This window comes from Ptychodera flava, chromosome 3 (assembly GCF_041260155.1).
Source record: "Ptychodera flava strain L36383 chromosome 3, AS_Pfla_20210202, whole genome shotgun sequence".
NCBI lineage: Eukaryota > Metazoa > Hemichordata > Enteropneusta > Ptychoderidae > Ptychodera > Ptychodera flava.
In genome coordinates, this window is record NC_091930.1 from 29,589,394 (window position 1) to 29,654,795 (window position 65,402).

Below are 65,402 nucleotides of genomic sequence, written 5' to 3' on the forward strand. Positions count from 1 at the left end.
GAGTGTCACGGGTAGAGAGACAGGAATAGCTAGGATCACTATATACGCAAGGACGACTAATAAATAAGATTTATGTCATTTAATAATGTATTTTCGCTCTTTACAAGAAATATTATGAAAGCTTAGAAAACTTTCTTCTCTACGCAATATGACAACCCAGGGCTATCTCTGGAATACGTCTATCTTATCACATCCTCTAAGAATGATTCTTTAAATCGTATTCAACAATGATTTTCTCAAGCACTGATAGATTTTGTATAGGTTTCGACGATTTAAGTGTATCTGATGCTGAGATTAGCTTTATTTATGAACGCGTGATGTTTGATTCTAAATTGTAAGCACAAAGTCCGTGAGATTATAACAACTCGCCAACGTAAATCTAACACCCGATTGGCATGGCATTCTTGTTCTATCAGCGATTATTTTATACACTGACATGGTTCCAAACACTAGCTAAGACTTATAAATACCTTGCGATAAATCTGAGCGATATATCATTAAGGCAATTCGGTGAATTTATGATCAAACGATGGGTTTACGGCAGCGAAGGAAAAATGGTAGTGCTGAGAGAGAGAGAGAGAGAGAGAGAGAGAGAGAGAGAGAGAGAGAGAGAGAGAGAGAGAGAGAGAGAGAGAGAGAGAGAGAGAGAGAGAGAGAGAGAGAGAGAGAGAGAGAGAGAGAGAGAGCGTGTATATGTTTATAACTCAAACGACCTGGCAGGTTTGCCTGTCATTAGGTCAAAGAGTGATCTTTAGGTGTGATTTTCTTGTTAATCTACACTGTATGATCTGTCAACGAATCTTTACCAATGCATGTCAACGGGATAGCGCATTTGTGTTACAATATTTCGTTAGTTTTGATGCGCATCTCCTTTGGAAGTAGCGGCTGCGTGGTACTAGATACATGTAACCATGACTCCGTGTTACTGTGAACCGGTATCTCGTTAAGGTAGAATGCGCCTCTCGTACAGATATTCGGATTCTCAAAGTTTTACAATTTGTTTACTATCTACCACTTGTTAGGGTTTATTTGGTATAAGAAAACCTTTCAAAGTTTTACGTTTATCATCAAAAAAAGGTGTTTAATAATTTTCTCGATGGAATTTAGACCGGGATGACTGCCATTTTTATTTTCAAATAGGATAAAGCCCGAGTACGAGGGCTCTTCTGGTATATAAAGTCCAACCCAATGATAAAATGTCGAGGCCGCAGGCCGAGACATTTTATCGTAGGGTTGGACTTTATATACCAGAAGAGCCCGAGTACGAGGGTTTTATCCGACTTAAAAACTATCGCCCCTAACTGATATATTTTCGTTTTCAATGTGTTTACGTCAACCGTCCCTTTTGTCAATGTAACATGTTTAGGATATGAATTAAAACTTTTATTTGTGAAATAGCCTTCCACATGTAATGGGACATCCTATAAATGCCAAGGGCACATTATATAAATGCCCTAGGGCACAGCAGATTTTGTGTTGCAGCTGTGTTACCAAATTTGAATATTAAAACGTACCAGATGTCTACAGAATATGACATGTTCACTTTTGATTGGACAGTACTTTACTATAGGGGCGCTGTCATTCGTTTCTGGAATTTGGTGAACAAGGCTTTATGAGTAGATAAAACACCCTGAATTGAGCACTCTGATTGGTCATCAACAGTAGATAGTTTTTATTTTCAAATATCGACGGGGCTGCACTACTAAAAGATGCAAACAAATTGTTCAAACCTACATGAGAAAATAAACGTATTCAATTAATGCAGGAATGTGTTTACTAATATTGGTTATGGGGCACTTAACCTACACATGAGCAAATACGCATGCTACAAAAAATTCCCCCGACACCCTCCACACCCTAGTAATAATCCCTTTAAAAATAATTATGCTTCGTTTTGTCAAACCCGACAAAGATGAGAGTTCTATCATATTATTTACGGCAAACTAAAAAAAGGACAACATATATAACGGGGATCGGATTCGAAACGTGCAACCGGTGGTTTCTGTCAACTTATCCTTACACAGGTTATATGTGTCGATAAGATTACTTGTATCTTGCATACCTTAGCTTCGATATGATCCAAGATTTATGTCCACCTGCTCAATAAGACAAAACCCACCAGCTATGGCACGTCACACCCTTAGCAGATATATAGAAATCCTGTGGAAATACTGTGAATGACATGATCAAATAAAACTAAAAAATGAAAAAGGGGAGTAAGCAACACAAAGATGGAACATTTCCAACAAGATTTCATTATCACAAGACTTGTGATAACCTAATGATATCTAAGTGAAATACTGCTCTAAATTTAGACACTCAATAAAAGTCTTAGTGTGTGATGATTGTGACGAATGCCTGCTATGTATTCAACGTACGTCAGCTGGGAACGCCACGACTAATCTTGTTTCATAGATAACACATTGACATACCGATATTCTTTAATTTTACCACCCATTACATTGTACAGGTATTGTGGCTAAGTTTTGATCAAGCGGGGTAGTAATTTGTGAGATATTACAGCATGACCGTATTGGGAAGCGCAAGACAAAAGCCGTAGGGGGACATGGAAACGTGCTTTAAGCGAAGGAGAGCGATACAGAGAAACAGCGGCACAGGTCTTAATGTACAAAATTTTGCAGATACACAAAAGTGTTGTAAGATCATATGCATAATGAATAGATGTGATATCCGTTAACAAAAACCAAGTAGCTAAAGTTCCCTTATACCCATATGATAATCTTTGGGTCAGTTTCTATAATGTGTTGTCAAACTTAAATATACTACAGAGGCAAATGTTATATGCGGTGAAATGAAAATAGCAAACAAAAAAGACTAGCGAGGTGGAAAACAGAGAACAGTTTCGAATCTTGCAACTGGTGGCTACTTCTAGTACATTGACGAAGGCTAATACGTTGATATGATCTCAGGTACCTAGCACATGTTGGCCTCGAAGCGATCTTGGATCATATGTGAACATACTCAATTTTGAAGATGACAAATCTCACAAAGGCATAAATGTGGAAAGGCAATAGCAGAAAGATACTCTCGTTTTAAAACACATGGAAATAATAAAAATGACATTATTTATAAAAACATGCATTTCAAATCAAAAACTGGGATATGGTGTTTGACCAGCAGTTGACTGTTTAGTTGCAATTTTGCCTAACACTTAAACGCTATAAGAGGTACCGTATAAAGATGGGAAATTTCCAAGCTTGATTCACTAACGTTCCTCAGCCAATATTCATTTTTACAGATTGAGTGTACCATATGAAGGGTGCTCTCTCAACGCAAATATACGTTAGTCACATGCCATGCACTGATAGCCAGGTGATATCTGACCACAATTAGCGTAGACATACAGGTTGGTGATTGCAAAGGGTATGTTCTTAATGAATGTTGCTGAGACATTTTTTGAAAGTAAAAATTAAAGTATGTTTTTCGCAGTGGAAAGGTATCTAATGTAGAACAGATATAAGGGTTATAACCCAGGCTATCTCCCGATATTTTTATCTTATCACACATTCTCAGAATGGTAATTTAAATTGCATTATGTAATTACCAATGTTCCAACACCGATAAAAGGTGATAAGTTTCGAGACGAACAACTGGCAGTTTTCCCTCATAGGGTTGATCTCTGATTGTAACTACATGTTCTGTGCACCTCGACATCAATATCAAATAAATACATATGCATGTAGGCATTTCATGTCATGTACATTAAGCCGAACTCTTGGCAATCTATTTCAGATATGTATCTATGCATTAATGAATCGTAATAACTATATGGTGAAATTAAAACAACGAGGTACATGTAAGTGAAGTGAAGTTGAGGGCGGTATTTAAGCACTGGAAGATCAGATACCGTGAACATAAATTTAATTTCCGTAAATGGTTATCAATTACCAAACTTCGATTCCCGCAAATAGTATTTGCCAATCTATTATCTATTAATTATTTGTTTAGTTTTGTTTTGTTTTAATTTTTAACTGAGTATGGCATGTGAATCAACAATTTATCATCGCAATTATGCACACGGTTCGCTTTGAAAAAGGGTGCGATTCGTAGAATGGCTCCATACAAGCGAGTACATATGGCCTTCGATCAGCAAATTTCGTGTTAAGCAATGTTAATACAATATAAAAGATGTCAGTCAATCAATCTTAGTATGTGTGTTTTATCTCATACTCGCAATTTTCAGTCAAACACGTTTAGTTGCATATTTTATTACTGCATTTGTGTAGTCAACAACTCACCCCGGCGAGTTTTAGTGTTAGTGAAAGCAAATATACCAGACAATTTTGTAACACTTCAGACTCTTATTCGGCTCAGAACGAATATGGGCGATTTTGTCCAAATAAACTCATAATTTTATTGTTATGCCGGCGAAGGAAATAAGTTTGTAACCACCTAACAAAGGTTGTCGTTATATTTTTAGATTCTGATGGGCTAATGCGAGTTAATTTATCGAAGGCCGCTGATGACTTAAAAATTGATTTCAACTTGAAAGGCTTAACCTCTTAATGCCAACTCTTCTATTTTACCATTCATGAAGTCTACAAAGAAGCACTACATAAACCAAAAAATAATAAAACAAAAGTAATAAAAAACATAAGAACTCAATTTATTCAGTATATTGCGATACTGAGAAAAAATACATGCAAAAAAATACTTAAAGATTAAAATTCATAGCAAATATCTGTACGATACTAAAACTGTCATGATAACATTGAAGTTTAGTCTCAGTTCAATAGGAAATAACTTGAAATAGATCTGATGCATTATTGCAAGTAATAAAATGTTAAGTCTAAATTGAAAAAAAGATAAATATAGCCAATTTGAAGAAAGAAACTTTATTTAGACCGCCAGACAGTAAGACAAACACACATACAGTATAGGCATGGGGGGATGAAATGGGGATATCAATTTATGAAAATTGTGGAAAACTCTGCAGACAGCACAATAAGCGGCATATTATAACGAAGTCCACTAAACTCTACATATCAATGCAAGCAATTATATAAGGAGAATGACTCAACTAGTATGCCCTTTCAGACAAGTAACATGAATGATTCTGGGATGGACAGAGTGTGTGTACATATATATACGAGCGAAATACACAAAATGTATAAAATGTGCCCTCCGGTTATTACCATAATGGCTTTATGGCAATCTCTGAACTTGGGCTCAGAGAGTACGGTATATATATATATATATATATATATATATATATATATATATATATATATATATATTATATATATATATATATATATATATATATATATATATATATATCACTCTCTGCTTTAATAGTAGTTAGAGCACTCTGAGATTGTTGGGCAGCCTCTTGCGTAATATAAGGGGCGTTCACTGTTGGCACTATGCTTCGCTCATGGTATGTATTGCCGTTAGAGCACTCTGGTGAGTCCATATTTTTCAATTCTCAACAATGTGTAACCGTACTCTCTGTGCCCAAGTTCAGAGGTTGCCATATATATAACCGGGAGGGCACATTTAGTATATATATATATATATATATATATATATATATATATATATATATATTATATATATATATATATATATATATTATATATATATATATATATATATATATATATATTATATATATATATATATATATATTATATATATATATATATATATATATATATATATATATATATATGCTCGATGCGAAAAGCATAGCGTTATAAATACTAACGCAAAATATTTTAGGTTAAGAATTTCATTTGCATGATAAGGACGAACAATTCTGTGTCTCCGTTTTGTTATAATTTTATCAATAAGAAAGTAATTTCAAGTTTAATGCATTTCAGACATGTCACATTCAATCACGCCGAAAAAAATACTTTTATGCAAAAAACAGTTTTAAAGTATATACTTGACCACTTATGTTTTCGGATGTGAATACTTTAAAATATTAATTAGAAAGTGAATAAAATTGCATTTTTACATTCAAAATAATATAATTTGTATAGGGTAATAACTTACCATTTTACATGATGTGTTAAATACTATACCTATAATAAAACTAATCATCACGGATTTTCTATCTAAGAGAGGAAATCACATTTCTGAAAGTTTTGATATATGTAAACCGCAGTGTTCTTTTCAGCCATGATTGCAGCGAAAGGCTTGAGTGAGACCTGTTCTGCAAATACGCAATCTTTGAAGGTAACATGAATACAACACTAACAAACAGAACGAAAGAAGTCAATGACATCATCGAACATCAAACTTTATAGCAAACGACCTCGGTACATATCATTCCCGTCATAACTCAGACGTCGAAACTCGTCGTAATTGATATTATTTTGTATTTATTTTCATTTTTTCTTAATATGTAGTAGCAGTGCATCATAAGAGAGTGAAAACGCTTCGTACTTGGACTTTTAGCACGAAGGCTTGCGGGGTATTTTGCTGTCTCTGCACACGCGTCAAGTTAAACTTTTAACACCACCGGGGCCTTAAACATTATAATAGGGTTTGAAATTGTGATTTAACTCATTATGCGAATTCGAACCTATATCGCCGAACACGTTTTGGATGATATTGAGTATGGACGTAAAGTGTATAAAAGGAGGGAGCCGGCAGATTGCATTTATAAATAGCGCCCTCGTTGAGCCAGTCACTGTTATGTGCAGAACAGTGCACGGTTTTGTTTTGTCAGTAAGGCTTAGGGAGCGACAGAGCCACAAACACTGCTCACTAAAGCTTCAGTTCAAATTTCCTGTGAATTGAAATTTGCGAGATAATGGCTCGTCAAGACATCAAAACACATCAGGGAACCGCTGTCATATCCATACTGTTTTGTCTTGCTCTTACAGGTAAGTACAACATATCAGGAAAGAAAACGACTGTTAACTTTTATTTCGTGGGGAACTCTAATGCACCTGATCATACTTTTGACATTACCGTCTTCAAACACTGAACATGTTACTGCCATTGTATCTTGCAGCTGATTGTGCGACGATCACTAGCGGGCCGATAGACACCATATCATTTGAAGGCTACCCATCCCAAATGAACTGTACTCTATCAATATCTGATAGTTCGGAAGTCAATACTCTGTCATGGGCTTATCTTGACGAAGACAATCGGCGGGTAGCAGTAACAATCGGATATGTAGTGCTGGCCGACGCATACGATGTCATTGTACATGTATCCAATGACGCGGAGCTGCTGTATAATCTCTACATTGCCAATGTGACAACTTCGATGAATACCGATCATATATGCAATGATCTTGTATCAACAGAAGAGGAAGAGGCTATGTTACACGTCCTAAGTACAAAATAATTCCTTCCCCCTCTCTCTCTGTTCGTCTCCCAGTGTGACGCAATTCTACATTTGACAATAATTCACAGTGCACTGCAGATATCGTTAGTTACATAAATAAATATATACAATAAAATATACAGACTGTTAGTTCTTTTACTGAGGTAGAGAGTTATTGCGGGTCAGATATTCGGACTCTGATTTTTTTAATGACTTTTTTTTTTATAAATTACAACATGTTGGACTGATATAAGAATACCTTTCACCGTTTGAGATGTTTTTTGAAAGTCAAATTTATTTTATTTTTCACATAGAGTTAAAAGCAGATATATAGCGGATGTTTTTAAAATTTCGAATATCGGTAAATTGTAGACAAGTTCATTACCTTGTACAAAGCTTTGCACGGGAGATAACGTTTGAAGATTTCATTTAAGAAAGATTGACAAGAAGTTTAAGTCTTTCACTTTTGAGGCACATACCACCTTAAAGCATTGATATCGCATTGCATTATACTCCCTAGTATAATTCAAATTATTTGACATTGTAACGGGAATCTCCCACTACCGATTATTGAGTCATTGAGTGGTAAAAGTTAAATAGGTGCTGTGCACATACGGACCCCAGTGCCTGAGCACGTACTTACATACACGAAAACACAAATATATAATAATATGCAAGATGCAAATAAATGTGACCATGATATACTTGCAATGTATAGCATATCCATCGTTTCATTCATCTTTACAGCTAGTGGTCCATTATGTGAACTAAGTCCGTCATCCTATGTGGTTGCTGACGAAGTAGCAATATTCAACTGCACCGTTGAAAATGGAGTTCCGCCCGGTGAACTTGTATGGTATGCAGACGGAATAGAGACAACCAGAGAAAAGTCTCTCTCGAGCAATGTTTGGTATCCTGTTTTCCAGAGAGAAGACAACGGAACGATTGTAAACTGTCGATTGGAGCATGAAACGATTCTGCCTTCAGCTGAAGAAGCTGCACACTGTGAAGAAGATATCATTATAGTCGTACAATGTGAGTTATCTTCATTTTAATTCAGAGGAGCTTTTTACTTTATCACAATGCATCATCAACTACTTTTCTCCAGGAGAAACGAACAAGGTCTATAAATCTTATATTTATGTGTGAAAGTGAGCGTACACGGGGTAACTCAGAGTAGTTGAGCCCTTGACAATCGCATTTCATATTCTTTAGAATATGTTTATTATAACATCATAAAAGACATTGATTCAAAAGGTCACTGGCCACTTTACAACAACGCAGAAACAGAGTGTTCACTTGTTGGGAGGAACAATGTTTCATTATCTTTGTTGCTGCCTGTAAATCATATCAATATTGATGCAATCAGTTCTCTATCCCAGAAATTGACCAAACTACGAGTTGGTAGAATTTTCTTCTCAATTGACGCATGCGTCTTTGTGGTTGAGCATATAAAATAATTCACGCTTGATACAGAGAACACAAAGAAAGTATAGTTTGTGGATGGATAATTATTGTGAAGAAAATTATAATATTGTAAGTCGACGATTGCGAGTTCATAGTATATCAGTGCAGCATATGTGATGTTGACCACAACAGCGCAGAAGTCTGACTCTTTATAGTCCTTGCGATAAGTGAATCCTGTATTTTGTATTTCATTGCCACTTTGTATATGCAAGCCTTCAACGGTACTTATTAGTGGACGTGTTTGATTTATTCCTGCCTTTAAACATAGATCCACCGACAGTCAACATTACCAACTCAACTAGGAATGTCGTCTTTGAAGGAGAGCGATTCCAGGCAGTATGTGAGGTGGAGGAAGTTGGCTACCCTGCGGAGATCATAGAATTGTATTGGCGTGGTCCAAATAATGAAAGATTTTATACGAGCACATTGATGCTAGAAAACATCACCAGAGAACTTGGCGGCAACTATACTTGCGTAGCAAGTAATGAATATGCAGATGGACGGATGGGTGAGGGACGGACTTCGCTAATATTAGACGTGCAATGTGAGTAAGCCAACTTCCCTGTTCACAACCAGCGAGTGTAAAGCCTTTTATCCTGGGAAAACACTGTAACCCCTGGCAATGCCCCCACATCACTGTTGATATTTCGGCACCCTGGCCAGCTGCAATCAATGACAAAAAAGGAACATTACACTCATGGCTTTGTGGATGAAGTGGGCCACCAAATGGATGACCATTTATTGAAACACTGTAACTGTGAAAAGCATCATGTAGGCCACAGACTACGGTGTTGGTGAAAAACTATAGCACAAGACGTGTGTTCCTACAATATCTATAACATGCTTACATCTACCATAAAGTTGTGATGACATACATCAAAAAGGCCACAAAATTGGTGATAAATTATCTGTCACACAGAAAATATTCCTTACAATATTCAACACGCTCATATCTGCCAAATACATAAAGTGGGCCACAAAACGGGTGACCAATTACTAGTCTAACAAAACATTCACCTACATAGGTAGCTCTTTTAATCTTGGTCCAATCTTCTGGGGGCCTAAACACACAAAAATAAACATGTGATCAACTGTGGTGGTAAAGTGAGAAGACAGGTGTTGTTAAAATGAGGCTCTCTTAAGTACTCTGATCAAAGGTTGCCAGGGACCCCTACGACCGATGTAAACATTGTATCTAGGGTACTTTGACGACTGATGAAAGTTAAAGCATACTTGTTAACAATGAATGTCTAACATTTAAATGTCACAGATATGTTTACGTAGTACATCTAGATATCATGCATGAAATACAATGTTTGTATACACACACGCAGTTTTGATGACAACCAACCTTTAAGCTCTGAATTAGTAGAGCGGCAGACATTGCAATCTTCTTTGGAGGACTGTCTCGGCAAAAAAAGGACAAGTCTGAGGGCTGACCTCTTGATCTCCACCACAGGTGACGCAGTATTAGCGTTTGCAGTTGAATAAAACTCAGTCGGGAAATGCCTGGGTCCCTATTGTTACGATGCGTCTTATGGTTTGATAAGATGTCTGTGGTTTTTTATTGTAGGGCTTCATTTTGGTTTGGATACAATCCACACCACACCAAAATAAACAACACATTCCATGTGATACATGTCGTAAAAGTTGATTATCAGGCACAATTTAGACTTTGATTACGCATTGGAATGCAGGCGAGCTAACGTAAAATCAATTTTGTTTTACGGAAATCAAAGTAACAAAACCAAATAATCGATCTCTCAATAACCTAATGGATTGTTCAGTTTTTGAAATGGTTGACGCAGACTTTACATATTAGAGCAAATATCGTTGGTTCTTTGTAACAAATGTCGGAAAAAAGACGAAAATGGGTATGAAATACGGGTGCCAAACCATAACGCGCATACAACCCGGCACTTCATACGCTTAAACAACGTTTCCCAACTGGAGTGTGGAGGGACTGTGGATAAAATTATTTGCTTTGGAATCCTTTTATTCGATCATCTGCTACAGAGTTAAATATAATTCGGGTTTGACGCTAAGATTCGTGTATTATCTGAAAAAATCTTTAAACTTAAACTTTGATAGCAATAAAGTGATCCCTTAGGAATTTGACATGAAATCACACCATGTATATTTTTTATCTTGTTTACAGACGCTCCGTCCCTCGATGTGAAAATCTATGGGAATGCGAGTGAAGGCGGCATAGTAGTTGAGGGAGACTCATTCATAGTCGAGTGCATAGTCACAGACGCTAATCCACAGCCACACGTCATATCTTGGACTGACTCGGAGGGAACAACGGTCAGTTCAAACGAATTGATGGAATTCAATGCAGTACAGCGAGAACAAAGCGGTAACTATACTTGTGAAGCGATGAACACATTCTGGGATGGAACGATTGGAAACGCCTTGATTGGATTTTCAATATTTGTGCAATGTAAGCATCGAATTAAATATTACATAGCAAAAATATCATTATCATTAAGTACAAACCAGGAGATGTCACGTCGAAGAGCAAAATTGTACTGTGATATCAACCTTTGATTTTGACTTTTAGACTCAACAATCTTACGTTAGTGCCCTAGACCACTTAGGGCGTACATTTTTCTTAGTTCTGTAAATATACTTTTTATAGAGGAAGTAAAGTTATCACTGTTTATCACATTTGAGAGTTAATATCGCAACAAACGCAAACAACTCCGTGATTAAATTCCCTTACTGCGCGATTAAATACCCATCTATGACCAGATTGCACAAATTGTTCGTAATTGTAGATTTCATAGACATATATTTATCATGGAATTACGTTTCATGTACGTGTTTACACGCGTGAAGTCATATTTGAGAAGAACTGATTAGATTTTTGTTAGTGTGGCTTACATATCAATGAAGTTATGAAATATCTTTTTTTCATATAATGCTTTCTTGTGGAGACTGTATATATCAAGAAATACTGTACAGAATTTCACGAAACTTTTCGCAGATGACAACCTTAGAACATTTTGATCATACTGATAGTGTGTCATATCAATTATCTGCTCATTTTCATAGTAAATGAACTTTTGTAATTAGTGACATAACTCTTAAATTCCTGCACCAAACTTGATGGTACTTGCAACAAATTTTCATCCGATATATATCTAATTGTACTGAGAAGCTTAGACAGTGTAAAGTTATATTTGCATATTTAAATGAAGTTTTGTAATTAGTCATATAAGTAACAATTCCTACACCAAATTTTAGTGAAACCTTCTACAGATATTGATCTGATATATGTCTAATTTTCGTGTGAAATACTGAGCATTTTAAAGGTAATAAATAGCTAATTTGCATATTTAAGGAAGTCAATATAACTCTGAAATAACTTTACTAAATTTTATTGCAATCTGTTTCAGATATTGATCCGTCAAATATCTGACTGTGTTGAGAAGTATTTAGTAGTGTGATGTTAATTAAGAGTTCATATTTTTGAACTTTGTTATTAATGATATTACTGCAAAATTAAAGCATTAAATTTGATAAATAGTGCTACAGATGTTAATCTGATACATATCTAATTTTTCAGTGAAGCATTGACCAGTGTCAAGTTAATAAACATCTCATTTATATATCAAATGAATTTTTTTAATTAGTGATTAAACTCAGAGAGTAATGTGCGAAAGTTTATGAAACCTGCTACATACAATGATCTGACAGATATCAGTTTGTTCTGCGAAGCGCACTACTATGTAATGAACCTATTGTAAACCACTAGTTCACATGTGGTCTTTGTGTGTTGGCCTTTGCGAGTTATTTTTTTTCGGTAGATATTCCGGAGGTAAAAGTGACAATTACAGGCGATGCTAGTTCAACAGGAAGGGTCATTGAAGGTCATTCGTTTGAAGCCGAGTGTGAGGTCCTAGATTCTAATCCATCTCACAACAACGTAACATGGTTCGATGGTGGTCATACTGTTGTATCCCCGGATGGGTTGGTGGAGTTCGAAGACGTCAGGAGGAAACAGTCAGGCGATTATACATGTGTTGCAACAAACACTTTCTGGGACGGACGCACTGGAACTGGTACTGCTATCATGAATGTTAACGTAGAGTGTAAGAAGAAGAATTTTTATACAATGTCTTTTTCCGAGAGATTTATTTGTTAGTATACACGCTATAGCTTGTGTACAATTTATAGGCATGGCATATCTATAAGGAACATATATAACAAGTCAATCAGAAGTCAAAACTGATTCAATTGCAATTAATAACATCAAATAGAGACTCACTCAGTAAAATCGATAAGTTTTGTTGTACACCTAGATTCCAGAATAAGTCTTACTTTCAATATAAAACATGGGGATTAAAATATCCTACCTTTACATTAATAAATGTTCAATTTTACACGTTATATATCATCTTAAAATTCAGTCTAACAATAATGCTTAAAGTTGTACTACTACTACTACTTTGTGCCCCAAATTAACTAAAAGAGACATTTTAAGTAATTTAAAATACTAGCGCATTGACTTGATTCATATCTGACAAACACAAGTACGGTAAGCGAGGGGGGCTCATGAAATCACTTTTAATACTTTTATTTCAACTTTGATTTGGATTTTGGATTTCCTTTGCATTTTAATTTTCATTTATTTCGAGTTTGGATTAGATTTTGATTTGTTCTGCGAATGAAAATTGACTTTCCGTTACCTTTACATTTTGATTTTCGTTTTAAAGTTTTCATTTCGAATTTGATTTTGCTTTTGATTTTATCTCTCGAATGTAAATTGACTTTAGATTGCCTATACGTTTTGATTTTCCATTTTCATTCTGAAATACGAAATTAATTTTCATTTCGAGTTTGATTTTGCTTTTGATTTTATCTCTCGAATGAAAATTGACTTTAAATTTCATTTTCGTTTTTAAAGAAAGAAATAAAAGTATGAAAAGTGATTTTATGACCCTCTTCGGTTGCCGAACACAAGTGATTTAAATGAAAACAACAACAGATTCAGCACGTTTCACGGAAATAAGTAAGGCAATGTAAATTACAATTTGCAAAATACAATATAATAAAGTACAAACTTAGCTTGTCTTCGCGTATACTAAGTTGATATTACCAAGGCATGTGTTTGCGATTAAACTAACGAGTCAATGGTTGTGGCTGCATCAGCAAAAATTCCGATTCGTCCTATATGTCCGAGACTTTGAAGCATGGCATACCGTATTGGTTTTTTAATATAACATAAACAGTCAGTGCTAAACTTGGGGAGGTTCTAAATTCATTTAAAAAGAGATGCCCTGCAGGTACTTTTCATCTTGAACTTTAAATTTGTAGCAAACCGACGTCAATCAAAACAACATAGTTATAGCGGTGACCCATGTTACTGGTTTGTTCACTTTTCCCTGCATACATTCATTCATTATCGCAAGATAGATACATATTCCAATAATGATGTTATATGATTGAGTAGGATTTACAGTAAACGTTTTCTGTTGTAGCAAATATTCTTCATTAGAATATTTCTAATATGGAATTACCAATTTTATAACTTTGATGAATTGGTAGGTCGAATGACGGATTGACATATATTTTGGTTGATCCTCTTCCTACCAGACGCGCCAGTTGCTACAATCAATGACGAAAGTGGTGGCAGAGTTGTCGAAGGAAGAGAATACAGAGGCGATTGTTCTTCTGTCGGTAATCCGGCAGCCAGCTTCGCTTGGAGAAATCAAAGTGGAGTTGAAATCCACACAGGCCCTACACTTTATCTTTCTGATGTCAAAAGAGAAGAAAGCGGGATATATACTTGTATTGCAACAAACACATTTTGGGATGCGTCAAAGGGATACGGAAACGTCTCGATCTTACTCGACGTGCAGTGTAAGCATTTCTACACAAATACTTCCCCGTAACACCTTCACTAATTATGTATTTGCACCTAACAATTTCCAGACATTCTTGTTAGGGTTGTAAACCAAAATAATCAAGGGATCCACTCTAATGTATCTTCATTATACCAGTGCAATTGATAGTTTTACGGTTATTTTGCATGATAGATTTACGTACGGAAACATACATTATGATACTCAGCATGGTGTTACAAAGGGAGTGATATCATCTCTATTAGGCCTACATGAGAAAAAACACATAATTCGACCCCCCATATCAAGTAAATTATCATGAATTAATTTTTGCAGATGACCCAGATGTTGAACTCCGCCACTTTGGTCTCTACGATTCAAGCCAGGTCATCGAGGGGGACGATTTCAGTGTCCTTTGCCTGGTGGACTCTAATCCAGAGGTGGACTGGATTGCATGGGACGATTCAAACGCCGATGGTGCATGGTTAAACTTTACATCCGTTGAACGAAACAAACACGGTGATTACATTTGTACAGCAAGAAACACGTTTTGGGACAACTCGACTGGAACCGGAGACGAACGTATTTCTATCGACGTCCAATGTAAGTCAATGCTAGTGATTCGTTCCGCCTTGTAATGGTTTTATTCATAGACTTCCATAACTTCTATGCAACAATCATTGTATTCTCTTATTAACGATTAATTAATTCGCAAAGTATCTTGGTGCCTGTCTTAATTACTAAGACAATGTTGACGAAGATTTAAACCATGACAACCGAGCGATGCTACTTTTCCTCGAGATTGGTCTGGGACCAAGATGAGATGATACTTGTAGGATTTATTTAAAAACACCCCTTTACAGAATAATTTGCAATTGAAATAAATGCATGGTATCCCATGGAAAGCACAATTAAGAATTAACTTAACAAATGAAAAAGTATACAACGTATTTGAGCTATGATCATAATAGTGTTGTCAAGACCACTGTCAGTCTCAGGAAAGATGGAAGTTGCCAATATATTTCACTTTTTAAGTAAACTTTAGAAGATCATACCTGGCGGTCAAAACACTGTTATGTGTTATTTTCTAACGACGTTTCTTTACTTGTACAGTTGACTGTTGAATGTGATCATAGCATGAGTAAAGCAGATTGCAGTATACCTGTGTCTGCACAATTGATATATTGGTTTATTGAGGGCAAGTCGTACAAATAGAATTTTTCCTCCCTAACAACTCATTTCCCCAATTATTGTCTTGCAGATCCGCCTTATGTAAACGAACAGACCGTGTTCTGTGTCGAGCACGACTTAGATGTCAGATTGTCTTGTGAAGTAAATTCAAATCCATCGCCTTCATTTTACGCGTGGATAAGTAATGGCGATTTGCTCGTACGTGAACACACCTATGTCATCAACAAAGCGAGTCGATCCGATTCGGGCAATTACACCTGTAGAGCAACAAATGTGTTCTATGATGAAACAAATGCCACTGACAGCGGTGTTACAGAGGTCAGAGTTCAATGTAAGTCAGTACATTTGTAAGGTATGCAACTTACTATGTGCCATCTTGAAGGCGGCGACCCTTGACACCAGACGGTGTGTTTTGTCCTAAACGAAAATATATCAATGCTAACTAATTGATGTCAGACTAATGGGAGACCATATTTAAATCTCTTGCATAAGCAAAAACAGCCGATCAATCGACTATAACATTATAAAACGTAACCTGATCGGCTGCTTCAAATAGCGATATTCGAACGTAGCCATCTCTTCACATGATTTTAATCAGATTGGTTGGAACAAAATGCAAAAGGACAAGAAAATAGTGACATTGTCAGGGACATGATACGATAAAGTGATGTTGTGTCCTTTCCTGCAGGCAGCTGTCCAGGGAGGAAAGAAGACAAGAGTTAATTTTGTCGAATACACTCTTCAATTGTTTACTGGCTGTAAAATGTTGTTGCATATTTTTTTTGTAGAAAGTGCTCTGTGGAAAACCATAGAAATTTAAACATACAACGTAATACAATCTCAATACGTCAGCCGACCGTGCCTTGACTCAAGCTTGATGTTACCATGATTCTTCTATTCAGATTTGTCAGACGTCACATTGGCAACCATCCCATTGCACAACATCACAGAAGGAAGTGACGTCACCATCTACTGTCAAGCTGTCGATGGGAACCCGAACCCTCACAAAATCAATCTCACATTTGAAGATGAAATCATTGCAGAGTCAAATGGATCGGTATTGTATCACAACCTCGTCAGTATTTCCAGAGAACAAGATGGCAACTACCAGTGCAACGCAATGACACAATTTTACGACCAGAGAGAAGACTTTTCTACTGACGCAATGCAAATCACAGTCTTTTGTAAGTACTCAGGTATTACGAGACTCCATAATTGAATCTTATACTGAACGGCGATTTCAGGCCCCTCCGCGCTCCAATTTGAGCAAGTTGTGAAAAATAATTGACATTTGTCATATGTCATTGTTTAATGTTGGTCGCTCGATAAGAGGATAGGAAACGTCTTCCTTATATCGTCGACTTTTGTTTGTTTGCATTTTATTGTTCTTTAATGACTAAGATATACTAATACTGGTATTTGTTAGACTATTTAAATGCAACAAGATAAATGAAAAATCACCAAGCGTTATTTATGCGTTACGTTCTGGAAAGCATTGATCAAATGCGGCTTCCCTCTTCTTACCTTGAGGTTGCGAGTTCAGTATCGTCAACTAATATATAAGCACATAGAAAGCTCATATGACCACTTTTTAGTATGTAAAAACAAAAAATTACATTGTCAAACTGTTCGTTTGTCACAGAAAAGACACTGAAATCGTATATTATTTTCAGACTCGGCTCGCATCTCTTCTGAAGAATCCCGTGTGTACGAAGCGAGTGTGGGAGATGACGTAAGCATGGAATGCACAGCCGAAGGAAATCCAAGCCCAACGATTCGATGGTTCAACAACAGAAACGAAACTCTCTCTAATGATGACGACAACATCAGTATACATAATATCGTGGCTGGTGAAGTCACAAGTACGCTGACGCTTACGATTGGTAGTAACTCCTTCGGTATCTACACGTGTGAAGCTTACAATTTGGTAAGACCTAGCGACTACCAACTTGTGACTATTAACGAATTTACTAAAGGTAAGATCTATCTTTATAATAGTCATATGTTTTCTGTTAGGAACAAAATTGAAACTATTTAGTGATATTACGGTGCACATACAAAATTGAACCAAATGACTGACTATTGGACGAGTAGATATGTTTGTAAAGATCTACTTTTTAGTGTCAAAAATACAAACATAGCATCCTTCATTACATTAAAGAAAAAAAATTAATTGACAAGAAGGCCTTCTTTTTCAGACTGAAATTTTGCAAACTGTTGCCAAATTGTCGCAAATTTGCAGGAAATGGAAGAGTTTCCGATTATAATGATTACTGAATGTTATATTTGCTTACACCTAAACTGCTACTATATTGCAAGTGTCTAATCAGATATCGACTAGAAGCTAAAAATTTTATATTCAAAAAAACTTTTCATTCGATTAAAATTAAAGATGAATTTAATTTGTCCTCCTTGTATTGTATTTAATGTATTTAATGTACATGTGTAACGAGTTTTTAACCAGACATCACCCCATCATCCATAAAGGAAACACACATAAAAGTTGTTATCAGTATGTTCGGAACAACAGATATTACTTTCGCTATTTTTGTCATATAAACTTGATTTTTCAAAAGCAAAATCTCGTTATTTTGATTTTGACGAATTATACTAATTGAATTTCTACATTTCTAAAACCGGTATAATAATCGTCTTTTTAATATACATATTAAAATTCCATGGCTTGCTCTGGTCAGTCATTGAAGTTTTCACTTTTCTTTCTTTTTTAAGTTTGGTCCACAATAAAGGCTTTAAGAACATAATTTTTGTCCCATCAGTACAGCACAAGTTCCACAAATGGGAATACTGTTAGCCATGATGGTTGTACGTGGTTAGATTTCCTGCTTAGAAAATGTTAAAAGAACCTTCTACAACCTAATATCTTTGAGTAAGACACATTTACTCTTGAAGCCCAACTTGTTGTTTATTTATTCAAATAGGCAAGCTCACTCCGATAGGAATACTCTTTCCTGAGCAAGCTAAACAAGTGAGAAAAGTTCACCCTAATGATTGAACACTAGTCAACTGTAAATAGGGAACAATTGGTAGAAAACACAATAAAGCTCCTCACGAAAGGAGACCTGCATTGGTAACTTTGTATTTATAAAATATTGAACAAAGTAGCCCAGATAGTGTTGCAACGCTTTAGTTGCTTCTTAAAGGAATCACATAGTTACCCGGCACAACCAACCAAGTAATACTTATCCGACGGCCAACGTGCTTCAGTGTTGTTTGCTGATTCCTAATTATAATGACATATTGTTTTTACGAAAAAAAATTCATTTGAAAACACTCATGTACTGATTATAAGTATCTCGATCTCACTGTCTCATTTTAGTTGGTCTCTTTCAAGCAACATGTTTGTGGATTTAGTAGCAGTTTGGTAAATGACGCGAAACAAGCTATTTCCATGCCCAGTCGTTAACCTTTAAAATTGTCGACCTGATTGCCCTGCTGTTAAAGTAAAATATATGGGTCAGTGATTCTAAAAGAAGCTGACCCCATATTCCTTCTATAAATAGTACAGTGCTCAGATATTTAAAACAAAACTTACAATGCAGCCATTAAGGCGGTTTTCAGGGCGAAAACAATCTCTTTTTAAAATCTTAATGTCGATGGATGGCAAAATCAGTTTGGCGTAGTGATTTAAATTTTTCGCTAATGTGTTTTTCTTGTGAGAGTGGTGGCGCCATCCAAGATGGGTATGTAGCCTATGCATCAAGATAATGCTGAGTTGGAAGGGATATGTTTGTTGACATTGTACTCATTATACTTAAAGTCATTTTCCAATGCCGAGGTCTTTAACGAGCAATTTTATTTAATATTCCTATATCATGAATCAAGTCATTGACCTTACACGGTATTTGTTGAGTGTGGTGACATTTCCCAGAATGCTCTCTGTGTTTCAACATTGCCTTACAAAGTTTTCAATCACTATAATGATGTTATTAGAAATATTTTACAACCTGATAGCCATACAAACTTAAAGATCCTACAAACCAAATGTTTCAGGACATGTTTGAGAGAATTAACTTTCTTTACCAGGCCAACCGATATCCCCAATGTCCTCTATCTGCGTCCCCTCTATAGTTCAGTAAGGAAGCACCCAGATATCAATTTAGAATTGTTCGATACCATGTGTTTTATCTTCTAATATCTCCCTATGAATATTTTGTCGTTTCACAGCCTCAAATTTAGACATCATCGCCATCAGCGTTACATGTACCGTCATCGTTGTGGTTCTAATCGTTGGAATTGTTTTGGGAATTTTGTACTACAACAAACGTGCGTCCAAAATTCAAAGCGACAACACAGGTAGGTAAAAAAAGGACATTACAATGTGATGCCTAAAAGACATTTAGACATCACTCTGTATCAGTAACAGAGCACCCACAGCTTGTAACACGTATGGTGGTTTCTAGATTACCGAAAAGATATGTAAAAATGTGACTCTATAGATCAAAAATTTATCAATGCATTCGAATGACGATGACTGACTGAAACTTGTAAGTTAAAAAAAAGACACTGAAGTATTTTCACCGTATGTGGAAATATTACTAATTGCATATGCTCATGTTTACAAATGCTGTATAATGGAAGAGGAAATGTGACATTTAGAGATGTATACCGTAAAATATTGTGATATTAATCTCTGACTCTGTACAGAAAACAGGGAACTTTTTAAAATACTCTATAAACATATCCCTGCGTCCAAGGAAACTAATCGTTATCGTTTGTTCGGCTTCCCTAAATGTCAAAAGCTTTAGCCTCTAGAATGTTTATACACAATTACATTTATCTTATCGAAAGATATGAGCGTACTATTATATCTGAAAGAGGAACTGGCACCAGCAACCAATTTCAGAACATTTGCTTGTCGATATACGTTGGAAAGCGAACCTACAACATTTTTTTGTGTTTTATTTCCGTTGCAGACTATGCCAATGCGGGGTAAGTCACGTAATTTATTTTGAAATACAACCTGCTATTAATATCTACTATTGTATTTTATGATACAAAGTTTAATAATTCAGATCAGCATTTCTTCAAAGACAGGATAAAAGTGCCTATTCTGAAATAACCGCTAGTACTGTGAATGACAAACAATAAGCTTTATCAGAAGAGATCGATCTCACTCAATTTGTAGGTACGTAATTGTCGTCTTTATCTCTCAAGAGGCACGTTTTAATTTAGTGGCATTAGTATTCCTTTGTAAATGTTCAGATACAGTGAGGCAATGCAAAACTTTAAATTGCGGAAATTGGGGTTCAACGCCAAATAAATCGTCAGAAACGTTTGTAACATAAAAGTGGTGGAATTATCACAGTATACTCTTCTTCTTGAACGCTGTTAACGTTATAACAAATAAGATAAAAAAGCGAGACGCTCGTCAAATTCTTGACGCAGAAAAAAATAACCGTAGGAAAACTCTTAATAGAGATCATTACCTCAATGGTTTTGCATCTGACAGTCAAAAGACATTCGGACTTTCCCACATACATGCCGAAATCTTGCCATGTGTTCATCCTGGTTAAACTATATTTCTGACGAATCGACGGATCATTCTTCGTTACCCAAGTCTTATCACTTCTCTGATTTATGAGTCAACCATTCACTTTGTCTGGTGATCCTCCAACCTTCGCCAACACAAACACCACGAAAGACATGTTGATGCACTACGGCCCAAAGGCGCCCATTTGTACGGTAATAGCGTCCCGAATTTTCGCCACACATACGTGGAGCGCGCGTTCAGAGAGTCAATTTCACCTCCCGCGTCATGTTGAAAATTTCGCCGTATTTCCTTGCTGCACATCTAAATATTAATGAAAGAGCAACAGGTCCTATTTCCCGTATACGCTGCCCTTACAATTACAATATTGTTGGAAGAATTTCACAAGCGAATTCCGAAAATACGTAAGCGATAACAGACATATGCAAAATCAAGTAAAAACACAGTCAACAGCAAAACGATCTTCAACTCGTCATTTCATAAAAATAAGAGGGAAACTAAAAAAAAATAAAACCATAGAGTTTTAGTTACCCTTCATGATATGTGTCATACCAAATATTTTAAAAAATAACAGCGAAATGAAAAAGTAAAACCAACGGTTTTCTTCAGATGTATTTTTCATTTTACGATGTGTCTAATCTGCTCGATTTCCCATAGAAAACAATGGCGTTTTATGTACTGAACAGACCGTACAACTCTCGCTCGTTCAGATTTCTCAATTCTGAACCAATTATAGTAAAAAGTGGCACGGTGTTTCCTTGATATATATACAAAATTGCTGTCGTTTTAGTTTTTTGAATTTCTCGACGAAACTTGTTTTAGTTGCATTTTATTTTTCCGATCGCTGAATTTTTGCTCTTGCCCTCAATAAAATGGCGATCTTACGGCGTTTGCATATGCAGAATCAGGGTCTAATATTGACCCATTTTAATCGGTTAGTGTCTCTTAAATTTTACAGACCAAATACCAGTCAGGTTGTTGTAATTTATACCAAATTTTGGCGAATATCAACCATGAAAGTTCCAGTAAACTGCAAAAATAACACAGAACAGAGGCGAACGGGCGTAGAGTCTCCACTGTAATCGTGCAGTGAACGTTATCGATCGATATCCTTTTGTCCGAAATTGTTACATTGTTGTCTCGCTCACTCGCGTGTAGTCCCCCGTTCACAATGGCGCCAAACTACGCCGAGGTGCGCCAAAATGTGCTGAAACGTACGTAAAAGTATCACCAAAACTGAAAACAGTGTCGTCAATTTACTGTCAGTACAGGAAACAAACTGATACCTTGATGTTAAAGTGTATAAGTCAATATATGGGTTATTGTGGAAATGTTTATGACATGACCTCAACACACGAGCGCCCGGCACAAGCGGCGCCCAAACAGATTTTCGATCGATAATCTATTGAAAATAAATTGATACAATGTTCGCCGTTGTCAATAGCGACCGGCTAGAGCGCTGTTCGATAGAAATTATGCTTCGCGGAATACCGTACACTGAGGCATACTTTTGGGCCGTAGTGATGCATGACAATTTCGCAAACATTCATATTTATTAGCAAGTTATCTTTATTAGTTCGTGTGGCAGAAGCCTTTTGGCGATAAAACAACGGCACGGATGGCATTTGTTCAACACAGTTCAGTTACCATTTGAGACAGGATGCCCTTTGTTTTAGCATCCCAACGCTGTCGCTGGCACAATGGCATATAGTGACAACTTCTGAGTTGGGACAACAACTAATGACACGCCAATGTTTTCTGCTCGGGACGCCGCTGCTGATATGTGACACATGTAATGCACAAACAAGAATAAGAAGTAATTTCATTCTAGTGACCCCGTAAATAATACACTGGCAGCCGATCATTGTATCAATCGCTAGAGTTTTCATAATGTTTACTAATTTCTTTGACATCTTCTATGATTGCTGTTAACATTTTCAGTTACAATAGCAATGAAATATGGTATTTCATGCATGTTGAGTAATGGACAATTCTCATATAAGTTGTATTAAGACAAAACGTTAACACATATCTTTGGTATCGTAGAAAAGCAGCAAACGACAAAATTCAACAATAAATATCAAACACGAAGTATTCAAATTATCGTACATCCTCAAAACCACGTTTTTGAGTAACTGTGCAAATGCGACGAATGATCTGAAAATATAGTTAGCTAAAAATAAACCCACAAAACAAGCAGGGCAAGAAAACTAAATAAGGAACAAAAATTAAATAAATATAGCAAAAAAAAACCTGTCGTGAAAAAAACACGGCAATACCCAAAATAAGGAACAAAAATTAATAAAAAAAAGAAGAAGAAATAAATGCAAGGCCAAACATTCAAACATTGAAAAAATGGAACCCAAAATGTCTAAATCAATTTAAAGTCAGTACAAATTAAGAGTATAAATCAACCAGTGCCTGCATAACACTACGTAATACAATATAATATTGCAGCCGCTTTTGCAACTTGCTTTCGTGGAGTACAGGTTATAGTGCTTCACATAATGAAGGTGCTTGGTTCGAGACCCATGTCAGCAGTGGTATTGGCTGCTGTATAATACATTAGTATAACTAATAATAACATTTCTCTACTAATGTAAATAATGAATTGTTCCTTCGACGTGAGTATCAGGATGGGTGAAGAAGCTGTTGATAGAGTTAGGATGAAGAGGGAGTTGTGTGAAAATCGTAAAATTGGGACCACTCTTTATCATTTCCCCCTGGTTGCACGCCCCAATTCCTAACTCTTACTCATAATTTAACAACGTAACCTATGACCTGATTACCATAAGTACACACATGCTTTGATGTCATCATTTTGTGTCTATACAGCTATTGCATCCTTGCCAAAGACTGTATTTATACAAATGTAATAGCAATTTCTAAGCTCACATATTTTGTATTACGCTAGCCGATTGGTACGTGATTATTCAGCAAAATGAGGAAAGAATGGAATAGTTCACAATCTACGTTGAGGTAGGCAAAACTCAGAGCAGGTCTGGCTATTGGTATAATAGCAAACGTCAGGGATGATGGAAGTAAACATATACTTAAGGGGAATGGACGGGGGTCACTATTTCCTCTCATTTGTAAGCATTAAAATTAGGCTAAATCTCTCTTGTCTTTTTACTTTCGTTATCAAATGTACAAAATTACGTCATATGATACTGTTTATCCACAGACGTCTTAACATGTTATTCTTGGCGTCATCTGAAATATTACAATCAATTAAATTCCTTATTATGTTACCTGCGATTCTCTTTGATCAAACCCGGCCTGTTATTTCCATGCTCCCTATAACTGCTAGGACATACTCTATTGTATCCTCAAGGTCATTGTGTAACTACACTGCTTTTCAGTAAAAGACTCGGTGATCCACTACGGCCCAAAAGTATGCCTCAGTGTACGGTATTCGCGAAGCATAATTTCTATCGAACAGTGCTCTCAGCCGGTCGCTATTGACAACGGCGAACATTGTATCAAGTTATTTTCAATAGATTATCGATCGAAAATCTGTTTGGGCGCCGCTTGTGCAGGGCGCTCGTTAGCTGTGATATCGCAGCGGTACTTGTGGCGTGTGTCGAACGCGCTCGGTTTGGGGTCATCGCCACAGTCCCTGTGGCGATGACGGGACTGTGGCGATGACCCCAAACCGAGCGCGTTCGACACACGCCACAAGTACCGCTGCGATATCACAGCTATATAGGCGCTCGTGTGTTGAGGGTCACGTCATAAACATTTCCACAATAACCCGTATATTGACTTATACACTTTAACATCAAGGTATCCGTTGGTTTTCTGTACTGAAATTAAATCGACGACACTTTTTTTAGTTTTGGTGATACTTTTACGTACGTTTCAGCACATTTTGGCGCACCTCGGCGTAGTTTGGCGCCATTGTGACAACAATGCGAGACAACAATGTATCAATTTCGGACAAAAGGATATCGATCGATAACGTTCACTGCACGATTACAGTGGAGACTCTACGCCCGTTCGCCTCTGTTCTGTGTTATTTTTGCAGTTTACTGGAATTTTCATAGTTTATATTCGCCAAAATTTGGTATAAATTACAACAACCTGACTGGTATTTGGTCTATACAATTTAAGAGACGCTAACCGATTAAAATGGGTCAATATTAGACCCTGATTCTGCATATGCAAACGCCGTAAGATCGCCATTTATAGCGCTGTTCACGGTTACAGGTTTGTTACTAAATATAACTGTACGCGCGCGACATCGGACACGCAGCTTGAAATGCGGACAAATTTTATCAATGTTGCATGCCGTGGCTGTTTTTGCAGCTAGTACTCTGAGTTGTGAATATGTTTTTTAGTATTCACTGTTACACTACCAGTCGCCCCCTGAGATGTATTTTCGTAGTTCTTGCATGCGTAATTTTCAAAAGCGTATCTAAAAATGCGGACAAATATTTATTTTTGCATATTAATGAGAGAACAGTGACGTAAACTGTGAACGGCCCTATTGAGGGCAAGAGCAAAAGTTCAGCGATCGGAAAAATAAAATGCAACTAAAACAAGTTTCGTCGAGAAATTCCAAAAACTAAAACGACAGCAATTTTGTATATATATCAAGGAAACACCGTGCCACTTTTCACTATAATTGGTTCAGAATTGAGAAATTTGAACGAGCGATAGTTGTACGGTCTGTTCAGTACATTAAACGCCATTGTTTTCTATGGGAAATCGGGCAGATTAGACACATCGTAAAATGAAAAATACATCTGAAAAAAACCGTTGGTTTAACTTTTTCATTTCGCTGTTATTTTTTATAATATTTGGTATGACACATATCATGAAGGGTAACTAAAACTCTATGGTTTTATTTTTTTTAGTTTCCGTCTTATTTTTATGAAATGACGAGTTGAAGATCGTTTTGCTGTTGACTGTGTTTTTACTTGATTTTGCATATGTCTCTTATCGCTTACGTATTTTTGGAATTCCCTTGTGAAATTCTTCCCAAAATATTATAATTGTAAGGGCAGCATATACAGGAAATAGGACCTGTTGCTCTTTCATTAATATTTAGATGTGCAGCAAGGAAATACGGCGAAATTTTCAACATGACGCGGGAGGTGAAATTGACTCTCTGAACGCGCACTCCTCGTATGTGTGGCGAAATTCGGACGCTATATACCGTACAAAATGGGGCGCCTTTGGACCGTAGTGATCCATATGTCCATTCTCGGTTGATTAGCCTTAGACGGAGCATAACTTGATCGATGGTAAATAAATTTGTGTATATTCGATAGTTAGAAGATGATAATAATAATATGAGATATATATTTTTTTTTCAAAAAACTACCCTGTGACGTCACTTTTGTGGATTCCGTAGGGACTAGACGTATCTATTTTTTCATCACCTGACGAATTTTGGAGAATCGCGACACGGAATGAGCATGTTGTATGTTATAATTTGAGTTGTCGGATGTTCCAATATTAATGCCACATTTAACATCATTTGCATCAGCAGAAACCCCTGTTGAGATTCTTTATCACAATGCACCTCAGCAGGTTGCAGTTGATGGAAGGAATATAACGTCAAGTCGAAGGACGAAAGTGAGTTTTCTCATTTACTAAACGTCTTCATTTTTTTAATTATGCAATCGGCTTGAACGTGATTATAATTTGTGAAGGTCATGCATTGTCTGGTGTAAAAGTGAATACTTCCTTAAATTGATGCAATGCTTCTTTGGGGTTGTTGTATCTTCAAAGCAAATTCAATAAGTGTGTGTGTGTGTGTGTGTGTTAGTGTGTGTTTGCCTGTGTCTGTGTCTTTGTGTGTGCTGTAGTGTGTGTCTTTGTGTACACAATGAAATTCAATATAGCCACCATAGTAATTGCCACATCACTTTAAGCTTCAATCATGCCCTATAAGTTATGGTCATACATCACCGTAAATATTTGAGGGTCCGAACAATTGTTCCACGGGTACATTCTATCTTAAATTCTATCTTAATGCACTTGTTTATATAGGCTGTAATGGTTCGTATTGTGCCAACGGCTAGGAAGAATCTTTTTAATAAGTCATTTATACCGTCAGCAGTTTGCTGTTTTAAATCATGTCTGATTCCGTCCGGGAAAACAGACCAATTACCATTTTAAGTAGGAACTTTTAATATAGTGTTGTGTTTGTCTGCATCTATTGTATTGTTTTGTATTGTGTTGTCTGTATTTGGTGTTTTTATAGCGGTCCTGATGTTTAAAGACAATTTTCCATGTTTTTATGGACAATAAAGTATATCTGAATGTGGTGTCACAAGCTGGGACACCACCCTGAGTTTCAAATCAACACTGCACGCATGACATATGATTTCTCGAAATAATACCTGTAATATATTTTTGTTTGTTCATATCAGGCAGCTCCTCAAACAGACGTCAGCTATGACAGAGTGGATCTCACCTCGATTGGTGGTCCTGGGCAGCAGGGCCAGCCACAGCCTTCTGATACAGAGCAAATGCAATACGCATCATTACAGCCTATATCAACAAGTGAATATCAAAGTTTAAGATAGAACGCGCCCTGAGAACAAATGTTCGGACTCTCAAACATTTACGGTGATATATGACCATTACTTATAGGGCATGATTTGAAGCTAAAAGAGTAAATAAATTTTTATCGACTTTGTGAAAATCGAAAATTGTATTTTACTAATTCATAGAGATAATACAGGGTTGTGGTCATTTTGAATTCCGAATGTAGATAAATATTAGGTAATGTATTTCCCTAGTGAAAAATTGTGATTTTCGACAGGAAATACGTTAACCCTTGGGCTACAGGGGGTCAATAGCTGTCACGGTAATGTTTTGAAGGGTAGAGTAAAATGAGGATTTTGCGACCCACGTGTATTTTCGTCAAAGCCGTCTTCTAATAAGTCATCTGCTGAGCTTATTTCTAAACATAACCTGGTTTGTTGGTTACCATTAGAAAAGTATTTTAGTTTTCTTTAAGGAAATATTTTGTAATATCCAATACCTTCTGCAGTTTTCATGAGATAGGACCGTAATTTATCAATTTCCCACATTTCATATCGTAAATTACAGCTAATCTCAAATTCTAACATTTGTTAAACATCATACAAAAAGACAATCCTTTGTATATAATCTATTCCATTTACTATAGGACATATCACAAATATGAAATAGACTTTTAGCATAAAAAGAAAAATATTTTGATGCAAAATCTGTTACAGACATGTTTCGAAGGATACCGTAAACTCACAATTAATATTGCTGACTCGCATGCGTTTTTGATGAACACGTCTTCTTTTAAGTTATATGTTGAACTTAATTTTACACAACACTCGACATATAGGGTATCATTGGAAGGGATTTTTATTTGTCTTTACAGTGATTTATTGGAATGACAAACAAATTCTACAATTTTCAATAGAATAAAAAAACCTTGCAAAATTAAATCTAGTATCAAATACATATTCTTTGGGGCTTGGTCATATCAAATGATAAAGCTTGTATTAAACTTTTTTGTTTGCAGAAGAGACATGTCAACGTGGTCGTAGATAGTCAGTAATAAAGTCGGCAGAGGCTGTTTTATTCAAAGATAAACCAACTTCATTATTTTGCGAGCTAAATCAGCGAGGCCGATCCGTATTGTAGAGGACTGTCATAAAACCCTATGGGCTGGCTCGCATCAGGGTAATCTTACTTAGATTACAAAGCGTAAGGGCAATGTCAAATAAGACCAGAAATGAAAAGTAGACAAATCAAACTTCCTGTTCTGCACGACATTTCGAGATTCGATTCATTCCAGCGATGGTTCTTGAATCTTCTCTCTTGTTTCATGCGAACAATGCGTATGCTGCTTGATTTCGAGCTATTACACATTTAACTCTTTTATCAAACATAAGTTGGCTGCGTAATGCACGGCGTTTCATGTAATATCCGTGGTTGGATATACCAACCCCAAAATGAAAATCACGGAATGAAATTGAACGACATTTCATTATTTCTTCTTTGATGTTGACATGGAAACATGGTTAGACTGAAAATGCCACGGATTATACTGCCTACATTCTTAAAATCTCTGCTAAATGGAGAGTGGTCGACAACTCATCTCTAATGATGAATGCAGCAAAAATCATGAAAAATAATAACACCTAGAGCTCGAAAATTAATTTAACATCACATTTTAATTGCCAAAAACCAAAGAATATAAATAATTCAGCCCGATCTATTTATTCACCTTATAACATGTGACGAAGCTTACACGCCTTACCTAGTCGAATTTCGTATTTCTTGTGTTTTGTGGTCACAGTATAGACCGCCAAAGTTAAAAGAGACTATGCTTCTACACATCTAATTGCGAAATACAGTTAATTAAAGCCCCTGTATGTCTAACTTTAGGCTATATTTCCCATCATTTCATTTCTTGAAGCAACTGCAGTTTGTTGTTTTAATAACTAAAGTGACATGAATGACATGAAATTGGCTTCCCAACACAGCTGTCTTGTGTACAATCAGCAATATTATTTTCGGGCGTAAAGTCTAGTCCTCACTTGAATTAATTTTTTCAGCATAACAATGGACATTAGTCATAAACAGGCTATGTTGAGATTCGTAATATTGTCCCTGTCTTAATTCTGTAGAGGGCAGAATGGAAATGTTGAGTTGATACACAAAACAAAATTACAGAAAAAGTCGGAGACACTGGGTCTTTAATTCAATAGTATTACCTAAAAGTCTAAGTATGTATATTTAGTATGTAAGGCCTAGTTTCCAAGTATTGAATTTTGAATTTTGCACTGCAAATTTCAAAACGCAAAATGCAGAATTCAAAATGCAAAAGGCAAAATTCTATACTTCTCCGTAAGATATACCCTATTAATTTAGCATATACTTAAAACAAACTGTTCTCCGAAATCAGCATTAAGTATTTTCAATGACAACCAGCTAACGTGCAGTGGCTTGCTGACAGAAAAGCACTGGTCGATTGCTATTCTGCTGGAATATTAATGGCATGGGCGAGGAGCACACAGCTCTATATTTGAAAGGGGAGACCAACTATTATGCATTCGCCAATAATCTATTTACGCATGCATTTTGAGCATATGTGCATATCCATTCGATCTTCGTTCAGTACAAAGAAAATAACAGGTTATGCAACCAGTTTTTCAAGCTTTCTCTAGTTTCACAGGCTGTAGGCGAACATTGTTTTTTTCCTCACACTCTAAGTCTTTGCTCCTAGATAGTTTGTTGCAGAGCTATTTGTGTACTACGACTGCACTTATATTATCTCCCAAATTTCATCCAATCTAAAACAATGAACAAAGCAAACAAAAGGGAAAAAAAAAGATAAATGAAACGAGTTCTCAGTGTTTTATGAACAACAGATATTACCTTCGCTATTTTTAATTTCAATTTTATTTCCTGTAACGGGCACTTTGTGATTTTGACGAATAATAGAAAGTGAATTTCTATATTCTTAGTAGCGATTGAATACTCATCGTTTGATACATATGAAGTCTTTTGATGGTCTGGTACATATTATTTTGTTTCAATCATTGGATTGACATTTCCGTTGTCGCAGTTGTCACTCTTGATTTCGTATACAATTGACGGCTTTTAGAACATTATTCGTGTCACATAAAGTTCCATAAATGGGTACTCAGATGAACACGCTCATTCCTAAGCAGGATAAACATGTGAGAAAAAAACTCAATTGACAATTGAACACTAAGTCAACTGAGAATAAGGAACAATCTTGAGAAAACACGCTCCTCACAAAACGACAGCTGCGTTGGTAACTCTGAAATTATGGTATCCTAGCTCTGTGCGACAAAACGGGACAAAAATAGGTTAGGATAGTGATTAAACAATTGTGTTGCTCCTAAAAAAATCCATTGTATAATAGAATGCTTCGCGGGAGGGACACCTCTTGAACAAACAAAAAGCGTTGTCACCCAGTGAGAGCTATTCAAGGAATATTTATCCGACTGGCGACCAGCTTTTGTGTTTTGCTGACTGCCAACATGCTTAGAATTGTTATTACGAAAACTTTGAATTTGAAAAAAATCCGTGTTCGGATTACTCGTGTATCGATCTTGCTGTCTCATTTTTTTTTGGTCTCTTTGATGTACATATCTTTATGGATTTGGTACTTTGTAATCAATCGGTCAATGGCCCGAATAAGGCTGTTTTCATATCAAGTAACCAGCCGTTAATATTGTTGACCTGACCGCCCTGCTGTTAAAGTAAAATAAATGGGTCAGTGGTTTTAAAAGACGCTGACCCGACATTTCTGCAATGAGCAGTACTTTGCACAGATATTTACAACAGAACCAACAATGCATCCATTCAGGAGATAGCTGAGCGATAACTCTCTTAAAAACCCCGAGAATCGTTGAACGCCAACCTACGTTTGGTGATGTGGAAGAGGTGAGTTTTTGTGTACTGTATTCTTTGTATACATGTCATTCTCCAGTGACTAGGTCATCGAGAAACAATCCAATAAATTCCAATATCATGTATGTAGTCGCTGGCTTTACACAGTGTTTTCTTATGATTTTTGCACTATTCGTGATGCGATTTTATATTTCCATATTGTCGAAAATTTCCTTTGATGCAGCTTTCAATTATTTCGAGGAACATTAGGAGAATTTTAACGGTTACAGTTTCTAGAGTCCAAATGTTTCAGGATAATTGTATAATCACACATACTCAAAAAATGCTGTTCGACAGGATGCAGTACACAGAATTCTCGACGTCTTGGTTGTTTTAAACACACTGAATATGATTCAGTTCTGATGATTATTCATATCGATGGTACATCGTCGATTCAGAGAGAGAGAGAGAGAGAGAGAGAGAGAGAGAGAGAGAGAGAGAGAGAGAGAGAGAGAGAGAGAGAGAGAGAGAGAGAGAGAGAGAGAGAGAGAGAGAGAAGAGAGCTATTGATGGCGACTAAGATAGGCTGTCAATGATCTTACATATTCAATTCAATTCAATTCAATAGAACTTTATTTATCCAAACACAGGCAATTAAAAAGCGTGGCTCAAATACAACATCAAATATATATATATATACAAATTTACAAAATGGTAGGAGGCGCAGGACTATACAAAAAAAAGTTTAGGAATCATTTAAAAGCCGCACAGCGGTTGGAATGAATGACAACTTGCGCCGGTTTGACCTGCAAGCCGGGTATCTAAAACGCCGAACAGAGGGAAGTGTGTCGAACTCTGCTGATAAAATGTGATCACTAGACAAAAGAATTGAGCGGGCTTCCTGAGTACTTGCTGATTATGAAACGTAGAAAGACTTCTCTGGGGTATACCAATTAGTTTTGAGCTAAGTGAAACAATTTATCAAGTGAAGTTTTGTTTTTTAACAGACAGATTTTGATACCAACAAATGAATGAAAATGAGATAACGCTTTCAATGTAAGATTTATAAAAAGAGATAAAATTTGTCTATCAACCATGAATGAACGCAGTTTCCTTTAAAAGTACATCTCTAGGATGTCAACTGTAATTTGAAAAACAAGGTCGATACATATCACAATTATGTGGCAATCCATGCATAACATTACCTTTCCTTATACATTTTATTAAAGTATATTAAATTACATTGCCTTACATTGCATTACATTACACTACAGGTAATGTAAAATGAGGAATACCCCATTTGCAACGCAAGGGTCTAAAACAAACAACTAATAGGACACTCAACTTCAAGCAAACGCTTTTGTCCCGTTCTACTCGCAGTCAGAGACAAAATCATTCGCAGCCAATCTCCACAACGCAAACCTCACAAGAATAGTGTCGAGGCCATATTATCGATGTTTAGTGTTTTGTTTCTCTCCCTATTTCATTAAACTTTCTTTGTTTTGAAGTGTTACCTCTAGCTTTCAGCATCCTGGTTTTAATTTTTGGCGTGTAGGTAATCCAAACCTTCACCCTTTATCGTTCGATTTTCAATTCTAACAGTAGTAAACTTCGTGTTAGCTTGTATACTTAAATCTGCGTTCCTTTACATCCTTCTCCGAGAATGGCTATTAAAAATAGCGCCCTCATAACAATTTTGACATTATGAATACACAATCTCATTTCATTTGAATAATGTACTGTCGTCATAATGTGCCTGTTCATGTCCCATGAAGACTAATTCCAAATAAATGAGGTCATGTCGACGCGGAGGCCTTTTTGCTTAGTCATACTTAGAAAAGTAAATACCATTAAGAAATCAATTTTATAGTGCACCTGCCAGAGTACACCTGCCAAATTATACACTGAGCGTTTCACAGTGTTCACACTAGTCCTATTTAACCATTCTTAGGGCGAAAAAGAACCATTCCATCAATTTTAATACTCATTTTAGGTGAGGCATTGGCCATATTTCGGCCAAACTCAGCCAATCCGCAGCGTCTTTTAATAATATATGATATGCCTTGTGCAAACATTTGAGATTGGACACAATAGGAAACACGTGCGTTTACGTTATTCTTTACTGGAACCTTTCCGGATTTCGTCGTTTCTGTCTAACGAAGTTCCGCGTTTTCCGAGTTTTACAATTACTTCGAAAATAAAGTGTATTCGCTGCCCCGTCTCGGTATGTGACCTCCTCATAACAGTATCAGTTACCATTGTGGGGAACCACTTTGCCATGAAAGGTGAGTCGGCTTATTTTTTTCAAGGACATTTCCGCGTTACAGTGTGCCCATGAGTAGCCTAGAGGTGGTACGCACTGAGTTGACTGGAGTTCAGCGCTGTGCTCAGTGGAAGTGTTGAAGAGAAACGATGTAAATGGCCGAGCATGGTCTTGTGTTCAATATTTTCAGATATTCAAAAGCCTGAAAGCTATGTGGTTCCTTTTTAATTCAGGTATACATCTTGGTAAGCCATTCTGACTTGACATTTTTTTATTTGTAAATAAGGCATTCATATTGGATGAAAATGTGTGGCTTTAATGTCCTACAATTACTATAGCTGCGCCTTAATATCTGTAACAACTTTGAGCTTTGCTGGTGTATTGAAGTAGATCCAAGCGTAAAGAGAAGGGAGTTGAAAACTGCATTACTGGGGTAGGGTTGAAAGTATAAAGAGTAAAATATTATCTCTAGCTTGGTATGAAACCTATAACTTATCATAGGAAATGAAGTACAAGCGAAGACAATAGAAAACATAGCTTTCTAGGAAAAAGTTTGCCGTGTTTTTGGCCACAATAATTTGAAAATTACTTACAGTAGACGCTACGGTCAGTATATATATAAAATATCTACTTTTATTCCCACCCCTTTATTCATCAGGACCAACCAAAAGAAACTTGTTTGATTTTTTGTCAACTGCTTTCCAGAATACATGTTTTCGTCATCACATCCATAGGATAGAAAATTTAAATTATTTTGTACTTTAATTAAAGATACTACGGAAGTTTCAATTTTTATTGGAATTTAAAACGAGATGAGGTGATTCAGCGTTTGAGTGATAGCTTCTGTAATTTATAATATCAGTATGATAATTCTATACAATACAGATCAAATATGAACTTAAATCGCACAAGCCTTAAACTTTTGTTAGTATAAATATATTGAACCTGAATCATCAATAGAGATTTGGCTCTCTTCATCTCAGCGATGCTTATTCAAGGACAACAGAAAGTGTTTTATCAGTGTTTAGTGACAACTTGTCATCTGTCAGATCTATTTATAATCTTCTCATGATTTCAGTATGTGATAGCCACTTCTGTTTATCGCCTAAGGTAACACTGAGAGTTTCTGGCTAATACCAATAAAGCCATGTAAATTGGCTTTTAGTGAACGTAATTAGCGCCTCGCATTTGAAATGACATGGTAAATATTTGAGAGTAGAGTATCTGTTCGAAGGGCGCATTCTACCTTAAACTTTGATATTCACTTGGTTGTGTGAGCTGTAAGGATGCATACTGCGTTTGCTCTGTATCGGTAGCCTGGGACTGGCTCTGCTGCCCAGGGCCAACAATCGAGGTTAGATCCAATTCCTCATAGGTGATGCCTGTTTGAGGAGCTGCCTGCATAAACGAAATTATAACTGGTATTATTTCGTGAAATCATATGTCATGAAAACACAGCGTTGATTCGAAACCCAGGGTACCGGCAGTGTCTGGGACAATGTTGCAATAATTGTCATATATAATAGTATAACCTGAAAAAAAGATGCATTAAATTTCGGGTCTTCAAAAGAACGTCGCATATTTTCGTGATGACATTTCGTGGATGCCATAGTATTCTGAAAGATACACAAATAGTAATAGCAACCAACTTGGCGGGCCATCCTTGCGATTTGTGTCCATAGTGGATATCTATTGTTGGAATATTTTACGGATTTGATGACCAAAGATACGGCCTTAACCCTAACTATATATCACATAAAAGCTAAAAGATGGATTTTCAGTAAAAACACCCTTCCAGGTTTGTTGTTGAACCATTCTGTTGGCCATCTTGGTTTTTAGTATTAATTCTATATCTAAATGAATGTATTACAGCATATACAGAAAAACACAATTGCGTCTCAAAGATATTCTTTAACTTAAGATTTGCGTAGATAATTGTTGTGACAACTATATTGGTGAGAACATTATTTTTATTGCGTCCATTTTTGTTTTTGCTGTAAGTACCGATAATATTACTTAAATTGTGAATTCGTCGAACACAAAACCTGAGCACTTTAGATACCAAAATCGGTCGCGACGATACACTGTATGTTAAGAATAACTCGATATTTGATATTGAACAATTTGATTGCCATCTTCGATTTTCGGCATTCATGATATGTCTTTCATGAATGGTTATTCCATTTGTGTAATACAAATATTAATCTTTTGACGTTTAAAGCTGGTCACATACACAGACATCGGTCTCATACATTGAGATATGACTGTGTGTTGAATTTTGTTCTACAAGTCAGGGATCGCACAGGTCAGTCTTTGAAAGAAATTAATTCATCGAACCTACACGACAAAGAACACCAAACCAAATCTTAAGGCACCCCATGCTGTAAGATTTTGTCTTTGTCTCTGTAAGATTTTGTCTTGTCATATCATGGCGGCCATCTTGGCGGCAATCTTGAATATTTGAATATTGAATCTAGATTCGAATTTAATGCGCTTTTAAGATACGGCACGGTCAGGAACCATTGCAGTTTCAAATTTGGGCAGTTTTGCACTTGGGCACTTGAGTATGCACAGCTCAAAATCACATTCAAATTTTCTCTTACATTGCATAACTATAAGAAACGAAGACGTTTTGTGAATGAGATAACTTACTGTCATCATTCGATTTGACGTATTATTCCGTCCATCAAGTGCAACATGCTGAGGTGAATTGTGATAAAGTTTCTCAACAGTGGTTTCTGGTGATGGAAATGAGTTTAAATAGTATTTTGTTATTTGTAGGCAGGCAGAAGTTAAGCACAGCCTACGATAATCATAATCATTCCTTCATGTGCGAAAATGGCGCTCTGAACAAACGTAGCTGAACTGTTACATGCAAAGTCTCCCATATGCTTACATATACCATCTCACAATACTTTCCAAAACGTACAGCAGTATTATGATCACACATACTCTTGAAAAATAGAAAGTCAGCCTGGTTTCGTAGATGAATTTACTGTTGTTCATCTATTTGCAAACTGTCTAAGTATCGACTAATCTTAGACTGTAACTGAAGTGGCAATTCTTTAAAGAATATACAGCTGAGCAGACAACGTTAAAAGCCTTCCTGAAATATATCCTGTATCATTACCATTGACTATTCTATGGTTTCCCTTTTCTTATTTGTCATGTGAACAGCATTCAAGAAGACTATAGTAAGTTTCCTTAGATGATCCTACCCTTATTGATGATAAAAGTCTCCAAAAAAACGATACTGTCGGCACGGAACCCTGTTTAGAAATGTACATTTCACAAAGGTACTGGCTAACCATTTACAACTAAACATTAACTTCACTAAATTAAAATCTGTCTCTTGAAAGGTAAAAGGACAATTACCTACCTTCAAACCGACTGAGATCGATCCCTTCGGATAAACCTTCCGGTTCCTGTCGGTCATTCAAAGTATTTGCAGTTATTTCAGCATATGCACTGGTCTCTGGACTTTAAAAAAATGTTGATCTGAATTAGTAAAGTATTTTATCCGTTAGTATAATACATAATACATTATCATACATGCTATGCCTGTATCGCCATTCTCCAATTGTTTAGACTGTACTGATATGAACCCGTATTTTAACTAGTGAAAATAAGAACTAGATTTACACTGTAACCGAACTACTTACAGCTACGCGTACGCGTGGCCTTCGCTGGTATGTTGATATAAATGTAAAAACAGCTGAGCGAATAAGACTTGTGACACTCCGAAACGTCATTGTGATTATGGTCAAAATTTGTTGTTTGCAGTCACCAAAAACATACAAACGAACACATTGGAAATTGTATGTTTTGCCGACCCCTGTCATGATCGTTCACGGCTGGTCCCATAGGTCATACGGTGGAGTGTTTTCATGTCGTCTACGCTACTTAACTTCGGAAGATTAAGGTCCCGGCTGACAGTGCATCATAATGGAACAGCTATACGACAATTTTCCTGTTGACGAGTTTTAGTATCTAGGTGGTGAATTACATCGTTTACAGCCATAAATGAGCCACAAATCCAACTGCACTGAAAATACTCGCAACAGACAAGGTGCACATTATATTTCCGATTTGTACCTGTCAGTGAGATTCACAGGGCATGATCGGGGCCGGTGCGGGTGTCGGATACAATGTAAAGATACTAGGGAAAGCCAAACTTTAGTTTAGGTTGTCAGAGAAGTTTAGTTCTTTTTAGGCAAGCAACGAGCAGACGATGTAAATACCTTTGAAATGTTTCTTTTTCGTATAGCAACAAAATCACGAACGAGTTACGACGCTACAGCTTACAGTGTACTGACTTCACGTTTCCTAGTCCGCTCAAATTCCTTTCTAAGCTGATAAATTTGACATATTTGACGTCGAAGGACATGTATAATTCCTGATGATAAACTGACTGGTACGGCTATTTAATCCACTGTACATTCATAAATGACGCAAAGCTGTATGCTCTAACTCTATGCTCGAGTTTGAAATCGAACGCTGGCGCGGAGCGAGTACTTAGACCCGATATCGATTTTGGTTGGCCTCATAACTTTCGCGAATGGATGAGATTATGATTCAAAACACGTAAACACACTCCTTTTATACACTCCAGCCTATGTTTTACTTCCAGCGCCATTTTAAGCTCAAAATGAATCTTCTTCAAATGGTGAAAACATGTTTCGACATCTTAATGTTTAAACTGTTCGCTTTTAAAGTGTGCATTAAACCCTCCATTGAAGTGGAATGGCCCAACAGCGGAATGATATCAAAAAGTGATACGGTTATCATCACTCCTTAGCAACCAACTTTTTATGAGTACATTGAGGAGCAAGCAAGGTCGAATTCAGTTGATTTCGTCTCTAATTCCGGAACGTTCGTAGGAAAACAGTCATAACCAAAGCATGCATGTATGATAAAGGGGTTATTACACGACGTTTGGGCGATACCGCGTCGTATTCTCGTGATGTGTCTGCATTTTCACTCGTTGCTGGGCAACTCGTCAAAATACGGACACACCACTCGAATACGACGCGGTATCGCCCAAACTTCGTGTAATAACCCCTAAATAGCAGTATTAATATCAATTATGATTTCAGAGTAAATAACGTAACTTACCTTGTATTGACATAGTCTGTAAGGAAAACAAAACACAAAGGTGGTTTTAGGTGTGTTTTTCTGCAATGGATATAGACAGGCAAATGTTCTTCACTTTTTGGTGCCAATTCCTCTTTTTAACGTTATATTGCCCTAGTAAGCTACATGGAATGGACAAACATTGTACGGGTTGAATCTATTGATTCTCCGAGAAACCGAACAAACAACTTTGATTCATGATTTTGACCGAGTGACAGATTTATATTATTTTTGCAAGAGTTCATTTTTTCTGAAAAGAGATTGATATCACACATATCATAAAGTTTTACGGTTTAGATCTCCAAATGTCACAGTTTCCCCCCCCTTTATCAGCATTGGTAAATACGAGCGTATGCAGTCAGTAATCTGTTCTGACACGATAGAGATAGTTCAGTCTTTTTCATCTTACATTTGCCAAGGTCAAGTCTGTAATTTTCACTCGAATTCATAAATTGCCTGATCTATGAGGACACATATTTCCATATCTTTTCATTCGTACAGAAAGCACCCAATGTGTTTTAAATTGTGGACGCCTTGTTACAGATACATTGTCATGTCCTAAGGCCTTTTCAGGCTTCACGTGCTAATGCCCCCTATTTACCTACCTGTGTTGCTATTTTGAATCTTGGTCCCACGTTTGTTGTAGAATAGAACCCCAAGAACAATGCCAACGATTAGAACCAAAACGATGACGCTACATGAAACACCCAGGCTGATAGCAATAATTTCTGAATTCGAACCTGTGAAACAACAAAGTACTCATGAGGAGTTATCAGATGAGAAAAAGTCTTGTTATACACAAATTCCGTACGACAAATGCTGATAATTATAATATGCTCAGCTTGAATCTTGCCATCGGATCCGCATTGACAGGAGCCAGGGTTACACTCTCAACAAGAAGAGATTTGTAATATATGGAAGCTCGCGCAAAATTCAAACTCCACCTGGACGGCTTAACACGCTATCATGTCGGACAACCCTACCGCTTGAGGTTGATTTTGTTTGTTAAATATTAGTCTTTAGTAGTTTTTACAGAACAACGCTTCTGAAGGGACTGTGATTGCGTGTATTCTATTCCTTTTTCACAGCTATTTCTGTGAATGAAGGGCAAACACGCTGCTCATCGTAGCAATACAGTTGTCAGCAAAATTAATATATTATTTGACAGTTTACACAATTACAAAACGTACGTGTAAAATGTTCCCCGGGTCACCTATATAACTTATATATCGTGTAATCTATGGACAGTGTTGGTTACCAAAAAATGTAAATTCGATTTGAAATTACAGAATTTTGCATGTTTCCTAAAGGTGTTGTAGAGTAACGATCAGAATAGTATGAGTAAACCGCTAAGTAAATATACATATGCACTCCTTGTTTTCATAAGTGTGAGTGTTACCTTTTCAGAGTTGAAAAGCGTGGTATTGACCAGAGCTCGAAAACTGTCAATATTGGATTATTGTAAATTATGCAGTTACAATTTTTTCAAAAATATATAATAATCACACAACGAGTAGATAACGACTGAACCACTACAAAATCGTACTTAAAAAGGGTTTGTACTAATTTACCCGGCTTGACTATTTCCATCGTTTGTTCATCATCAGGAGGTATGTTATTCGATGCCTTACAAGTGTACGTCCCGTAATACGACTCAACGGCAACGGTGATAGTTAGATTGCTCGTGACCAATTCTTTGCTTGTACTGCCTTCCATTGTAATCCCTATATTTGCTTCATCACCAGTGATGGGATTATCATTGTGGTCGAACCAAGTTATTGTAGGTGTTGGCAATCCATGTGCCATACAAGACATAGGCACAGAGTCACCTTGAGCTACCTCGACTATAATTTCCTTGGAGACGATTTCAGGTGGATCTGGAAGGCAAGACATTTCTATTATTCTGCTGCAGGATCAGGTTCAATTTAAGCTTCAAGCAGTGTTGGTGGGGGGGGGGGCGCTAATCATTTACCAGTACTGCTATTATCAGCTATACAGATTTGGTGGCATCTAGGTCATAGCTGTAAGCCTTATTAATGCTAAACTATATAAATGTAGGTCATACGTCAGCCAAGGTCATCCTCGTCAGGCATCGTATTTCAGTGGTCAATGTCGTTATCACTATCAGAGGATAGTGAATTCAAGATCCGGTAAATCAACACTAACAGACTCACTAGTGTCGGAGGATGGTGAGTTACAGACTCTATCACGGTGTTGTGCCCTTGAGTAAGGGTCTTAGCTCCTCACTGCTCCATTTGGCACTGAATAATGGGTACCTCATCCTGTAATAGGGCAATTCATGTTGAATGATTGATCGAAAGAAATGATAATAGTAAAATAATTTTTTTGAAAAAAAATTGTTGCATACGGATCAATATACAGAAAACATCAAACCCCTAGCTCCTCTTGATTGCTGACATACACGGGCCAGTGCTAGAGAAGTGGACGAAATATCACAGGATGATAAGTTCGAGTCCTGGCATTGCTATAGTGTTGTGTCCTTGAGCATTGCTTCCCCCCATTCAGGAGTGATGAGTACATGGTAGGACAGTGGTTTCAATGTGGGCATTTACCTCTGCTGTGCTGACCGTCTGCACATGCGGGCTGTTGTTTGTTCCAGGGAGTTGAGTGGTATCAAATTAGGTCCAGTGACCAGGGCTAATAATAATTGTGAAGCGCATTGATATGTACGCTATATGAGAACCCATTCTTCTCATTATTATCAGAAGTAGGTTAAAGTTCATTTAAGGTCATCCCAAATTTTTGAAGAAACAATCAAATTATGTGTGCCCTACTGGTTAATATCCAAGATAAACCAAACCTCCAGTAATTTTGGTGTTTAGAGACGTTTAAGTAGGTCAAATTGGACTCTTAGCCATTTGAAAATGTTGGCCAAGAAATTGGTACCGTACTTGTTCAGTTGAGCTGAATTAGTTTGTTGGTTCTGATGCAGTCGTTTATCGTCAATTTTGCGTAAATGCCAATATAGCAAGCGACCCATGAGATCGATCTAAATGCATTGCACAAACGAGAAAATACACGCACTAATGATAATGTGGTAAAACTATCAGTTTAAATTCTGTCTCCATTTAGAAAAGAAGAGTTTTGAAAATTATTTGATGGTTCTCATTCATTTTTCGTAAATGACGAGATCGATCAAAATGCCTTATGCAACTTGTGTGAAGTCACATTAATGATGTCATGAATACGATTCAATCCATACGGTCTGTTAATTCTGTGAAACACATTATAGATTTAATCGGATTTTCCGAAAATCTAAAAAGGCAGCCGAGGTCACATTCCCGCTGGTGATTTTGTTTGAAAACTTTTTTAGTTGAAATAAAATCAAGATCAGCATAAAAAATTAAGTGTATTTGCATTGTAGAAAAGTCACTTGATTTTGCAAGTATCCAGTCTGACCGATGACTTATGTGACCAATCAAGATTTTAAGGTTCAGGTGCACTGATACTTATACGTACCTAATAACCCTGCAAGTTTTGGAAGTTTACATTTGACGGTTTTAAGTTGTAGCTCGAAAAAGTGTTACGAAAGAAGAAAAGGAACAATTTACAATAGGGGCCTAAGCCAGGTTAACTTTGGTTCCTAATAATGAAGTAAGCAGTGTTGTATCTTCGTTTGGGATAAAACGTCACACAGTGATATAACATCAGCCGTGCACGCGCTGCATACTGACAGCCGCCTTGTGTCAAGGGTAGCTGCCATGGCCAAAAAAAAATGCTGCAGCAGCGCGCTGAATGGTCGCCCTCAGTAAACTGTTCATATGTAGCAAGCAAGACTGCAACGGTATCAACACCTTTGGTGAAGAGGGGTAACTTCAAAATATCCTTAACAAAACCCATCTTCTATGAACGGTAAACTTTCACCTTGTTGACATTGCAAATAAAGCTGCGCGAGCCTATGGGCAAGCAAGACTGCAAACGGTATCAACACCTTTGGTGAAGAGGGGTAACTTCAAAATATCCTTAACAAAACCCATCTTCTATGAACGGTAAACTTTCACCTTGTTGACATTGCAAATAAAGCTGCGCGAGCCTATGGGCTCAGTCCTAGTGTGATATGAGCAATACTTAAGTTGTTTTAATGCGCTGTAGTGACATTTTACAAACCTACTGACTTACATTGGACTGTGAGTTTTGTAACACCGCTGTCAGTTGCGTTATTATCATCATAGAACACATTTGTAGCAGTACAGGTGTAATTGCCCGAATCGGATTGATTCGCTCTGTTGATGACATAAGTACGTTCAAGTGAAAGTAAATAACCATTTCTTGTCCACTGATAAAACGACGGCGATGGATTCGAATCTACTTCACAAGAGATTTTGACATCTAAGTCATGTTCGACACAAAACACCGTCTGTTCTTTTACAGTAGGCGAATCTGCAAGATAATAATTGGAGAAACAATTTATTCGTGAGAAACAATCTATTTTCACGACCTCCCATAATATGTCAATTGTGCAGATACAGGTATACATAAACAACCGTAAATATCGATGACTTCCAGTTTGGTTAGGACTGACCGCCGCCATGAAAATACTTTTGTCAACAGAGCTCAAAGACTTTGCATGTTATGTGCACATTTTACGGTACTACTTGATGGTGTGTTCTGTATGATTCCATAAAGTGACATTTATTATAATTCCATTTTTAAAGGATCGTTTTAAAATGAAGATTGCCAGTAATGGCTTACCTTGCTCCCTGCCACTTGTTCAATATTGAAGAAATGCCACAAGTCTCGGCCGTTATGGCGCCAAGCTTTGCCAATGTCTTACGTAATTAAAACATACATCAACATACCTTGCAAATTAATTAATCTTTAAGAGAATACAAATAAGGGTTGCATAGAAATCATAGAAGTTAACAATTGCAACAAACACAATGCGGAACTAATCACAAGCATTTGACTCACACTGGACGTCAATAAAAATATGTTTTTTCCCGGTTCCAGTCGAGTTGTCCCAAAACGTATTATTCACAATACAGATGTAATCACTATCTTCGTTTCGTTCAACAGATGTAAAATTTAACCATACACCATCGGCGGTTGAATAGTGCCAGGCAATCGAGTCCACCTCTGGCTTAGAGTCCACTATGCAAAGGACACTGAAATCGTCCCCCTCGATGACCTTCCTTGATTCGTGTAGACCATAAAGGCGGAGTTCAATAACCGGGTTATCTGATAAACGGAATTACGATAGTTTAATTTATGGAGATGTCGCCTTATTAGCTTCCTCCTCTAATACAAACGATATTGACTCTGAGGGCGGGGATATCGCGGAAAATGCTTTAGAGGCTCCCACTGTGAATGTTTCCCACCAAACTTTACACTGATGTAAGGGGTGTATCATGATACATTGGCGTGAATTTATTTGGGATATATCCTAGAAGACAACACAAAAGGGGTCTGCGAAACTCCTTAGCCACAAATAAACGATTAACTTTTTATATTATTGTCTGAATACATGGGTTTATGTGCCCGGGAGCAGGTGGGAATTTGACAGACGGCAAGAGGGCAAATTGTCTCCAGCTGCGAGGGCACATAAACCCATGTATTCAGGCAATAATATTTTATTACATGCCTCTTCACAGTTAATGATAAACGATATTTAGTTACATGCAGGGCATTCTCAAACAATTTCACCATTATCGACTGGCATCAAACAGACTTTGACAAAAGTTAAAATAACAGTGCACGGATATTTTACATAAAGCGTTAAGCGTCTACTTTGACGTCAAAAGGCTCCACTGGACCGGGTAACCATGGAAACTGGTCTATACATCGTTCACCTGCCGGCTAACATCCCGGATGACCCCATTCAAATTAATACACTGCTTTACACTCACATCGAGGCATGTAAAAAAGGTATCGCAGGAACGAAATGTAAAATACAAGTGCTCACACTGGACGTCGAGCGAAATTGAATCGTTTCCTTGCGCTTTCGAATCATCCCAAAATCTGTTTGTTGCGATGCAAGTGTATACCCCGCTTTCTTCTCTCTTAACATCAGAAAGATAAAGTTCAGGGCCTGTGTTAATTTCATCTCCTCTTTGATTTCTCCAAGAGAAGTTGGCTGCTGGATTTGCGACAGAAGAACAAATGCCGTTGTATGCGCGTCCTTCGACAACTCTGCCATCACTTTCGTCATTGATTGAAGCAACTGGAGGGTCTGGAAGAAAGAGAATTTATCAAAATGTCCGCCAATAAACACATCACATTTCATCTGCTAAATGAAATAAATTCATACAATTGTTGGCATTTAACGACTAAATGTATTGAGTTTAGTACATTTGCCAGAACAGTATACGTAAGCTGTAAATGGGACTCTATCACTTTCGTGCCATACTAGATAGCTGTGTGCTGGTAAAAATTAGGAAACTAATAATGTGTGTCATCGCGATAACTGTGCTACTTTGATTCACATATTTTTGGTTACTTATTTTAGTTTCGAGGTACATATAGGGTATCACCATTTAAATAAACAAAGCGTCTCTCCGAGTATACCACTGACATTTGATGTTATATTAAAAAGAGGCTCATAAGGTTTGTCATGTCTTAATCTTGTACATAAGAGGAAGACGACTCCAACGTAATGCAGATTCATCAATTGCCATTGGCTCGTTAGTTTACTGGTAAAAGTATAGCTTTCCAATATCAACTTCCAGAGAAAGGTGCCGTCGTTTCTAGGTTTTAATGTTCAATGTCTTGCCTATTCCCGTGAACATAATAAAGCTGCTGTTATTTTTTGTCTATCCTCGTGATCCGAATCCATGAAACTATTGTGCTTTTACTTACAATAACTTAAGGCGACTCCTATAGAAAATGCATCGCGCAAAATAGTAAAAGTTTAACCATCATTCTAGACAGATGGATGTTCAACGTTTTCTTATATCACATCGCGCGGCTGTTGATGTTAGGATAGGATATTGTGATCCCCTACATACGTTTTATATCCAAAAACAAGTCCAATATCTACAAGTAGTAGACAAAAAAACTGATGAAGTTTACGGAAAAGTTCTTCAGTATCATGGTAATCCTAATATTAATATCGAATAATTGTTATGACATGAACAAGGCCCTTCGCGCAGATTGAATTCGAATAAATAAGTATTTCAGAAAAAAACAAAAACAAAAAAAAAACACCAAAAAAAAACCATTATATTAAAAGGTCTGTTTCTTACACTCTACGTTGATATTCATGATAGCAGTACCGGCTCCGGTGCGTCCATCCCAGAAAGTGTTTGTTGCAACACACGTATAATCGCCTGACTGTTTCCTCCTCACGTCTTTGAACTTCACCATTCCACCCGAAGAAACAATACGACTACTATCGAACCATGTTATGTTGTTGTAAGGTGGATTAGAATCCAGGACCTCACACTCGGCTTCAAACGAATGACCTTCAATGACCCTTCCTGTTGAACTAGCATTGCCTGTAATTGTCACTTTTACCTCCGGAATATCTATCGGAAAATATCATTAAAAAATTAAAGAACGCACAACTGTAAACAAACAAACAAAATCCACTCTGATAGTATTTATTAATTAGTTTGTTGTGAGTTTGTTGAGTCCAACGTTCAAATCAAAGCTTACTGGTAACATCACAATACATTTTTTTCCTTTGAGGTTACACACTCTAATTTGCATTTGATGATAAATTAATATCATTTGCATATAAATTTAAATGCAATACTTACATTGTACAAATATTGAAAATCCAGTCGTAGCGTTTCCCATTGTTCCATCAAAGAATAAATTCGTCGCTTCACAAGTATAGTTACCGCTTTGATTTCGCTGTACTGCATTGAATTCCACCCATTCGTTTGAGCTGACCTTTGTTCCCTTCCCGTCGAACCAAGATATGACATGTGGTTGTGGGTTAGCGTCTGTGACTGTGCACTCGACTGAGAATGTCTCTCCCTCAACTGCTAAACCGTATTCGCTCGCATTCCCGTGGAGTTTCACGTCAAGGAAAGGGGCGTCTAGAAACCCAGCGAACAAGATTGAAAAATAGGCGGTATGTTATGGCAACCTCGCTATTACATCACTTTGTTGTTATAAAAGTTTAAACAAAAAACCATAAAGAACACATGAATCAATCATCAAACCTACATTCTACTTCACTGTGTAGCATATGATTACAAAAACGTTCGACAACTGCCAGTTATAAACAGGAAAGTTTGCTTACTTACATTGCACGTCTAATAATAGCGAAGCCGGTCCATCACCCATCCGTCCATCTGCATATTCATTACTTGCTATACAGGTATAGTTGCCGCCAAGTTCTCTGGTGATGTTTTCTAATATCAATGTACTCGTATCATATATTTCATTATTTGGACCACGCCAATACAATTCTATGATCTCCGGAGGATAGCCAACTTCTTCCACCTTACATTCTGCTGTGAAATTCTCTCCTCCAAAGACTTCATTCCTAGTTGCATTCGTTATGTTGACTGTGGGTGGGTCTGAGTGTAAAGACAGTCATTTAAACCAACTTAATGTTGGGTGAACGAAAAACTATGGCACATGCTGCTCTTATGGGCTACAAATGTATAAAACTAATTCATTGCTTGCTGCTACTTCTGCTGCTGCTGATGCTGTTGTTGTTGTTGTTGTTGTTGTTGTTGTGACTGTTGCTGTTTGACTTCACAATTGCTGTATTGATGTAATGGCGAAGTTCTGTAAATGTAAAAAATATTCCCGCCAAACATCTGCCTTCAACTAAATATTTTATTGCTTATCCCCTATGGATGTTGTCCGTACGCAGATAGGCTACTTTCGGGGTCAACTGAAAATTTAAAACATAATTTCTATATAAAAAGCTCTACTTGATCTTCTTCGTGGTTTAATTTTGACTTTGGCAAATAAGAATGTTATCTTAGCTTTGGGTTTTTAGCATACAACTGGCTTAAAATCTATTAGTCCAAGAATAAATAAATGCTTGTATTATTTGTTACATAATAACATGATTTTCAATCGCAAAGTGCAGATTTTTTAATTAATATTTGTGACGTGCTCTGTATATGTAGTGGCTGTCTTTGCATGTCAGTATCATCAAGCACGCTGTACTATGGCACAGACCGGTTTCCACAATTTACATATATGTAGTTGAGACAATACTTAGTGTGTTATGGTGGTAAGAGTAACTATTGGATTAGGTAACCATGACGCACATTGCACGACTATAATTATGTCTTCTCCACACTTTGCAGCTTCTACAGCTGAAGGTAGAATTGATTCATGCCCCAAGTGACAGTTCACTGTCGTACCGTTGTCTTCTTTCCAAAAAACAGGATGCCATATATTGCTTAATGAATTATTTTCCCTTTTGATTTCTGTTTCATTTGCATACCACACAAGTTCACCAGGTGGTATTCCATTTTCAACACTGCAGTTAAATGTGGCTTCTTCTTCAGCAACTACGAAGCGTGATGGAACCAGTTCGCACATTGGACCCGAAGCTAGGAATGAAATAAATATTATATAAATAATATTCACCGAATTTATTCAAACTTAGTGCTGTGATGTACACTCGATCCTAATTTTTTCCAAAACAATTTAATTCCCTCATTTTGATAAACTTTTTAAACATGTGAACAAGTATTAACAAAATATATATTTTGTAAAGAAAACCCCTTTCTTGGAAATTAAAGTATGAGACGATACTATTTTCATCAAGTCATACACTCTACTGCCCCTCCTCATAAATGACTTGTAAAATCTCGTAAGTATATATTTACCAAATTACTTGCCAAAACCGCCCAACAGTGGTTCAGTGATCATTTTAATCGTTTGCTGGAAGTTTCTGGCATTTCTGACTCTGCCAGTCCCCTAAATTTACGTACATTATGCAAGAGAATAAAATTACCTGTTTACTCGTTGACTCGTTTATGTATTTATCAGAAAAATATTCCAAAAACGAAGAGATACAATGTCTTACTTAGAACATGTAACATTGCTTCATCTCTCACAGGAGGATCTGATCCAAATATTTCACAGAGATGTACGTAGTTCATGGAAGTTTTGACATTCGCAACGTATAGATTATACATGTACACTCCACTGGCCTGATTTGTGATGAGTTCATAAGCATCGTTGAACACGACATCCCCAAGTGATATGCCAATTGGTCGATTGCTGTCACTCAGATAAGCCCATGCAGTATTGTTGATATATTCAGATAGAGTAGAGTTCATTTGAGATGGGTAGCCAACAAACGATATGGTATCGATCGGCCCATTCGTAATTGTAACGGAATTTCCTGCAAAAAAGAAAAGAAAAACAAGCCTAGCGACATTAACACATTGTACGATAGGTAAAACGAAGCTGTTAGCTGTAGCACAGACTCAACTGCCTGCTGTGGCTTAACTTGGTTGTGTTATGACTCACCTACAGCACTAACACACAACACAAAGAATACAACTGGAGCTGCATGGCATTTGTAAAAGTATGTAGACTCCATTACCACACCGCACTCCAAGGTCGAAGAGTAAGCGTTTAGTGAACGATGATGACGGCCAACACAAAAGAAAATGTAATGAAGCAACATATACGGTTGCTTTCCATTGAGGGCGCTATTATTTGTGATCGGTAAATTACGTTGTACTTGTTTAATCCTATCACATTCTAAATCTCTGTTATCCATCGAATAATACAACGTGGCATTCATATTTGTAGCGCAAAAAATCTTGCGCAGTGCTAATATTTTTCACATGTTAACATTTAAATATTGTAAACCACAGTCAGTACTGATTCGAATCATTAATCCCGGTATGTACTTTTGATTTTTGTCACATATATATCCAGTAGAACTTGTAAGAAATAAACATGTCATTTGACCTTACTGCTTGATGCATACTCCAATTACTTGTACAGATGATGCACTTATAAGCTCTAAGAAGACGGTCATTCTGTTTGCCCTTATCACCAAAGGTTGTATTTGGCACAAGACCACTAATTCATTTCCCATAGGCCACCACAGTAGCGTTGAGCTCGATTTCCTATTTTAAAACATTCAGCGGCACGAATCCTCTAACAGTGTTAGGTCAATGTCAGCTTAACTACTCATTAATTTTTCGTGTGGGCAAGTCCACGGAAATTTTGAGATAGCGATGAAAATAGCGCCCTCAGTGGTGGTTTTTGACAAATTCAGGCTTATTGTTATGATTTCTATTAGCCCTAGAACTCCTCATATTACCACCAAATGATTCAGCCATTATTCACAACAGTCTGCATTTGATTCAGGCAGGAAAATATCTTTACAAAAATTCTTGACGTTCAAGTTCAAACTAAACAAGCATCCATGCAGATATCAAAACTTCAAGGTCTGCACTATTTTTCTTCGAACTATCTTCGTGGGTAACGAACCCGGAAGTGAATTAGTGATCTTGTCCATTTATGAAATTTAGCTTAACCACATTACAACTTAGATGACTCAGAAAAGAAAATATACTGACATCAATGATGACATACTAAGTAAGTGCACTTTACCGTTATCTTGTCGTGGAACATTAAGAGATCATGTGTACTGAAAGCTTTTTATCGAGAAGCAGCGTAAAGTTATCACATTATCATTTAAACATTATAAATGTGTTCATGGAGAGTTAGTATGCATACAGTTGGGTGTATTTCGTTATCCATGCATTAAATGTGTTATTTCCTTATTCTTAACGTCAACTTAAAAAAAAGTCGCTCAAACTTTCAAAAAGTATGTCTGTATTCATACCTTTCGTTCAAATCCTTTTCTGCCTACCTGTCAACCCTTATTCGCTAGGCAGCTGTTGTTATTAAAAAAAGAATTAATCAAAATATAAAAGCCAAAACAAAATCCAATCAAAATTAGTGCTGGTATGTAACAAAAAAACAATTAAAGTTTTCGTCCCAAACAGTACCCATGAGGCTGAAAGAAAAAAGAAAAAAAGCATCGAAAGGGTAAAATCATTTCACAATAGGAATGCATTCAGGATGGATCTTTTATTGTAAAATCTCAAAGGGCTTGAAAACAGGGCCATTCATGTATGGTTGTCATTTTTGTTTTTCATCTTATAAACCGTATTCATCCCTGGAGTGTGATGACATTGAAGTTGCATAACATATAATTCTTCCGTATCAGCCATTAAGGTAAATGGTGGCTACGATAACATGAAGGCAGCAATACAAAATACTGATTCAGATAATGTGAGATATTCTTAATAGCCTTCATCTGTGTGCAACATTTTTAGATCAAAACTCATGTAGCTACATAAACATACACAATAGACCTATGCGAAATGATAAACACACTAACCAGTCAAGTGATATTTTACATCGACAAAAAGAAGCACAACAGAAAATCTTAGTAATTTTCGTTGACAGGTTTGTTCGCGATCATGCATCTAAACAGATCGTGGTATTGTGGAAATCAATGTTAATCCAAGTTTGGAAAGTCCAAGTTAAATGAGGGTAGAAACTGCGACAGACACCGCGTGTTTTGACTCGTCGATCGCGATTCTCCCGCGTGCTTTGTAATTTCTGTTGACTGGTGATATGCAAGCACCTTTGACTCTTTTGATTTTTTTCAGTTCTCCCATTTGACCGTTAATCATTTTCTCTATTCTGTGGGTCCTAAAACCTTCGCCCACATCAACACCGCGGATGGCATGTGAATGTATACAAAGCGAAAGGTGGGGCAACATCTTCAGATTTATTTTTGTGAAAAAGCTAGCTGATGCGCGGATTCAACTTGTTAAAAACAGCTTTTGAGGTTTTTAACTTAACAACCCCCTTAATCCGTCGACTCATCACTGTAACAGTGTCAAATCCTTGGGAGGTTTTAAAATTAGATTGCATGTCGAAGTTTGACGCTGAGTCGCCACAGCCGCTGATGTATGACATCTGGAATGCACAAACCAGACAGAAACGAGCTATCAATGCTAGTGGTGGTATATCGGACCGTACATCGGACATTGACAGCCGATTTGTGCACTGCTGTCCTTCATTCACTTAGTCATTTTTTATTTTTTTTTATGTAAGGCGTAAGACGTCATTCATATTATTCATATCTTAATATTGTCGTTATACCACTGAACTTCTCTAAGAGGATTCTGTTTTGATGTTGGCAGATTCACTCTTGTAAGTCTAAGTGACTTCCAGATATTAACATAACCCCATACACCCTCGGGGTTCGTTTGTTGTTGACTTTGAAATTGAGATGGAGGTAGTGATAATCACTACTAAGTTTATTGTCATAATTCGCTATGAAATATTTTGATAACCGGGCCCATTTAGGGGTCCCTTAATCTGGATTTTTCTCAAATAGTTTCTTAAGCCACTTTAATTGGAGTGCATTAATTTTTTCTTCAATGTCGACAACTTTTTTGCCACATTCATGAATTTGAATGTCTTTGAATGAAAATACCCCTTTTTATAACTTCTCGTTTACCTCTCCAAATAAAATTCAATAATTTATTATTTGCTTCATTAATAATTTCCTTAGGTACGTGATCAAATGATGCCAGGTACTATAATTTTGATGCAGCCAGCATAATAGCTACTATTGCCCTGCCTTTAAACGACAGATTTCTATTATTGCAAATCTTAAGGCAATTCGTAAATTTTTCCATCACTGTTTTCCAGTTTTCTCTAGATGTGTTACTGTTTCCAAACCCAACTACTAAGATCTGTAAAACATTGTTTGAAAATCGATCCCTTCCACTGAATCAGTGCGGTTTTTAAAACTCCCAGCCCATAAACCTTTGGATTTCTTTTTGTTCAGCTTTGCACCTGTTGCTCTTTTCATATTTGTTGAACATTTTCAACGACTGAGTAATGCTTTTCAAATTTCTCAAGTAAAGAGTCGTATCATCTGCAAAACTCTTTATTTTTTCCTCTTGTTTGTCTCGTAGTATGAATCCTGATATGCTGTCATCTTTACCAATCATTTTCAGCTAGCACTTTGCTGCCATGATATACAGTAACGGTAATAAGGGGCACCCTTGTCTCACACCGCTTATGAAGTTGAATATTGCGAGAAAGAAAGCCATTACACTTAATTTTGCATGTAGTATTATTATAAAGAATTTTTATCCACTTGATAAAGTCAGTGCCAAAGTTGAATTTGTCAAGGACTTGAAAAAGGAAATCTCTGTTTAACCTGTCAAAAGCTTTTGTTTGGTCAAGACTTATGACAATAAGAGGTTTATCAGTAAAATTAGCATATTCAATATCTCTAGTAAAGACAATATTATCACCTATCTCCCGCCCGGGGATATATCCACATTGATCTGGGCTACATATTTTGCCAATTACCTTCCGCACCCTATTAGCAATTACTTTTGCAAGAATCTTATAGTCTACATTGAGGAGACTTATCGGTCTCCAATTGTTTAAGTCTGCCTTATCTCCCTTTTTATAGAGCAAAGAAACTAAACCAAGTTTCTGGCTGTTCGTTAATTCCCCTGAATTAAAGCAAGCGTTAAATGTTTCAATTAGGTCAGACCCTAAAATATGCCAGAAGCATTATAGAATTCCACTGAAAGGCCATCAGAACCTGGTGACTTATTGTTGGCCATTGACCTTAAAGCGTTAAGAGCTTCTTCCTGTGTAATTTGACCTTCACAACTCTGTTTATCTTGATTACTTAAAACAATGTTGGTTTTATCTATTAATTCCCTCTGTAGTAGGGTGTCAACATTTTCTTGTTTGTAAAGATCTTCATAAAATTCTGCTTGTATGTCTAATATAGAATGAATATCAGTGACTAAAGGAATCAATATATCACCGACCACAAATAGCGCCCTCTTATGGACTGCGCCATTTTACTCTTCTGTCACGTGTTGCACTCGACTGCACTGGTCCATATCATAGTCCACCCGGAGAGTTTTCACCTCGAGTATAGGCTGCTCAAGAATTTAGTACCTATAATGGCGTATACTATGACGGCGACATATCGAAATCGAGTAGCACTAGTTGTATCCTTTGTGTGGGGTGTAGCTGCTATAGGTAAGTTAAAATGTAAACACATAATAACGCCGTAATTAGAGACAGCGTAAGTCATTCGTCCCTATTAAGGCAAATTTCTCTACGTTGCCTTCTGTATAAGTTTCCATTGTTGTCTGATTTGTTTCTTTCAGGTCACTGTGCGACAATCATCAACGGTCCGATCGCGACCATATCTTTTGTAGACTACCCATCCCAAATGAACTGTACTCTTTCTGAGGAAACTGCAATTTCATATTGGCAGTATTCAGTAGGCGACGATAACTGGGTCGGAATAGCATTTGGAGACAATTTGGAAGATGACAACTATGCACTTATCACAAACAACACCAGTGAAGGTTACATGTACAATCTTTACATGAAGAATATAACAACTTCCATGAACAGTTGGGTTTATCTCTGTGGAATAATACTTCACATCGGAACTCGAAAGAGCTACGCTGTATGTTCTAAGTAAGTGATGTATGTATAGATTACTGTAAATGTTACCTAGTATACAAAGACGCCACACAAGTCTGTGAAGTAAAGTGACAGTGTAATAAATGACTGGTTGGATGTTTACGTTTTAGAAAACTGGGAATCAATTAATCAAAGCTGACACAAAAGCAAGTTGTATTTTTGTTGTTTTCTAACTGGGGATAGCTATTTTCTCACATTTTGGTGAATAAAGTCACAGGATTTACCACATATACCACCGACCCCATGTTCTTTATGAAGCCAAGCTACCAGGCTTTCATCACAAAACAGTATCATCTCCCTAAATTAATGAATTGCAAACCATACAGTGGGTTGTTTGTTTATTATTTTGCTCATTAAAGTGTCTAAAGAAGGATTAAAGAATCACCAAAGGAACTACATGGCGGTCGTCCAAACACATTAGATATGTCTGATTACATATATGTATTGCTTTGAAAGTATAATTCACGATTTACCGTACATTTCTTAGCTCGGAGTCCGTTGTGCGAACTGGCTCCATCACGTTTTGTCGTTGCTGACGAAGCAGCCAATTTTAACTGCAGTGTTGAAAATGGAGTCCCACCTGGTGAACTTGTATGGTATGCAAATGGAACAGAAGCAGCCAGAGAAAATAAATCATCAAAAATATATGGTATCCTGTGTTTCGCAGAGAAGACAGCGGGATAGCAGTGAACTGTCACTTAGAGCATGAATCGATTTTGCCTTCAGCCGAAGAAGCTGCAACGTGTGGCGAAGATATAATTATTGTCGTACAATGTGAGTTACTGCCATTTCAATAATACGTGAATCCTTTTGACGATCCACTATTTTGCGCAAACATTGGTTTCAATCAGCTGTGAAAGCGGTCTGTACCATAGTACAATGCGGTTGAAGATTTTGATGTGCATGCGAAACAGCTACTGCATATACTGAAAACGTTACTTATATTGATTGTTTCAATCTGCACTTTGCGAATGAATATAATTGAAAAAGCTTAAGATCCAGCTGCCTATCAACAAATGTTACAAGCGAGTAATCATTCAACCAATTTTTTAAGGTTGAACGCCATATTTACGTCATTTGAATCATGTGGCAATTTTAGCCTGATATACATTGTCTATATCAAAGTCTTACTTAAGTGATTCGGTTGACCAAATTGAGTTCGGAGTTAATGCTTATGTTTGAATTCTTAATTCACACCATGAGTAACTTGTCTGCCATCATATGTGTAAATCACATCCCTACACATAAGCAATATTGATTTCAGGGATGATGTTTGGCGGGAAGGACTTTTTTTTACATTTATTGAACTTCGATATAATTTTTTCAGGTCATAAATACAACGACGAAAATGAGCACAGAATTAGTTTGCTGTCCATAGGAGAAACCTAAGTTTTGATCTAGTATTTATTTTCTTTAAACGCCCGTCTTTACTCTCAGATCCACCGACAGTCAATATAACCAGTGCGACTAGGAATGTAGTATTTGAAGGTGAGCGATTCATTGCAGTATGCGAGATGAAAGAAGTTGGCTTTCCACAGGAAATCAATGAATTGTATTGGCGTGGTCCAAATAACGAAATATATATTAAGAATACATTAGTGCTGGAAAAACGTCACCAGAGAACTTGGCGGCAAATATACTTGCATAGCAAGTTATGAATATGTAGATGGACGGATTGGTGATGGACCGGTTTCGCTGATGTTAGAAGTACAGTGTAAGTAATTAAGTTCACTCCCCTTTTGGTACCGAAGTCATAAGTTTACAGCGAAATCAACTGTATGTTTGACTGTGGATTTATGTGTACTTAAAATGTTTTTTAATCTAAAACTGTGATAAGAAAACATGACATTATAGCAAGGTTGCCATAACATACGGCGTATGTTTGAATCTAGACTGGAAGATCCGTTGGTCGAGAGCGGTCCGTATCCCCTCCCTCCCCCGCCCGCCTTAAGATGGGAGCGTAGGGAGCGTCCTCGAGCGACGGATGTTTCAGTCTAGTTTGATTTTTTTTTTCACTCGAATTCTAGACGCCCCATCCCTAGATGTGAAAATCCACGGGAATGCGAGCGAAGACGGTTTGGCAGTTGAGGGAGACTCATTCACAGTCAAGTGCATAGTCACAGACGCTAACCCACAACCACACGTCATATCTTGGTTCGACTGGAAGGGAACAAAGGTCAGCTCAAACGAATGGATGGAATTCAATGCAGTACAGCGAAATCAAAGTGGTAACTATACTTGTGAAGCGACGAATTCATTCTGGGATGGAACGATGGGAAACGCAACGACTGAATTTTTAATATTTGTGCAATGTAAGTCTTTAATTGAAAATTATATAGCTCTCATACATTTATTTTTCAAAAGATGCCAAGCAGCGTCTGTTACTTAAAAGGGCAAATTGTATTGTGATATGAACCTTTGATTTAGACTTTTGGATTGAACAATCTCTAATACTGAATTGGACCAATTTCTCTATCCCCAGCTCTGTAAATACACCGTCGTATTGCGGGAGTATAGCAGTTTATCATGTTTATGTTTGTCAATGTCTGGAAATATGCAATGGAACCGCGTGTAAGTTTCTTTCCTGCGCAGCCAAAGACCAACCTTTGATCAGATTGCGTAACATATTTTGAAATGTAGACTTCATCGACAAAGACAAAATTAAACATAATTAAAGTTGCAAGCAGCATTGGCGGGGCCTAAGCGTTGTCAGGGTTTCAGGGTGCTTGATGATATTATGTGCAAATTTGAGTTTTAAATGATGGTTTTTGTTTTTTTTTTGTAAAGAAGGATTCTAAACATCATTCCAAGTAATCGTAGGTTTTGCTGGTAATCGTAGGTTTTTCGCAAAAACCAATATTGCCGCAAAACCAAAAAACCCTACCAATGCCTATCTTAAACTTGAAAATGCTCACACTAGGGGATACACCAGTATAATATCAGCTCAATCGGTGTGTTAAGGTAGCTTTCCACATTCACTTTGGTATTTTATGTCGAAAACACGGATATTTGTTTTTTTCCCCTTCAAAGTATTTCTGTAATATTGATCTTCATGTGCGAAGTATATCTTGGTCTGAAAGTTTCTGTATCTGGCTGAAATTTTGCTATAAAAACTTACAAGAGGAACAGATGCACGTTTTTCGTTTTGAGACTAACGCTAAGTCTTGATTTGCAAGGGATTAAGCTAAGCGGCAGCGCCACTGTATTGTCTCATGCACTTGGCCAACATCCGCTGTGAAAATCCCATTGACACCTACCGTAACTGGGTATGCCAAGAGCATCGTGTGTATGCGTAGCGATCAGGCGCAGAACGGTGGATCGTACGTTTTTCTCATAGGGGTGGCCGCTCCCCAAAGATGGCAACTTCTGAGTATTAGCGACACAACGAGGCCAGACATGACATTTTTGACGATTTAATTTCAGGTTAGTACGGATCACAAATAGCAGCATATATCGAGTGTTACAATCTACAGCATGAGTAATGGCAGACCTGTAGTCATTATCAAATAAAAGTGATAAAAAGTCACGGTCAAGTTCGCTTGTCAGAGATCGCCCGCCCATTGACGTTTTGTGACGTGGAGGGATCGTGTTTCAATGATCATCGGGCATACAGTAGTTTTGATCAGAATCCTACATTTGGCAGTGTAATCAAAGTCAGACGAGTCGTTGTAGTTTCTTTGCCACATACCAAATGTTTTATTTGAGACACTTTTGCGCGTTAAAAATAGTACCCGGAGCAGTGGTTGGAGAAGCTCCGGCCTTCCCGTATACATAAATGGTACGTTCCACTGGAGGCCACATAACATAGCGATTGCGAATACAGGAATACGGCGACATACATCGTACACGTTCAGCATCAAAGGCATAGACAGAAACAGCATCTTGAAAGGAAGAAAACGAAAAAGGGGTCATCGAAAGTCCAAAACAACCACACCGTGTAAAAGATAGCCTGGGAATATCCGACAAAGGATCATACTGCAGCCAAAGTTTAACGCCGATGGCCGATTATTTGTCGTCCACTGAGAGCATTTGCGACTATACCGATGACACAGTTTGGGGACAGCCCTCGACGAAAACAGCGGCTCATATAATATGACGTTCTTGTCTTAAAGTTCAAGTTTTCTCAAAGTCTCTCCCTTGACTTTGTTGCCGCTGACTGGCATTTGGCTATGTCAACCAAAATGACTCCAGAAGTGGTCTTCACTTCAGAAATGCCGTAAAGAGCGAAGGCAAACTGTTGTATAGAAAAGTTCGGAGTTGAGCAGTGAGTGTTAATCTGTTTCCAAGGCGCGTGAAGTTCGAAAAACTAGCAGCAGACTGAATCACACCATGGAGGTCTTTTTTAATCTCATGATCACAGACACTGCCAATCTATATCTACATATAAATGCAGGTTCTTTTAGTTGTGGTGTCAACCGATACTAGTATTCAATTCGCTATGTCACTCATTAATCGGGATCACTCAATCAGAACCTTCCGCGGCTATGAACCTTTTCCGAGATATATGCTGACACAAAATTACATTATATTTACGCTTTGCAGAGGGTTTCGATATACCGTAGCAGTCCCGACAGTTAGGTCTGTCTACATCTTACAGCTAATCCGTCATAATTATGCATAATCCCTTCCTGGGCACTCCTCAAGTTATTTAGCCATCGGCCACTGTGTACATTGTGCTCTGAGAGGGGACATCGCTCCCGAAAATCGCTCTTTTTAGCCTTATTTTAACCGCTGACACTGATTTCAATGACTGAAAATACTGTTTGAGTTAAAACATTGATAGCACTATCTTGGTTTGGTGTTTTATCTGTCAAGCAAATTGTTAATGGCCATTCATAAAGGAAAAACCGAACCAATTTACTAGATCGCCCTTTTCTCAGTTCGCATTTTGTCATTTTGCAGCACACTCAAAGAGATTAACTCGTGAACGCGTGAACGGAAGTCCACCAGATTTTCAGAGATGTTTGTCGGATAGGTTGTCTCTAAAACCTTGTCTCATTTTATAAATGTAGGTCTGTAGAGTTGAGTTATCGCTGCTTAACCCTTTGAACCCGGCGGCTCGGACAGAAATGTCCGATGACGTCATAGAGTACCAGGGGGTCAGGGTGCAAAGGGTTAATTAGACGGCAAAGTGAGACCAATCGGCTGATAAACTTTGATTCAGCCCTGTGAAAAAACTAAGGCTTTTTTTTCAAAAATCTGAGACACTGTTTTGTAGCCAGTATTCTGATGTGCAATTACTCGTTGACACCTAGACAATAGCCCCCTTCCACTCTGACTTAAACTTTTTTTTTACTTCAGTTTACCCAATTTCTTTACACTTTCACTAAAATCTTCATGAAAATTCATCGCCCATTAATTTTGTTGATCAAACAAACAAATTCATAAAAATAGCTTTCAGGTGATATATAATACTTGGGTAAAAATACACTAATTGATGGCAAAGTTCACGTTTGTAAAGATGCTGACGCAAAGGTATGTGGAAAGCTACCTTAACTCTGGAGAAGATTAAATTGCGATTTTCGCCAAATCCAATATGGCGGCCAAACCACGTGACCGATCCAAATATTGAACTCCATTGTAACCAGTAACCAAGCCTGCGGCTTAGGCCCCTTGTTATTGTTTTTCATGCGAATGTCCAGAGCTACGATGCCGTGTATTTTCTGGACTACTTAGGTAACTTTAATTGCTTTGTCGGACAAAACTTCAATCTGACATTTCCCTTAATGTTCAGAAACGATAAAGATTACCAGATAGAAAGTTTTTTGTTCGCTGGTTGTTATTACTTTGCTTTTTGCTTTTTACGTTCATTTTTTCAACAGATATGCCGGGGGTAACTGTGACAATCACCGGCAATGCTAGTTCCACAGGAAGGGTCATTGAAGGACACTCGTTTGATGCGGAGTGTGGGGTGCTAGATTCAAATCCAAACCACAACAACGTAACATGGTTTGACGGTGACGGTACAGTTATGTCATCGAATGAATTTGTGGATTTCCAAAAATCAGTAGGAAACAGTCAGGCAATTATACATGCGTTGCAACAAACACTTTCTGGGATGGACGGACTGGAACGGTACTGCCATCATGAATGTCGATGTAGAATGTAAGAAGCAACCATTTCATATCATATATTTTTGCCTAAAGCCTTATTTGTCCCTGTGTTCAATCTACGTTAAATGGGAAGTTACAGACCATGGGCGCATAATAGAGGATTACTGATGAAGCAGCCATTTGCATACACTCGGGGCGCGAGTTTTGGAATTCCCATAGCATCCCTTTGACAGTGTGATAAGTCTATGAATGTTATTTGATTGGTTTGTTTCGTCGATTGATGGATTGACATATATTTAGGTGATTCTCTTTTTACCAGATCCACCAGTTGCCACAATCAATGACGAAAGTGATGGTAGAGTTGTCGAAGGAAGAGAATACAAAGGCGATTGTTCTTCTGTCGCTAATCCAGCAGCCAGCTTCTCTTGGAGAAATCAAAGCGGATTTGAAATTCTTAAAGGCGCTTCACTCTATTTTTCTGATGTCAAGCGAGAAGAAAGTGGGATATATACTTGCATCGCAACAAACACATTTTGGGATGCTTCGGAGGGACAAGGAAACGAGATTCAATCACTCTTGACGTTCAGTGTAAGCGCCTCTAGCACAAATATTGTTTCCCGCGGTACCTATACCTATACTACTTGTGTATTTGCAGCTCAGTTTCCTATATCTTTGTTTTCTTCTTCTAGGGTTTAATGCCAAAAATACCGACTATAATGTTTCTTGATTTATGTTTCACATCAAAATAATTGTTAGTTTTAAGATTATTTTTTATTGTACTTCACGTATGAATGCATACATAATTACATTCATCACGATGTTACAAACATGGTAATGTCATCTCTAAAGTCGACCTCCCAGTAAAATAAACTATAGTGAATTTATTTCGCAGATAACCCGGATATTGAACTCCGCGATTATGGTCTCTACGAATCAAGCAAGGTCATCGAGGGGGACGATTTCAGTGTCCTTTGCCTAGCTGACTCTAATCCAGAGGTGGACGTGATTGCCTGGGACGATTCAACCGCCGATGGTGAATGGTTAAATTTTACATCTGTTGAACGAAACGATCATGGTGATTACACTTGTACTGCGTATAATACGTTTTGGGACAACTCGACTGGAACCGGGAACGAACGTATTTCTATCGACGTCCAATGTGAGTCAATGCTGGTGATTGGTTCCGCCTCGTGTTTCTTTTATTTATGGACTTCATATCATAACGATTTTTATTCTCATATTAATGATTAATTAACTTGTAATGTACCTTGGTGCATGTCTTGATTCTTAAGACAATAACAAAAGTGTGCGCCAGGACAAAAGAGATATGTTACATTTCCTCGAGATTGCAACAAAGGTCAGGGATCAAGTTGGGTCGATACTTGCAGGCTTTATTTCCAACCACTCCTTTACAGAATGATTTACTGTTGAAATCAATGTATGGTATCCCATAGAATACACAATTAGGAATTTTCTTAAGGCATGCAAAAAGTGTTTTCAAGGCGGCTATCAGTCTCGAGTCAGCAAAGATTGGAGTAACCGATATATTTTGGTTTGTTTGTTTTTTTCAAGAAAACTGTAAGGGGCCATACCCGGCGGTCAAAACGCTGTGTGGTATTTCCTTGTGACGTTTATTCGTTTTACTTGTGCAGTTGACCGTCGAATACGATCATTACATGAGTAATGTACGTTGCAGTATCCCTGTGTCTGCACAATTGATATATTAGTTTATTAAGGGCAGGTCGTACAAATTGAATTTGTCCTCCCTAACAACTCATTTCGCCATTTATTGTCTTGCAGACCCGCCTTCTGTCAGCGAGCAGACTGTGTTTTGTGTCGAACACGACTTAGATGTCAGATTGCCTTGTGATGTAAATTCGAATCCGTTGCCCTCCTTTTTCACCTGGGCAAGGAATGGCGATTTACTGTCACGTGAACCCACCTATGTCATCAACAGAGCGAATCGATCCGATTCGGGCAATTACACCTGTACAGCAACAAATGTGTTCTATGATGAAACTAATGCCACTGGTAGCGGTGTTACAGAACTCAGAGTTCAATGTAAGTCAGTAGATTTGTAATGTATGTAATGTGGCAACTTGAAAGCGGTGATCCTTGACACCACACGTCGTGTTTTGACCCAAACGAAAATATATCAATGCAAACTAACTGATTTCATACTAAAAGGAGACCTATTCAAATCTCTTGCATCAGCAAGAACAGCCGATCAATCTGGTATAGCATTTAAAAACGTAACCTGATCGGCTGCTGCAAAGAAGGATATTCGAACATATCTCTTTATCGTGACATCAGGGACATGATACGAGCTCAAAGAGAAAGTGATGTTGTGTCCTTTCCTGCAGCCTGCTTCAAGGGAGGAAAGAAGACAAGGATGAATTTTATCAAATATACTCTTCAATTGTTCACCTGCCGTAAAGTGCTGTTGGATATTTCTTTCTACTTAACGCTATGTGGAAAACTATAGAAAATTAAACATAAAACATAATGCAATATCAGTATGTCAGCCGACAATGCCTTTAATGCACCGTGTACATGGGAGATACAGTGCATGATACTAATTAATTGTAGAGTTTTAATAATCTTTATGATTTAATCTAATCTTTATATAATGTAAAATATTTATTATTTCAGATTTGTCAGACGTCACAATAGCTAGCACTCCATTGCACAATATCATAGAAGGCTATGACGTCACCATCTGCTGTCAAGCTGTCAATGGGAACCCGAACCCTTACAAATAGGGATTTTACATGAAATTGATAGACAGCTACAATAATAATAAATTATATACCAAAAAAAGCTCTCTTCAAGACCAATTGATTGCATTTTGTTTGATGAAAATCGGTTCAGTACATGCAGAGATATGTCCTGTTGAATTTGAAAAAAACTTCTTCCTATTTAGAAATTATGCCATGGTAGACACCTGTAGTTATCATAACCACCAGGTGACCCCATTTTGAACATTGTTTGAGGAAACTAGAATTGCAATTTCTTGTGCTTTTTGCAATAACTCAAGCATTTCTCATTGAAAATTGATGAAATTTTTTGTGGATATTGCTCACGAAATGTTCAATGGTTTTTAATTTTTATAAATGAAAAAGGTTATTTAGAATGCTGTTTACAAGGTAAACAAATAAACAATACCTGTAAAAAATCAAATGATACCTGTGACATTGATCGCTGTATGCATTATGTATTGTGAACATCAACAGAAATATGATAATCATATTCCATCATATTTACTTTGCATATATGAAAAAAGTTATTTAGATTTATATTTACAAGGTAAACAAATAAACAACAATACCTGTAAACAATCAAATGATACCTGTGACATTTTAGAACTTGATTTAAATTTAACAAAATATTTTTTTAGATTTTTTTTAATTTGAACTTCGAATTTTTTTTAAATTTTTTTTGTGTGATTACAACTTTTATTAAATGATTATGAAATATGTCTGATTAATGTAGATTTTAAGTTAAAACAATTACAAAGAACTTTTCCAAAAAGTCAAAAAAACTTCGTTCTCAACCCTTTGTCAATGCCGTAAAACAGCAACACGCATTTACAGAATGAACAACTGCATTAAACTGTCAAAGTTAAGCTGCCCCGGAAATAACAGACCCTCGAACATGTCGAAGTCAGCGGTCCGAAATACAAACCAGTATAAATACAACTTTTTCAAAGTCCGGGACACCATCAATGAGGAAAGAACAAATTAATAATCTATGGCCTTGTTCTTCAGAGAGAACCAAAATAGTCCCCTTCTCGGGAACTAAAGATAGAAACTAAAATTTCAGTATAGTATCGGCAAGGTGTGGTATGTGCGTATGCCTACACTGCAGTGCAGTGCTGGCTTGACAACTTCTCAGTGTCTATCCGAAAATATTACCCGGAAGTCAAACTACTTCGAACAAGATAACGTTTGAAAGGGTAAAGTATATTTCTCTAGATCCTTGCGTTAGATAAGAAATCAGACAAATCTAGCTGCAAAATCATGAACGTCGGAACTCAGCTTAGACCTCCTGACACAGAACATGCGGCGAAGCGCCGATTATTTGTATGCGATTCCTGGGAGTGCCCGGATGTAAAGTTGGGGTGAAACCATACTCAGCTAAAAAGGGCCTTAAGCATCATTTTTCGCATCGTCAGACTCGTAATTATTGCAGAATTACAATTAATATTTATCATAAAATTAATTTTGGGGCCGAACGTTTAAGGAAATCAAGATTTTCTTTCAAAAAACACAAACGAAACACAAAGTTTGATCACAGATTGAGTTTTTCTCGGCCGATTTTAACGTTCGCCCCCTCAAAATGAAGCCCATGATCTCTACTTTTGTACCAACCCTAAAAAATAGTGATGCGATCAGAATAAGTCATGCGGAGAGCCTATCAAAGAGGTATATGTTCGATCTCCTTCGCGGGACATTTGAGGTCACGGCACAACGCTCATAATGGACGCCAAAATCGCCGGTACGCGTGAGTTTGTAGTCGTGCTGCTTTGCCATTTATCGTAGTACAAAAGTGAAAATTTCCCAAAATGAAGTTAAAATAATAATCTTCAACACTACAGTTTCATTTTCTCTGATTATTTGGTCTATTTAAGAATTAACACGAAAGTTCGGACTAGACCTGCATCGAACGCGTACGTTCAACACAAATGTCACTTGACCTAAAATCCCTATTACAAAGTCAATATCACATTTGAAGGTGAAACCATTGCAGAGTCGAATGGATCGGCATTGTATCACAACCTCACCAATATTTCCAGAGCACAAGAC

The 65,402-nt window shown here is 37.2% G+C and overlaps 1 protein-coding gene and 1 long non-coding RNA gene across 2 annotated transcripts; one reads left to right on the forward strand and one right to left on the reverse strand.

The window, feature by feature from the left end:
• Positions 1 to 8,018: 8,018 nt before the first annotated feature.
• On the forward strand, positions 8,019 to 20,961 carry LOC139128965 (cell adhesion molecule CEACAM5-like). Its single transcript, XM_070694650.1, has 12 exons — positions 8,019 to 8,343; positions 9,044 to 9,319; positions 10,934 to 11,218; positions 12,588 to 12,872; positions 14,377 to 14,643; positions 14,961 to 15,227; positions 15,886 to 16,146; positions 16,718 to 16,999; positions 17,489 to 17,791; positions 20,001 to 20,129; positions 20,750 to 20,765; positions 20,867 to 20,961. Exons 1-12 carry the CDS (start codon positions 8,019 to 8,021, stop codon positions 20,922 to 20,924), a joined length of 2,754 nt encoding a protein of 917 aa, XP_070550751.1. The 3' UTR covers positions 20,925 to 20,961.
• A 16,376-nt stretch (positions 20,962 to 37,337) lies between these two features.
• LOC139126094 (uncharacterized) lies at positions 37,338 to 39,796 on the reverse strand. The gene is made up of 3 exons (XR_011550466.1): positions 39,691 to 39,796; positions 39,068 to 39,083; positions 37,338 to 37,432 (listed from the first exon to the last, which is right to left on the reverse strand). It is a non-coding gene; the product is annotated as an uncharacterized lncRNA (long non-coding RNA).
• Positions 39,797 to 65,402: the final 25,606 nt, after the last annotated feature.

Excerpts from the sequence above, each read along its gene's own strand:
- LOC139128965 (XM_070694650.1), top strand. The coding sequence starts at position 8,019 with ATGTATAGCATATCCATCGTTTCATTCATCTTTACAGCTAGTGGTCCA. Across the intron at positions 11,219-12,587 it reads ATTTTCAATATTTGTGCAAT|ATATTCCGGAGGTAAAAGTG; the intron begins GTAAGCATCGAA and ends TTTTTTCGGTAG. Across the intron at positions 16,147-16,717 it reads TACAGAGGTCAGAGTTCAAT|ATTTGTCAGACGTCACATTG; the intron begins GTAAGTCAGTAC and ends TCTTCTATTCAG.